Source organism: Equus quagga, chromosome 13, assembly GCF_021613505.1.
Source record: "Equus quagga isolate Etosha38 chromosome 13, UCLA_HA_Equagga_1.0, whole genome shotgun sequence".
Lineage (NCBI taxonomy): Eukaryota > Metazoa > Chordata > Mammalia > Perissodactyla > Equidae > Equus > Equus quagga.
In genome coordinates, this window is record NC_060279.1 from 2,017,690 (window position 1) to 2,073,514 (window position 55,825).

Consider the following 55,825-nt stretch of genomic DNA (forward strand, 5'->3'; position numbering starts at 1 on the left):
TGGGGCGGGCTTGTAGCTCTCCCCAGCCTAGGCGAGGCGCCGGAAGATCCCAGCTCCAGTCTCTGCGTCCATACAGGACGTCTCGAGCTCTCAGCTTGCCCAGCTCTAAAATGGGCACGCAGGCCCCTCCGACCCTCCGGGCTGCATAAGGAGGCTGGTGGGAGGGGAGCTGGGCGGGAGAGGGGGTGGGAGTGAGGAGTGGCTCCTGGGCGCTCTCCCGCTGCCCGAGGAGGGGAGCCTGTGTGTTCGGGAAGGAGGGGGAGGCCTGCGCCCGGCGCCGCACGCGGAAGGCGCGGGCCCGACGCGGAGCCCGCGGGGCCGCACAGGCGCCCCGCCGCTCCCTGGGCCCGAGGGCGGGGCCCTCGCGGGGCGGCCCCTCCCCGCCCCTCCCGCCGGCCGCCGGCCTCCCGGGCCCGAGCGGCCCTCCGCGGGCGGCGCGGCACTTGGGCACCGCGCGCTCGGGCCAGCAGCCGGGAGCCCGCCAGCGGGGCCATGGGCTGCGACGGGCGCGTGTCGGGGCTGCTCCGCCGCAACCTGCAGCCCACGCTCACCTACTGGAGCGTCTTCTTCAGCTTCGGCCTGTGCATCGCCTTCCTGGGGCCCACGCTGCTGGACCTGCGCTGCCAGACGCACAGCTCGCTGCCCCAGATCTCCTGGGTATTCTTCTCGCAGCAGCTCTGCCTCCTGCTGGGCAGTGCCCTCGGGGGCGTCTGCAAGAGGACGTGAGTGCCAGCCCGCGCCCGCGCCCCGCTGCCGCCCGCACTCCGCGCCCACCCCCCAACCTCCCTTCCTTCCCTTCCCTTCCCTTCCCTTCCCTTCCCGCCGCCCTCGGCGCTGCCCCCGCCTCCTGGCAGCGGCGACCACCCCTCCCGGCTCCGCCAGCCGCGCCGCCTGAGCCGAAGGGCTGCCTCCTCCCCCACCCCAGCTCTCCCCGGAAACTCTCTCCAGGGACTGAAGGTGACTTCTGGATTATTTACTTGCCTTCGCTCACCCCTGTGAGGGGTACACCGTGTCTCACGCCTGTTCCCCCCACCCACACCCCTGGGGAGCGGAGTGGTGGAGTCTGCCCAGGTGGGAGGTCCAAGGTGTGTCCGTAGCCCCTGCTGCCGGAGCGGAGTTGGAAGAGGGTGGGGGCAGGAAAGTGGGAGTGTAGCCTCAGGGGCCACTCTAGGTGCCAGAGCTTGCTGCGGCTTGACGAGCGCCCTGGGGCGCGCTCCACTTAATTGTCAGCTCCAGCCCAGCCGACACAGGCTGTCCCTTCCCTTTCCCGGTGGCCACGGGGCTGGAGGGTCCTGTGTGGTCCTGCTCCTGAGGGGGCCAGGGTTCCTGTATTGGCCCCTGGAGGCAGAACCCTTCTGCTTCGCAGACATACAGGACCTGCCCGCTAGGGCCATGGGGGGAGGCACAGGTGTTTCACCCAAAGCTTGGTAAGGGCGCTTCCATCCTTGGTGCAGGGGTCCCCCTCCACTCCCCACCATGTTACTCCTCCCTGGCCTCTGCCCAAGGGCCGGGCTCTGGACTTTGCCTGCCATGCCCCAGAGATACCGTTTTGGATACCATTGCAGAGCCTGATTCTCTTACTCGAATTGAACAGGGCCACCTCCTTGGAGTCCTTTGGAAAGCCAGCAATATTCATTTTCCTAGTGCAGCTGGGAAAACAGACCCAAAGCAGAGCAGAGAAGATTTGCAAGCCATAGGCTGCAAGAGACTTCCCTAGCCCCAGCTCCTGGCTGGGGGGTTTCCTGGATTGCATGGACGCAAGCAAGCAGATGGCCTGGGAACGCTTGGGCTATCCCCGGGAAACCTCAGGGGGCCATCTGGGCCTAGGGCTCTTGCCCTTTGGCTCACTCCTAGAGGTGTCCATGAGGGTGGGTTTTCCTGTCCATCTCACTTCCAGAGATGAGAGAGGAGTACAGGTGTCACAGAGACAGAGCCCACTTGAAGCCACCCAACTGACAAAACGTCATCCGTTAGGGAGTGATTATCCCCATGGCCAAAATCCTCTTGTACACTGAAAAATTCCCTTAAGAAGCAAGTCTCCTTGTGTATGCTGGTGTTTCTGTGGGTTTTGTATAGGACTGGATGCATGTGAGACTCAGGAAATCTTACGAAGCAGCTCAAGGTCCCTTCTGATTCTGCCTAGTGGTTTAATTAGAAGCCTATCAGGGTGTTTTCTGTTTGGTTTTTTTTAAGTGCTGTGACTTGCAGAAGCTCCCTTACCTGGAACTTCTTAGGAACATGTGTAGTGCAAAGAACAGGAAGGGGATGAGGGTAATTCTAAATGGCAGGTTGGCGTGCCAGGTTTTGTGAAGGCAGCAGAGATCCCCTCCAGCTGGGCCATCTCTTCCTCCTTTGCTTTGTGCTTCTCTCAGGGTTACTCACTCCTCGGCGGCTCTGGGCAGGCAGTGGAAAGGGTCTTTTAGCAGGAAACCAGCTCACAGAAAAGAAAGTGATAATGGTAACAATAATATTGAGCACTTAGTGCCAGGCCCTGTTCTTAGTGCCTCACGTGTATCAACTCATTTAATCTTTACAACAACCCTGTAGAGGAGTACTGTTATCTCCGTTTTATGCATAAGAAAGCTGAGGCACAGAGAGGTTCAGAAATTTGCCCCAAGTCACACAGCTGTTAAGAGGCCTAGTCAGGATTTGAATCCAGGCATATGCCGCTAGCACCAGATACTTTGGCAATGCCTCTTGCTTTATGAGCAGTCAGCTTCAACTCTGCAGGATACAAGTTATGCACTATATACTCGCCAGGCACCCACACGGCATGAGGATCCCTATGAATACTCACGGGCTGCGTATTCCTGAGCTGATACTCCTGGGGAGGAAACTGTGGGCCTCTGGAGCTTCTAGCTAGGATCTGAGAGGTGGGGGTGGGGAGGGCGGGGAGTAGGGCCTATCAGTGTTTCAGGTTTAAATTCTGAACCTCAGTCCTCTTACCCCCAAGACAAGATGTCATCAAGAGCCCTTTCCTTTGGCTGAGAGCAAAGCAGACTTCAGTGGCAATGCAGGGATATCACGGGGGTGGCCTGTGTGCAGACGAGCGTCACCACCTAGCCAGGGCTGGGCAGCTCATCACAGTCCCCCATCCCCCACAACAAACAGAACAAACAGGCCACCCCCCCCCCCCCCCAAACCAGTCTCTAAAGCTGCTCGCGGCCTCTCCTCCCCACGTCTCAGTTAGAATGCTAATACCCCCGTGAGTGCTTTTCCGTGGAAGCGATTACTGCTGGCTGGGACTGGAGGGGATTGGTTTAACAGACCGAGGGCCAGCTGCTGCGGGGGACGGGGAGAGCGCGCAGGGACGGTGCGTGGGGGCGGAGGGTCGAGGCAGTGCCTCTTTCTCTAGGGTTCCTGCTCAAGTCCTGCCTACTGCTTGGCCCTGGCTGCCAGCGTTGTGCATTAGAAGGACTCTGTGTGGAGGGCCTTGGCTGTTAGAGTGGGTGCAGGGGAGGACAGGAGCCCTCTGCTCAGGGCAGGACCAGCTCCTGCTCTCGCTCTCGCTCTCTCTGGCTTCTAGCATAGACAGAGATCTTGAACGAGGCTGCCAAATGCAGGCCTAGAAAGAAGGGGGTGCAGTTACAGCCCGAAGAACCTGGACTAGACCTTCCTTGGGAAAGTCTTGCTTATTGTGAGCAGGAAACCATTCAGAGAAGAGAAGAACACGAAGCCACCTGGTGGGCAGGGTGTCTAGGTATGTGCTTTGTCAAACAGGAAGGAGGAGGAGGTGTTTAGACAAGAGCCTCGGGTTTTTTTCTGGTTTCTTGGGGACCTGTCTAACCACCCTGGGTAGACCCCTTTGTCTCAAAGGTGTCAGGTAGATAAATGGCTTCCAGAGGCTCCCCAGCCTTCTCCCAGTCTCCCCTTGTCCTCTCCCTTGCCTGCACCCTCTTAATTAAAGACTTGTTGACTTCTTCCTCTTTTTGCCCTATTCACTATCTCCTTCTCTACCTTTATTTTTTCTTGAATTCCTGCAAGTCCTGCCTTGCCCAAAACTCAGCTCTGACTCCCTCCTGCCCCTTGCATGAAACCCAGTCTTCCATGCAGGATTTCCCAAGATGCTGGCCCTCTGCATCCCTGGAACACAGTGCAAAAGCCAGCTCCTTCCTCTGAGCTGGGCCCTGGTTAGTCTTCCGTCTGGAAAGCCTCTGCCTCTCCTTCCTGCAGCCTCTCCACCTTTCAGCATGCAACAAACCTGGGCCAAAAGCCCACCAGGGGGCTGGCACCAGGCATGGTCATTGCTTTAAAAACCCTTCTCATCACAGAGTTACCATATGACCCTGCAGCAATTCCACTCCTAGGCGCATATCTCAAAGAACTGAAAATGTATCCACACAAAAACTTACACATGAATGTTCATAGCAGCATTATTCCTCGTAGCCAAAAAATGGAAGCAACCCAAATGTCCATCATTGGGTGGATGGGCAAACAAAATGTGGTATGTCCACACGATGGAATATTATTCAGCCATATTTCCCTTCCCTTTCTCCCTGGCTTGTGCTGCAGTCTCCAGCCTGCCCTAGCTGCCAGGGGGTTCCTTGTCTCCTGGTTTCTTGTCCTAGGCCCCTACTGCTCTCCGGGGCTGCCTGCCCCTTTAGGGTGGAGAAGGGCTGGGGATGCCCCTCGGTCTCCCTCGGTTCTGCGCTGTGGCCCTCTGCATGGTCCTTCAAAGAAGGAGATCTTCCAGGGTGGACAGGAGGATCCCTGAAGCAAGAGTGTGAGCAGACTGACAGTGTCTGCCCTCGAGTCAGTGTCTGCCCTGGGGTCAGTGCCTGCCCTGGGGTCAGTCACACTGGGGGCCTGGGGCTGGGCCTCACCAGCTTTCTTCCCCACCTTGGGGAGTGGAGGGTCAGACGGGCTGGCTGACACCTTACTGCTGAAGCCCTTCCGCTGTTTGGGAGCCAAGCAGCCTTTCCTCTCACAGCCCCAGGAGGGCCAGCGCCCACTGCAAGGCCAGGTCAAGGTAATCACGTGTGCCTTCTGGGTATGGCAGAGCACGGGGCTGCCAGGGGCCGTGTGCTCAAGGTCACACAGCAAACTGGCCGGGCAGGCCCCTCTAGCAGAGCCTGTGCCAGGCTGGGGCAGGACCTGGCTCCCTGCTCTCCCTCCGCATTTGCACCTTCCGTGTGGAGCCATTAATGAGTAACTCGACATTCTCAGGCTTCCTGAGGAAGGGATCCCTAGACGGCCTAGACCATTCCTGGGTCTCTGCGTGCCTTGAGGGCGTGGGGCTCTTCCTCTCACTGGCCTGAATTAACCTCTGAACCCAAGACCAGGGGAAGGACGTTCACTCCAATGGCCTTTGCCTGGATTGGGCATCAGAAAGCTGGCTCGGCAGTACTCTGCTCTTCCCCGCTCTGGCCTGTCTCCTGCTCTGTAAAATGAAGGAGAGGACTCTTGGGTCCTTGTTGCCTCGCTAGCAGTTCCTGGACCAGCCACCCGGGGTCGCCCCGTGGGCCCTGCAGCAGGCACAGAGGCAGGGCCTGGGGGAATCCAGGACCCTTTCTGCTGAGCGCACTTCTCTGGGCCTGGCAGTGATCTTTGGGGGAGCCTGGGGCTAGCAGGGAGGGGGTGAGCATCGGGCAGGGCATTCTGCAGGTGCCAGGGGAAGAGCCCAGTGAGTGCGCATTGTAACATCACACTCACCCCTCAAGGCAGCCTCACGAGGCAGAGCTTACTGTCTTCACTTTACAGGAGGAAACTGAGGCTCAGAGGGGCTGAGTGTAAGTGGCTTGCCCCAAGCCACACTGCTGGGAAGTGGCAGAGGTGGACCTAGGACCGGTCTCCTGATTGCAAACCCCACCACATCCGTGCTGCCAAAGCTGTTTCCACATTATTATTCTATAATTTTCAATTACTCACATTCCTGGAAGGGGCTGTTGACCAAACCATTAAGTGACCACACCAATTAGTGTATTTCAGTCTGGCTCTGGGATGTATCTGGGACTCCTTTTTACTTGGCAACAACATACCATTCTAAAGAAATTTGTTCAGGCTGATTTCTGGAATGCCCAGGCACAGCCTGCTGAGGGTGGGGGGTTCCAAACAAGGTTTCCTGTGGTGCAGCTGTCACCGTTTACTGGGAACAGGTCTCCATCCCACTGATGGCCAGGAACCCCAGCCCCAGGACGGGCTCGGCCCTCCCCAGCCCCAGCTGGCAGGGTGGCAAGTTCACATCACAGCCCAGGCGTTGGCAGGCGATGCGGGGAGGGAGCTTCCCGGGCCAGGCTCCGTCCAGCCTCTCCTTTCGGCCTGACAGCTCTCCCGCCTGTCACTGGGCCTGGGAACGAAAAGCCCCTGTGGGCATCTTAAGAATGAGAAGGGGAGAGGGTACAAATGGGAGAGAAGAGAAGAGAGGCCTGCACGGGGCAGCCCACTGGCCACCAGCCCTTCTCCAACCCCGAGCCTCCTGCTGTTCGCCCAGCACCTTTCTGTCAACCTGCCCGACTTTATTCTTCATCTCTTTGCTTCTGTCTCTCTCTCTCTGTCACCCCCATCCAACGCCCACACCAGGATCTCGACAGTCTGCAGCCCCCTTCCTCTGGCCATCCCATGTGGGGTGACGGGACAAGCCTCCCTCAAGCTCTGTTCCCGTTTCATCAGCAGCATCTAGCACCCCTGCCCGGAGCACCTTCTCAGAGCCAAGCGCCGTCTGGGCATGGGGTCCCGCAGTGGACGGGCGGCAGCACACGCCGTGGGAAGCCCGCAATGGAGCCAGCAGTTATAAGAGGGAGCATTTGAGCTCCCATGATGCTGGCAGAGGGGCCGCTGGGGCTCGTGTTCCGGCGACTGCTCACCGTTGCTCCCTGAGACCAGGGGTCTGCAGGATGTGGCCTGTGTTCCCTGCTGGCCACCTCGCTCTCCAGCCTGTAGGGGTCTGTGGCCCAGCAGCAGCGTTTTTACACACTCGCACTTGCACACACTCCTCCGTGGAGAAGCAGCGTGGGATAGGGAATATCAAGTCAGAAGAACTGGGTTTGAGTCAGGCTCTGTCAGCTACTTTCTTAGCGTTTCTCAGCCTCAGTTTACTCCTGGGTCAGATAGGCACCATCGCAAAGTCTCCCTCACGGCGTTGTCGCGTGCACCAGGTGTCTTGGACACTGTAGACAGATGCTCTTTGTCCCGTGTGCACGGTAGTGTTAGTTACCATTTTCTTTTCCCGCAGCTCCTTCCCTCTCAGTTTGCTGATCCCAGGCCCCGTTCCCTCGGGACTTTGCCACGGGACTGCTTGTTAGCCACTGTCAAGCTCTCCAGGGCCACAGCGATAACATGTAAACTCTCACAGGAGTGTTTGCCCTTGACTTAGCGCATCTGTGCTTCACCACCCAGTGCTGAGCGAGGTGGTGGGACTGTCAGGTCCGTGTACCGGGTCAGTGGGGGAACATTTAAGGGGGAGACGGGACCCTCTTGCTATCCTTGACGTCAGGCCACCCAGGAGGCTGCCTAGTCTATTTTGTGCAGGAACAGAAGGGGAAAAGGGCTGCTGTGAGAGCCTGCCGTTTTTATCAGCCCGTAGAGTGTGGGCCTCTCCTCTGCCGGGGCCGCGGAGGGCAGTGAGGCATGGCTCCCAGCTTGCGGGAAGCAGAAACACGTGAACTCAGTGGGCAGCCCGGGCTGTCCGTGCTCGGCCGGCAGAGCAGTGATGCCGAGAGGAACGAGGGGGTCGGGAGGGACCATGACAGGCCTTCCCACAATACCACCCCCCTGTTTCCCTCCCAATGCTGGGTAAAGTGAGTCCCTCCTCCCCCTCACAGCTCTGAGCTGGGGACAGGCAGTAATCTCCCCGGCAGATCAGCCTGGGAAGCAGAAAGAGAAAATAACAAGCTGTTGCTATCAGCAGAACCCTTCCTATAAAGGATTTTAATCAAAGATGGGACAAGATGGAAAGCTGAGAGCCCAGGGGGTCAGAGGCAAGAATCTCCTGGAAAAAAGTAGCAGAGCCTGGGGGCTCCTAGGGGCCTCCCTCTTTTCTTCAATGTGCTGGAAACTCAGACAGGCCTTTCTGCCACATAGGCACCTCCACACCCAGGTCCAGTAGCCAGATGGAGGGTGTGGGGGCTTTCCGACTTTTCATAGTCTGAGAAAGTTCCTCCACAACCTCCCTTCCAGCACCTTCTTGCTACCCAGTCTCCTGCCCCGCCCCCCCCCACCCCCCCCAGTTTGCCTTTCAGACTGGTCCCAGAGGATCCAGGGCCCCCTCCCTGTCTCAGCGTCTGCTCACTGGGCGGAGCCTCAGCTACTCCATGCACCCATTCGCTCGGGCCGTCATCACTCATGGTGGGGCAGGCCTTCAGCTGCCTGCTATGGGCTCCTGGAGGGTGGGGGGAAGGTCACCACTCAGACACTTCTCTGTGGGGACGGCCACAGGGCCTTCCTTCTGGACACTTGCCAGGCACAGAGCCCGAGACCTCTGTCCATGGAGAGGTCACCAAATTACCCAAATACCGGGGCTGTGCGCTTTGGTTCAGGCAGCTCAGGCCTGGTGCCTGCAGATGTTTTCCACTCTTGCGTGGGGAGGGCAGACTGCAGCCCAGCTCGGGGAATTTTGGGTCCAGGTTCCATCCCAGGTCCCACCTCCAGTCTCATGCATTTGACTCTGTTCCCTTGCAATGCTCAAAGCAGCTTGCCCTCACGCCATCCCTGAGAGGGATGGAAATATCCCCTGAGAGGGATGCACATTGTTTGTAAGTAAACAATTCAAAGTCTAAGAAAACAATGAGAACCTGCCTATGAGTAAAATAATAGCAGCTGGGCCTTGTGAGGTGCCCGTGGCACGGCATTACAGACTGTCTTCAGTTGTCACAGCCACCTGTGCGGTCAGGGTTGTTATCCGAGGAGACCGAGACATATCAGACATCTCACGCACAGCCCGTAGCTAATGAGTGACAGCCTTCTTCCAAAGCGCCTTCTGCTTCTACCAGAGGCTGGCGGAGATGTCTCAGCTTCCCCGTGACCACTCAGCCACTGGAGGACAAAGAGGGGGCTCTTCTTTCCAGGGGTGCCAGCCGCCTCCACTGACCTCACCCCTCTGCTCCTCAGCCTGGCCCAGTCGTTATGGGCCCTCTTCACCTCCTCTCTGGCCATCTCCCTGGTGTTTGCCGTCATCCCCTTCTGTCGTGACGTGAAGGTGCTGGCCTCCGTCATGGCGCTGGCCGGCCTGGCCATGGGCTGCATCGACACGGTGGCCAACATGCAGCTGGTGAGGATGTACCAGAAGGACTCGGCCGTCTTCCTCCAGGTCAGCCCACGGCGGGAGTGGGGCCGGGCGGGGGGGAGGGCACAGGGGAGCTCCCTGGGCTCTGTCTGTCTCTCCCAGCCCCCTCCATCTCGGCCCTCTCCCTGGGGCTAAGTATCTATTCCTTGGGCCGGGGTGGTGACTGAGAAAGAGCACCAAGGTCTCAGTTGAGTGTGGCCATGCCCACCTGGGACCCCTGGGCAGTTGCTCAATTTCTCTGGACTTGAGTCCCCTCATCTCTCGGATGGGGCGATGACCCCTCCGGCGCTACAGGGTGGCCACCGGAGGCCACATGCTGATGAGAGGAGGTTCTTCGTGAACTGGGAAGTGGCGTGATGGGAGGGCTCGCTGTCATCTTATTTCTTCTTCCTTCCTTCTCTTCCCACTTAGCTGTTCAGCCTTTCTCTTTATTAAAGCCCACTTGCCTTTGGGGTGTGAGGTGGTGGATACTAACATGGGAACAGCCCCGTCAGGGGTTAAGGTTTGGGAAAGAAGGGAGAGTGAAGGAGGGGTTGGCCACTGTCACCAAGTTACCCAGGCTAGGAAGGTGGCTGAGAGGAGCTTCCTCCCTCCCCTCTCCCGCCTCCCGCTCCCTGTTGCTCCCCATGCTGGAGCGAGGCGGGGCGCCCCAGATGGGACACAGGGCGTGGGGGATAAAGCCTGAGCCATCCCCCACCCTCCATTTCTCCTCCCTCCACAGGTTCTCCATTTCTTTGTGGGCTTTGGGGCTCTGCTGAGCCCTCTTATCGCGGACCCCTTCCTGTCTGAGGCCAGCTGTTTGCCTGCCAATAACACAGCCAACGCCAGCTCCGGCAGCCACCTATTCCACGCATCCCGGGTCCTGGGCCAGCACCATGCTGACGCACGGCCTTGGTCTAACCAGTCGCTCCCTGGGCCACCCCCGCAGGACGGGGCAGGGACCCGTGTGTCCTATGCCTTCTGGATCATGGCCCTGATCAATGTGAGTGCCAATGGGACAGGGCTGGGTGGGGACAGTCACACATACCTGTCCATATGAGCTCCCAGTGCAGAGTCTTCTGATTCTGAGCAAGGTGCTGGGGCTGAGGTGTGACCTCAGGAAGGCAAGCAGAGGGGAGAACTGACCCCCAGGGATTCATCTGCACACTAAGAGGGTGGTGAGCGATCATCCGGAAGGTCCTTCAGTCGTGACTTCCTGTGGTCGAGACTGTAAGGCAGGCAGAGCGGTGCCTGAGCAGGTTTAGCACAATGACGTCAGGGCCAGCCTTCAGGCCGTCTGAGGCTCCATGGGAAACCAGCTCTTTTCCTCCCAGGTCAGATGAAGCAGAGCTGGGAGCACTGCAGGCCGTGTCACGCTCCTCTCTGGGACCCTCAGTCTCTGGTGGGAGTCCCCTGTGCCTGCTGTGAGGTGGGCTCCTGTGAGCCGGGGGATAGACGCGAGATGACCCTGCCTGCCAAGGCTGCCTTGGTGGGAGCAGAGCAGAGAGACCACCTCACCGTGACTGGGCCCCTCACTGAGGCCCCTCTGTACCCCTGGCTCTCATCCTCCCCTGCCACGTCAGCACTGACTCGGATCCCTTCTGGAAACCTCCTCTGGCACTCTGCAACCCAAGAGGAGTTCCCCTACATTAGCCCAGGCTGCAGCCAGAGAGTGGTGGGTTCTGCTCTCCCCCCTCTAGCTTGGGAAGGACTGTTATGAACACGGGACCAGCCCTGGCCTCCTGGCTTGGGCTGGGGTGGGCTGGGGTGGGGAGTGCTGGCCTGGCTGCGGGATGGAGGCACCGCACAGCTTGCCACCCTGACTTAAGAGCCTCTTGTTGCACCAGGCCAACTCATCAGCTGTCCAGAGGCAGGCAGCCTGGGCTCAGGCACTACCCCCTGCCCAGCTACTGCTGGGCCTCAGTGATGCCGCATGTGCAGCATGAAAGGGGCCTTTGAGACCACCCAGGCCCACTGAGCAGCAGGGTGACACCGGCTCAGTTGGGGCCCTGATCGGGCCTAGCAAGAGGCAGGGCCGGGCCGGAACCCTGACTCCCGCACAAACCTCCTCCCTGCCGCCCCATGGTCACTGCTCATTTTTCCTTTCTTTCTTCTCCTTTGTAACTTCTGTAGCAGAATCTTCGCTGGGGCCTCTCAAAAACACACCCCTCTCCCTCTGCTCCTTCCCTTTTCTGCCAGGCCCACTTTGGGGCCTGTGCCCTCCAAGGGGACCAGCGTAGGGCAGGAGCACTGTTGGTGCAGTGTCAAGGCTGTGCCTCCAGGACCGGGAAGCCGGAAGGCCCAGCCTGAGCCTGAGGGCTGTTTGCTCGGCCCCACAAGGTGCAGACTGCAGGCACTGTGTTTGCTGCAGGGTTTCCGGGCTGTTTCCATTGGTTTGTGTCTGAAGATAAACACTCCAGCACAGAAGAGAATGGCGCTGTGCATGCATGTGGGCACGCACTTGCACACGTGCTCACACACCCACCCCCACCCACACAGAGGCACAGCCCACCTGGCATTCTGCCTCCCTGAATGGGCTTCTTATGCTGATCGTGTGTGTTCCTGCGCCCCGCAAGCCAATGCCCTGTGAAGCCTTTCCCCCTGGCCGTCTCCCTGGAAAGCCCCACCTGAGCGATCGCCTCTTGTACAGCTGTTTCCCCTTGGCCTTCACCCGGGCACTCTGCCACCGCAGGCCTCTGCATGTGGGTTTCCTGTTTCCCCCATCAGACTGGAGGGAGGGCTTGTCTCCCCCTTCAGACCCGGGACTCCTGAGGGCAGGGCTGTTTTCCTCCCACTCAGGCCCACTTTGTGTCTCTAAGGCCACTGAGGGGAAGGAGGTCTGACTTTAACTTGTTTTGGAGTGTGGACGAGGCTCCCAAGGTGCCCACAGAGGAGCGATAGGGCGGGGGCATGGGGAAATGCCCGGATGGGCCAGCCTGGCTCCAGGCGAAGGGGAGGCTCCTGTTGAGCGGCACCAGGCAGGGGCTGGCAGTGCGCTGACTTCCATGTCTCCCCGCTGCTCTGCCTGTGAGCCCAGAGAAGCCTGTCAGCCTGGGAAGCTTCTGCGGGCCCCAGGCTCCCTCTCTTTCCTAGGCAGGAGGAACGGGGGGAGGTGCAGCAGGAAGGGCAGAGGTTAGGCGTGAGGCGCTTCCTGGCAGCGAGGGGGGTCAGTGCCGGCAGGGCGCCCTGGGGGGTGGTGGAGCAGGAGGCGTCCGTGGGGCTCTGGGGAGCTCGGAACGCCTAAGCGGCTTGAGGTAAATGGCAGTGAGCGGACCCTTAAGCTTGTGTGTGCGTGTTGCTTGTAGCTGGCATTTTTTCAATCAAAAGGAGCCCATGTCTCTGTTTTCCAGACACCAAGCCCCTGAGGACAGTCTCTGTGCCCTCCCGGGGGGTAATATCACCCAAACAGCCCCTGAGGACAGCCTCTGTGCCCTCCCAGAGGTTAATATCACTCAGACAGCCCCTGAGGGCAGCTTCTGTGCCCTCCCGGGGGATAATGTCACCCAGACAGCCCCTGAGGATAGCCTGTGTGCCCTCCCGGGGGGTAATGTCACCCAGACAGCCCCTGAGGACAGACTCTGTGCCTTCCCGGGGGGTAATGTCACCCAGACAGCCCCTGAGGACAGCCTGTGTGCCCTCCCGGGGGGTAATGTCACCCAGACAGCCCCTGAGGACAGCCTCTGTGCCCTCCCGGGGGGTAATGTCACCCAGACAGCCCCTGAGGACAGTCGCTGTGCCTTCCTCGGGTATAGTGCCCCAGATAGCCCCTCAGGTGGAGACGGCACCCACAGCTGTGGGATGCCTGGGCCCCAGTCCAGCCCTGCCCCGCGTCCGCTGTGTGACTGGGTGCTAACACTCTGGGCCTCCAGCTTACTGCTCAGGTCTCTTCCAGTTGTAACAGGTGATGACTAAGTGACAACTGTGAGCCTCATTTGCCCCGTCTGGAAAATGAGGGTAATTCTGCCTAGCACATTTTATAGAGCTGCGATGAACAAAATGAAAAGTTTGTAAATCGTCACGGGGTCTCACAGCCTGAAGGGTGGGAGCCAGCGCCAGCGCTGTTCAGGCCGTTAGAAATGAGTTAGCCTCTGGCACCTCTCCTGTGCCAGCAGAGGTGCCAGCAGAGGTACGGCACGAGGCCAAGCTTTGCATGTGATGAGTACCTGTCCCAGGGAGGCGGATGTGGTTAAGATGGGGCAGCAATTGCACCAGCCTGCCCCGGGTCAAGGCACCTGGCTGCATTAGCTGGGGATGGCTCTTAGGTGGCCCCCGTAAGAAAGAGCTGTCTTCTCCCAGGACTGCGCAGACCCTGTGCGTGCCCTACACCTGTGTGGAGGTGGAAGCAGTGGGCCTGGCGTGGGAGGGGGAGCCCTGTGGGAACAGGGCTCTCCTGACCGCTGCTCACCTCCAGCTCCCGGTGCCCCTGGCGGTGCTGTTTCTGCTGTCCAAAGAGCGGCTGCTGACCTGCTGCCCTCAGAGGAGGCCCCTGCTCCTGTCTGCGGACGAGCTCGCCCTGGAGACGCAGCCTCCTGAGAAGGAAGACGCTTCCTCGCTGCCCCCAAAGTGTCAGCCCCACCAAGGTAGGGGCTCTCGTGAGCTTCTGTGCTCACAGCCCCACACTGAGGCTTCCCTAGGACCCCACCCCCAGGCTGAACGCAGATCACAGGTGATAATGGTTGGAAAAAAACACCTTGGCACTTAATGGTCTCCTGAGGCAGAAGATGGAGCAACCTGGCCAGGAGAATGAGGAAGGCAGACTTCTGGCTCCAACCGCCATTCTGCCTAACCCCACCTGTGTCAGTGTGGGCAAGTTACTTGACCTCTCTGAGCCTTGCTTCCACCAGGACTATGAGATGTGGAGGGGCTCTCCCTAACAGATGGTTGGAAGCTAGAGAAGGTGGGAGGTAGTGAGGGGTCTCCGATCCTGCCGGGGCTCTTCATTCAGCCACTTCCTCTGGGTGTGCAGAGTGAGGGGAGCAGTAGCTGAGACTCACCCCTGTTCCTGTGTCTCACCCAGGGCACGGGGACCTGTTCAGCTGCTGCCAGAGGAAGAACTTCAAAGGAGCCCCGTATTCCTTCTTTGCCATCCACATCACAGCCGCCCTGGTGCTGTTCATGACCGATGGGATGACGGTGAGCCTGCGTTCGGAGGGTGCCCTTATCAAGCTCGAGTCTGGGGATGGTGAGGGGAAGGAGGAGCACCCAGGTTCCCTAGAGACCTCACATGTCTTACAGTCAACTTGGAAATTCAAACTAAATAAAAGTCCCGGGGAAGACTGTCTCCAGTTCGTTCACAGCCCCGTGAGACTATGGTCTTCTGCCCCGGCCATTTGTTTTCATTTTTGTTGACTCTGGATGGGGGCCTGCCTGGTTTGTTGCTGAGGACAGGCTCCCCACGCTTTTTCAAAGGAGCAGAGCCCTGTCCCCTCAAGTAGAGGTCATTCCAAATAAACCTCGGGGCACTCGGCTTCCTGGAACTCACTCCAATCCTGGGCTTCTCACGCCGCAATGTAAACAAGCTGCAGGCAGGACCTGGGCCCTATTTAGTGCCTGTTTCCAGAAATCTCTTAGGATTAGATTAAGACAGTTTTGAATGGCTGACTAACTGATTGCCATATGAGGGACTCTCCAAAGAGAAGGCCAGAAAAAACTTAGATGACCTGGTGGGAAGTGCTCGTGCCGGTACTGGTTGACTTCCAGCTCTCAGGGTGACCTGGGGCAAGTCACTTCTCCCTGCCCTCGTTTGTAACGTGGGATGCGTGTGCACACTGTTGTTTAGCTGCGGCACCTTCCTTCAACAAAAAACCTTCTGTGGAATCCTCATACAGAAGGCGTGGTGGGACGCTTGCATGCCAGATCCCTCGGGACTCCCTGGGGAGATCCAGAGACACCTCCCTGGAACCCCCAGACCTGTGGCACCCCAGGGTCTGTTCTCAGCTCAGGCCTGTGTGTCGAGCTGTGTCTCAGCTCACCCTTTGCTGAGCCTCTAGGAGCAGGACAGTCCTCCCCGCGCCCATAGCATGCCTGCCCCAGCCTCGGCTTCCTTTGAGAGGTGTGGTCTGCAGGCGTGCTCAGCAGGGCCTGTCTCTCCACAGGGGGCATATTCTGCCTTCGTGTACAGCTATGCAGTGGAGAAACCCCTGTCTGTGGGACACAAGGTGGCCGGTTACCTCCCCAGCCTCTTCTGGGGCTTCATCACCCTGGGTCGGCTTATTTCCATCCCCGTCTCCTCAAAAGTGAAGCCAGCCACCATGGTTTTCATCAATGTGGTAAGTGGCCTCCTTTCACTTCTTGAAGGTGCAGGAGAAGCTTTCTCTCCTGGCTCTCCCACTGCCCCAGGACATTTGCTCAGGACTGGACTGTGCCGACAGGGTGGGAAGGTAGGAGCAGAGGGAAGAGAGGAGAGGAGAGAGATGCTGGTGGGGAAGGGATGGAAATCCCGTAGATGGAGCCTGCCCATGTGATCTTGGAAAAGTCTCTTCCCCTCTCTGGGCCTCTGATTTTGTTCCCATAAAAGGAAGGGGCTTTAGGAGGTGGCTACTGCTGTGTGTGGAGCAGATCCCAGCCGTCCGCCTGCCAGGAGTATGAGAGAAGCAGGTGCGGGCCTGGGTCCCCTCTTTTTCCCCTTGGTGCCCAGCTGGTCGGAGCCCTGTGGCTAGGGGAGGCCGGGGACACAATGGCCTTTCGAGTCACAATCGCTGGGCTGGGGCCTGGGAATTTGCATTTTGAAGCTCTCCCAGCTGATTCTTAAGTGGCCAGACTGGCATGTAGGACGGCCTTCCAGGAACTGCTCTGCCTGGGAAGCAGGAGGCCTGGGCCTGAGTAAGGCCTGAAGATTTCTGCCCCATTGTGTGTCCATGTCACCATCTATGACAAAGGGGTCCAGATTATAGACTCCTGTAGGGTCATCTAGCCCAACCTCCCACCAGGGCTTGAATCACCCCTGTAATAGCCCTTCCAAGGGATCCACGATCTGTTAAATACCTCCAGTGACTGGGAACTCACTACCTTTCCAGGCAGCCCAATCCACTGTCAGAAAGTGCTTCCTTGGATTGAGTTTCTAGTGGAGAGGGAGGTGGGAAATAATGTTGGGGCCATGGAGACCAAAGATCTTGAGCCCCAAGAAAGGCCCTTGGATTTGGCCCTTGTGCTGGTTGATGACCTTCAAGAAAGAAATTTCCATTCAACGTCCATGGGAGTTAGGGAGGGTAGAAGCCAAACACCAGAGTTTGAGGGTGAGAGGTAGGTGGGAAGTGGTAGCATGGACATTACAAATATTTCTGAGCTGAAGGCAGTTTTGTGTGACACGAGTTGGGTGGTGTGAGCCTGTCTGTAGGCAGGGGAGGAAGCACTGTCAGAGTGATGGAGTGGGGAAGGCCCTGGAGGGGGAGGGGGTGAGCGGTGTGGAAGGAAGCGCTGAGCCCAGTGAGGACGGCTTGGCCCGTGGAGCTGGGGGCGGGGGGTGTGAGGCAGGGAAGGAGGAGGACTCCACAAGTCTGTGACGTGGAAGAGTGAGGGTTCTGCTGGTGGCCAGCCTCTGTGGGGCATGAGGCCAGCTGCTTAGAGAGAGGGGCGTGGGGTGGGACTCTGGGTTTGAGAGAAGGCAGAAGGTCTGAAGCATCCACAGGACTAGGCCCTGATGATAGAACTCACCTGGGGTGCTGGGTTTCAAAAAGGAAAATCAGATTCCTGGGCCCAGCCCTGACGTTGTGAGTCAGAATGTCCAGAGGAGAAGCCCACAATCTGTATATTTAACACAGGCATCCTGGGGCAGGGTACACATCATCGAGCAGGTGTGGGGCGACACTGCCCCAGAGCAAGTGATTCCCAAGACACTAGACCTACTGGAGGTGCTTTTGGAAAATACAGATTCTTGGGCCTCTAGCCCAGAGGTTCTGATTCCGGGGGCGTAGAGAGGATGTTTGAAGATGTTTCAGGTGTTTAAAGCATTTGATGGGCACCCTGTTGGGACTACAGCTGAACAGCCCTGAACCAGCTCCCCGAGGCTGCAGCTGCCGAGTGACCATCTCGTAGCTGCGGCGACCACTCCTGAGTAGTCCTCTCATTGTTCAATTAACAGTCAGCCTGCTCTCAGCGCTCCTGGTCTCAGCACTGCTGCTGGCTGATGCGCCCGCACTCTGTGCAGGCCTCTCCAGGGGGCTGCGGGGTTGCCAAGTGCTCTCAGCCGAGGGCTCTGCCTCCAGCTTGCTTACAGTAGACTGGAGAAGATGGGCAGGGGAGGGGGACGGTGGGCCCTGGCACGGAGATGAGGACGAGGAGTTGGGAGGCAGGTGGGAAGCAGACTGAGGAGGGGGCCGCACCCAGTGGGAGGACAGTTGGTTGTCAGAGTGGCTAATTCACCCTGGGCATACTCAGTCTTCTGTCACCCAGGCTAAAATAAGAGAGTTAGGTATTTTTAAAATTTCCCCAAGTCTAGAGATTGTCAGGCTTGCCTGGAAATGTGTGTGGTTTGTAAGTGGGGTGGCCAGGTGGTGGGGGGGGAGCAGAAACAGCATCTTCAAGGTACTGGTTCTACCCCAGGCTCATAAGTTGACCGCTAACTCTCCGGAAGCTGCCAGCCCCCTGAAGAGCAAGGGGCGAGTGCTCCTGGCAGAGGGCACTGCTGGCGAAAGGAGCCAAAGGGCCACTAACTTGGCGAGAGCATGGTGGGCAGGGTCCGGGCGGGGAGCAGAAAGAGCCAAGGTTGGGGAAGCAGACCCGGGCCAGATCCTGTAGGGTTCTGAAAGCCAGATTCTGGATTTCATTTTAAGTAGGCGGAAAGCCTTTAGAATGTTTTAAGTAGGAATGGACATGATCTCCTTTGCATTTTAAAAGCACACTCTGGTTGTTCTGCGGAAGAACGAATTATACAGGGCGAGAGTGATGCAGGAGACGCGGGGGCCACTATGGCAGTCCAGGTAGGGGAGGTGGTGGCCAGGTCAGGATGGTCAGGATGAATTGGGAGTGGGACAAGATTCTGAGAAACATTTTGGGACTTGCCATTGGCTGGAATGTAGGAGGGAGGGACGAGGAATCAAGGACCTTAGATACAAGGGCTTGAGCAGCTGGGTGGGCGGGATGCTATTAACTGACGTGGGGAAGAGCAGGTTTGGGGCAGGAAAGGAGGAGTTCTCTTTTGCCCACCTTGTTGGTGTAGAGGAGGAAGAATTATTCCTCTCCCCTCTGGGTCCTTCTGGCTGGTCTAGGAATTAAATTCACAGGAGACAGAATAACAGGAGAAAATCAAACAAAGTTTAATAACATGGATACATAGGAGACACCCAGGAAAACTGAGTAACTCCCCAAAATGGCGGAAGCCGCCACCTTAAATGCCATTTTCAGCTAAGGACAGAGAAGGGTGTTGGGGGTAGTGATTTGGGACTTCAAAGGGGAGGAAGGCAGTTCACATGGAGATGAAAATGCAAATGTTTGGTAAACAAGTGTTTGCTGGGCCACCTATAGACAGTGTGACCTGAGAGAGAACTTTGACGAGAGTGGGCTTCGCAAGGGTCCTCCCAGACTACCACACCCAGAGTTATCCATGGTGACGGCCTGTCCTGGGCCAGGGCTTCTACCCTGAATTCTTTTAGGCAGTTAGGGGAAAGGTCAAAGTTTCTTTCAGAGTCTTTTGTCCTTAAAAATAATCAAGCCAGGGCCAGCCCCTGTGGCCTAGTGGTTAAGTTTGGCACACTCCACTTTGGCGGCCGGGTTCAGTTCCCTCCCAGGCATGGTGGCCATGCTGTGGTGGCAGCTCACATACAAAAAGAGGAAGATTGGCAGCAGATGTTAGCTCCAGGTGAATCTTCCTCAGCAGAAAATAAATAAATAATCAAGCCAAAGAGACACATTTTGGGGTGGCGGATTATGATCCCCCACAGTCCCAGCTTGGAAATGTTAAGAAGTTTCACAGTCCGGAAGCTGAGTTGGTAGGTTGTTTCCATCTCATGAACTGGTCTCTTAGTTCTGATGACAGGTCAGTCCAGTTAAATTCATTTCAGGAGGCAGTGATTCAGGTGGGCTCCCAAAGTTAGGCCTATGATGTATAAGCAAGCAATCAGGGATTTAATAAGCACTTTTATGCAAACAAAAAGAAAAACAAGGTTAAATGGCTGGAGCAAATTATAACCCAGTTTCTGAGCCCAGGGGACAGCCAGTCAAGAAGATCTCTAGACATCAGGGTGAAGCATCTCTTGCATCTTGAGAAGTCGCTGATGATGCCATTGAGCGTTCGGTATCCTTTTGAGGGGCTGACACAGTAGCAGGTATGAAGACTGTCTTAGGATGGGCTATCGTGGTGATCTCTCTGAAGTTTGTATCAGGTTGCCCAGCTTCAGTTTGCAAGGCTTCAGGAACAAGGGTGGTTTCAGTTCTCAATGATTCCAAGTGAAAATGTTGGAAAAAATTGAAAACATTAGTTAGGAAATTTTTAGCCAGAAATTTCAGGAGACTAGAAGAATTCAGGATCCAGTTCAGTTTACAGATAGGAAACAAAAACCTCAAAGACAATTAACAGAACTGAAATCTAATATTGTAGTTTCTACTGAAACAATTTTTCTCTCTAAAATCACCCTCTTTTTTTTTCTTTTTTTTTTTTACCAAAGATAGCCAAATGAAGACTCATTAGTTTGTAAAGTAAGTCTAGTTTCAATGAACTTGGCCCAATTATTTACATAGTACAACAACAGAAGCAGGTGATCACGTAGGCTCTTTTAAATCTGCTTTGCTGGAACTTTTCATAAGATATCTCAGATTGAACTTCAAAGGCCTCTTGAGGTCAGGAAAGCCAAGGACTTTTTATCAGACTCTGCCTGCAGTACCTTAGATTTGGGTGAATTCCTCTCTTCTCAAAGTCCCCAAAATGTCCTGAGGTTCTTTGCATCTTCCAGGAAGTAACCTTTACTCACCTGGTAAGGTTGATGGGAACCCTGTAAGCAAGTTGCCAGGCCAGTATTTCCAACTGGCTTTATTTGTTTTATAAAGTCAATCTTTGTCCCTTAAAGCTGTTTTGGTCATATCTGAGTCTATGCATGTCTCTCGCAAATATGACATTCCAGTCAAAGCTTTGGCAATATAACCAATGTTTCCAATTGTGTCCTGTTATAAGGAGAACAGATTCTTATTGAACTTATGCAAATAACTATATTGCCACGAAAATAAGAATATTCACTCACTAAGAGTTTCCAAATTCTGGAGGGATCAGGTAGGGAGAAAAAAGATAAATGTTTCAATTCTGCTCACAAAGGTATAATTTTCCAAGTTGCTATAAGTCATAGTTAGCTTAAGAGAAAAGAGAAAAAAGTTTCCTTAAACCTGAGAAAACAAAATATTTAAAAATCAGCAATATTTCAAATGAAAAGTCATAAACATTGTAATCATCCTCATTAATTCATTTAGTCCCATGTAATCAACTTTTGACCTTGACCTTCTGTTAGCAGTTTCGTGAAGTCGTCAGTTTTTCCATTAGTTCTATAATTCCTCACCCAGTTCAGTGTTATGATCTGAAAGTTTATCAGAAACTTGTATTCTAGAGTAAGTATGAGAGTCTTTTCCGTGAATCTCTGAAGATGAAACGTATTTGCAACAGCACAGTAAAACGAAACCGTCTGTAAATGAGAAAAGACTTCACAATGGCAATTGACAAACTTGGCTATTTTTGTGCATATAGTATTTTAAGATAATAACTAGAATTTATGACTGATAATCAAGACAGGTCAGAATTTTAGAAATGTCATATAATTTTTAACACATATCAATAACATTTACCCATCTAGTATCAGGTCCGTATGAAACAATTCTTAGTTATCCATTTAACCAAAGTGACAACAGATGTTAAAGACAAACAGAGAGTTAAACAGTTTTAAAAACCTTCATTTTCTTAACAGACCTCAGCCTTTTTGAACATAGGAAATTATTTTGACAAAACATAGAATTTCTGTCTTGTTGGTAGATTTACTCAAAGGAAAAGAAAAACCTTTTACAATTTCTTTGTCGAGAGCAGACAAAAAGTTTAAGAAAACTATCCTGTTAAGAGAGAGAACACCAAATTTTAACCTTGCACCAGCTTACTTTTGATTTTGAAACTCACTTACTTAAATTCATTTTATCCTTAGCCAACTTGACCATGCACTAAACTCTTTTCTCAGAGTTTTCTTTTTTTAAGATTTTATTTTTCCTTTTTCTCCCCAAAGGCCCCTGGTAAATAGTTGTGTATTTCTAGTTGTGGGTCCTTCTAGTTGTGGCATGTGGGACGCCGCCTCAGCGTGGCCTGATGAGCGGTGCCAGGTCTATGCCCAGGATCCGAACTGGCAAAACCCTGGGCTGCTGAAGCGGAGCACGCAAACTTAACCACTCAGCCATGGGGCTGGCCCCTCTAGAGTTTTTAACAAACAAAAATATCTTTCTTCTACCTTCTTTATTGAAAACATACATCTTACTTTCCTTGAATACAAAGATGTTTCCTTATTTTTAGTAGCCTTAATCACATTTGTTAATTAGAATTTTTAATCCTTAGAAACCTTAATTTTTGGTGAAAACTAAGAAGTAAGCAATTATGAACTGTCTCTTACATTAGCATTCTCTGGCTTGGCAGATTTAAAAATACTTTTTATAATTTCTAGAAACATGCTACTTCATAGTACAATCTTTTAAATAAAACACAAGATATGTTTACTAATAGACCCAAACACTTTTTAGTTTCTCTGTAATAAGACAAAAGTAGGTAAACTTAGACATGTTTAGCAATTATGTTTCATTATTTTATCTTATTTGGAAATGGTCTAGATACTCAATGAATTTTCTTTTATTTAATTTAGCCTAGCAAAACTTCAAAGTTTCAAGTTACCAAAGAGATTTTGGAATTTATTTTAAATACACCTGCCATAAACTATAATTATTGCTAAAAGTTTTATCTATAAACTCTTATCTCACATCTAAATCATTTGCTCCCAACAATTATGTTTAGATTATTCACAAAAACTTCATGAGACATTAGACAGAATTAGCTTATCATTTTAAGTTATTTTTGTTGACAAATTTTGTAACAGAGATAACATAAGCTTATTTGCCTAATAAAGGCTGCATGTCCACATCATATCTGATGTTGATAATTCTAAAGATATGCTTATTTCAATCAAACCAACAAACTTAAGTGAGCTTTCATTTACAAAAGATTAATTTATATCTTGTTAGCTTGAAAACCATTTGGGTTAGTTTCTATTACATTTAGGAATAATTTATTATAAGCGCTTACTTTAAGCCAAACAGAGTTCTTTTAGAAATTATACCATCCAGAGGTAAAATGTCACACACATATAACATACATATAGACACACACACTTTAAGACAATTAAACAGAGTTCTTTTAGAAATTATACCATCCAGAGGTAAAATGTCACACATATATAACATGCATATAGACACACACACACAGACTCCACAGCTCTTGTTTCAAAACTTTAGGACAATGTGCTACACCTTTAAAAACTTTAGGACAATGTGCTACACCTTTAAAAATCTGCACAAAGCATTTAACAAAGGCCGTCTTTCTAAGTGTACTGTTTAACCTTAGACCAGTTTACCTTGGCGGGAGGAGCTTTTATTATCTTTTTTATTAGCACCTGATATTAGCCTCTAATTTTTATCTCACACTGTGTGAGCTCAGGCAGCCCTACTGACTTCCCCTTGTGTGTTTAATTAACACCGTCTGAAGGGCAGGTCTGTATGCTGCCTTAGGAGCAGGCAGGGGAAACGTCCCCCAGTGAGACACAGGGTCTGTGCCCACAATGCAATCTGTAATACAATCAGGAGAAAAAGAGTACAGTCACTTCACATAAAGCCCGCAAATGTCTCAGTTTTCCTACAAAACTTCATCTGAACTCCATCAAGTCTTATACTCTGATCTTAGCTCCTATTAGGACTTCATCCACAAGTCTCGGGCTTCTAGTGCTGGCTGGGGACATGTTCCCAGCCAGACACAGCATCCACTTTCAAAGGAAAGCCGCTCAGGGAAAGTTGATAAAACCTCTTTGCATGATATTAGTTCAAACATTCCAAGCTTTATAGTCCTATCAACCTTTATACCTTTATGTCTTCTGTTGTTTTTTTCAGTCTAATTGCAGCCTGACTCAGGGTCCCACCGATAGGTTTTGGTACAACAGCTGTGGGGTTCCTGCATCAGGGAGTCCTGGTGAATTCTCTTCTCCACCTCGTTATTTTACCCATTTTTGTTTAAAAGGCTTGAGTCCCTATGGTCCACCCAAGGAACTCTCTACTCTATAATTTTATCTCGTTTTCTCTAGAAGCAGATGTACTCACCCAGGAGATTTTTACCTCAAAGTGGGGGGTTTCTATAGAAGACCCTTATCTCCTGAGACGTTAAGACAAGCTGACACACAAATTCCAGGACGGTATTTGCAGCTTCACACTCTAAGCCCTTCCCTGCTGTCAGCTCACCCAGCCTTCAAGCAGCTAGGAAGACTAGGAAGCTGGGAATCGGAGAGATCCCTGCTTCAAAGCCCCAGAGCCCACGAGAAACAACGGCCTTGTACCTACACCTGGATTTTCTGCCTCCCAATCTGTGCTGCCTGGGTTTCTTCCTAGATGCGTTTTGCACGGAGATTATTCAATACTGACATTTTTAAAGAATTTAGAAAAAGGGTTACTTTAACAAAGATAGCCCAGGTGACGGAGACCCTTACTGAACTGGAAAGATTTCTGGCCTCACAGCCAGTCACAGGGGTTTCGGACCGTACAGGTTAGCATCTGCCCGAGGGCATCTGAACCGAACCTGGGAGGCTGGTTGCCGAGCCGCCGACCCGCTCCCTGGGAGGTCTGCAAGGATTCCCAGACGGTGGGGACCCTGCAGCCATCCCCGCCCCTCTCCGGCTACCCTACGCTCCCTCTGTGAACACAGGCCTTTTGGGGAAAGAGAGGCAGCTCCTCTTCACGAGGAGTGGACGACTCATACGGCGCCGGCCCGCGGGGCAGAGAGAGCCGATGCCTCGGACGGAGCCCCCCGCTGACAGATGAGACCCCGGGGCCAGGCGGGCGTCCCTCATCAAACGCTCCTTAAGCGTGTGGGGCCGTTTGCGGAGAGGTCTGGGTGGGCTGGCCTCCCGGCGCCTTCCCGGATCCTCGGGGCTTCCTCGGTGGGCGCCGGACCAGGGAAGGTGCAATTCCCCCGTTTCCCACAGGGCGGTGCCCTGGTTACGTGGCGCTGCGCCCGGGGCCGGAGGAGATGCTCTCCAAGTCGGACAGTGGCTCCTGGTTTTTCCTTTTCTCAGTGGGTGTCCAGCTTTTCCCAATTTCTAGTGGCCTCCATCTCTGCTGTGACAGGTCGGTGTGATGGTGACGTTCCTGGTGCTGCTTGTGTTCTCCTACAACGTCATGTTCCTGTTCCTGGGCACGGCCAGCCTGGGCCTGTTCCTCAGCAGCTCCTTCCCCAGCATGCTGGCCTACACTGAGGACATCCTGCAGTACAGAGGTGAGCGGGCAGGGTAAGAGCGCAGAGGCCTTTCCTCGGGCTGGGCGCCCCTTCCCCCACACCCCGTTGTCTGTGGTCTTCCAGCCAGATCAGCCTGCCTCCTTGCAGAAATGATGCTCCCCTCCCACTCTGGTGGGAGCAGGTTCACAACGGGGGTCGTTCTGACCGCGAAGCTCCCCACTCAACATGACACCTGCATCATGTGATTTCAGGCCACGGGGATGCAGTAAGCTGCGCGCCGTTGTTTGTTTCCCGTGGTAGTGTCTGCTCACCCACAGCTGGCATGCTGTACCACGGGTGTGCTGGGATTCTGGGTTCCAAGGAGAACACTGTCCCGGGAGAAGTCCCGGCAGAGGCAGGGGTGTGAGACCTTAGTAAGGGTGCCTCCGCGCTTTGTTGCTCTTGTGGATGTTGTTTGGGGTGTGGAGGACAGGGACAGTGACTCTACGCCTGATTTGGGGAGTGACACAGCCTCTTTGATGTCAAAAACCTCTAATTCTCTTGACCAATCTCCTCCCCTTTCTGTAGCCTGCCAAGGACATATAGCAAAGATGCATTTTTTAACCAGTTAAAAATAATTATGTTTTGAACATTTAACATTACCCTTAGAAGTAACTAGAGAAGCCCTCGAGTGTTGGAAAACCAGCATTAAAGTTGAGTGAGTTCTTTGGAGGAGGAGTGGGGGAACTTGGGGCCGAGGGGAGCAGCCCGCACTCAGTTATCCACAGGAACGGAGACGGAGACCCCGAGCCTGGAAAGCCAAGGATGTCCCCATGCCTCAAGCCGGTAAATGAAGTGATGAAACAATGTTGGTATCACCCGTCACACAGTGTATCCCACGGAGGTTAAGTGATCAACAAATGTTAGGGTTTAATAATAATAATCACGTTATATCGGTTGATTCCGCTTGCAAATAGTGACTCAAATCCGTCCTCTTCATCTCATTTCTCACTGTCCCTGACTTAGTTCAAGGGTTTATCGTCACTTACCCACTTGTAATATTTAACGGCGCCCAGCTTTTCCCAATTTCTAATCACTTCCGTCCGGCCTTGGCAGGTCTGGGCTGGTGTCCTTGCCTTCAGATTTGCCTCCATCAGTGGTCCTCCACCCTGGGTCCACGTTAATATCCCCTGGAGCACTTGTAGCAGCACCCAAGCCTGGGCTTCCTCTCCACACAGTCTGATGGTATGGGTCCAGAGCAGCTGGGTGATCCTAGCGTGTAGCCAGGGGACCACTGACTGATTCGTCCTCCGCCTGATGCAGAGGGTCCTTTCAAACCCGGAGCGGATCACAGTCTTCCTATCTTCCTGCGGAGCTCTTCCTTCCTCCGGGCTTCTCCCCACCACTGCCCCTCAGAGCCTGCCTTCTAGCCACGTGGAGTTATTTTCTCTTCCCTGATGGCACAGACACCGTCTCGCACCTCCACACTGTGGCACATGGTGAACCCTCTGTTTGAAATGCCCCTTCTACTCTGTCCCACCCCTTTATCTCCTGCCCTCCCCCCACCCCCTCTGGGAAGCCTCCCTGATCTCTGCTGGAAGGGTGTGCCTCCTCCTTTGTACCTGCCTCTCGTGTCTGACCCACCTCAAGGCTTTCGTCCCTACATTATTCACATCCTCTCCTCGACACCATGCTCCCATGGGCATCAGCAGGGGACAAGGGCAGGAGCATTGGCTTTGAGGTCATCAGCAGACCTGAATGTCAGTCCTGCCTCACCATTTCTGGCTTTGTCACCTTGTGCAATTCAACTCTTCGAGCCTCTTTTCTCGCCTGTAAAATAGGCTTGCAAATACCTACCTTTTAGGATTGTCTGTGCATTAGAGAAAATGTAATTGATTTAGCAGCTTAACTGGCTCACAGGTGCCCAGCATCTGTGTCAACTTTGATCATCCATCGGACTCCCTGCAGTGTCTGGCACAGTGCCTGACGCACAAAGGTCCTGAAAGGGTTTTGAATGAACGAGCGGGATTGACAATGGGTGCTGCTGGAACTCAGAGAAGGGAGTGGCCAGTGTTGAATCTAGAGATGGCTTCCTGGAGGAGATGGGGTGGGAGCTGGCCCAGGATTTGGAAAAGCAGAAGGAAAGAGGAAAGGCATTCCGGGGAGGGGTGTGGCAGGGCAGAGCCAAGGCCCAGGATGGGTCTAAATGTGAGCGAGATTAAAAGAAGCACTGAAAGCCGCAGGCGGATGATGATGATCTGTCTTATTTGAAAACACTGTCTACCGCACGTTGGCCACTGCGCTCATAATCAGCAGTGGTAGATGCCGCTGAACTGACATTCCTGGTGCAGTCCTCTCTTGGTGGGGAGGCCGCCTGGTACACAGACAGTGGGGTATGTGACGGCGGGGCGCTGAGGGGGCACAGAGGCAGAGCAAGGAATGCAGGGTTAGGGCCGGGGGAGAAGACGACTGAAGGGAATCTAAGCCAGGACTTCAAAGATGAACGGGAGCTTGCCAGACAAGGAGTAGGAGCAGGAATGTTCTGGAGGGAGTGAGCACATATGGCAGACCCGGCGGTGAGCGTGAGGACGCCGGTGACACTGAAGGTAGTCCTGCTGGCCGAGGGCAGGTCAGCAGGGAGCGTGAGAGCTCTCAGCAGGGATGGGGATGAAGGCCTGCGAACCACATCAGGGAGTTTGGACTTTATCCTGAAGGCAGCAGCGAAGGGTCGAAGTGGAGCGCTGGCCCGGGCTCGAGGTGGACTCTGCCAGCACTGTGCACTTACACGGGTTGCTTCGGAGTTACCACACAGCCACCCTGTGAAGGTGGTGTCATCATGCCCATTTGACAGCAGGAAACCAAGAGAAGGGAAGAACCTGCCTAATGTCACATGGCTAGTAGGCTACCTGCACAGCTGGGCTTGGGACCCAAGTCTGACTCTGAAGCTTGGGCTCTGAAGGTGTGTGCCATGTCGCCAGATTCATCAGAGGTGTGGCTGGTCAGGCAACACCAGGGCAGTGAAGACACTGGTCTGCCTAGGGCAGAGCGCTGGCCTGAGGAGACCAGGAAATCTTTCTGGAAAGGAAGCTGGTGGTCAGATTGCGAAGAGCCCTGAATACCAGTCTGAGCAACTTGGAATTTACCCTGAAGACAATCGTGAGCAACTGAAGGTTTCAGAACAAGGAAGGAACATAATGACACAGGACCCAAGCATTCCTGAAGCAAAGATAAGGGCTAAAGTCTGAGAAATCTTAGGAATCCAAAGTAGTCCCCTTAGGCAGCCTTGCCATTTTCCAGAAACAACCTGGATTACGCTAGCTGACTTCTGTCTTTTAACTTGCTTTTACTAATCCAAATCCTCTCTTTCGGTTAGGCTGTGCGACCACGGTGCTGGTGATAGGGGCAGGAATTGGTGAGATGGCCCTCCAGATGCTTGTTGGCTCGGTACGTGGGAAACTCTGGGCGGGGGAGCAGTTGGGGACCACTCCTCCAGGCCGGTGAGAAGGTGCTGAACCCAGCTGGCCCTTCCCCGAGCATCCACACAGCAAGGGCCCCCTCCGTCGGTGTTACCTGTTTCTGGTTCTGCGCCAGCCTTGAAAGCTGAGCCTCTGAATTTGGGACCTGGAGATGGGAAGGGCTGCAGGGTATAGTCCAAAGCAAACAGCAGCCATGTCTGGGAGCAGGGCCAGAGGGCCCCGTGGGACAGCTCTTCAGCTCTCAGAGCCTGGGGTGGGCTGGAGCTGCAGTCACAGCTCTTTTTCCATCCTTTCTCACCTCCCACTCTCTACTCCACTTCTCCCAGCCTTTGGCCACCCTGCAAGGGGCCAGCTTGCCTGCCCAACTCCTCCCCTGATCAAGGGCCAACTCTCCCAGTCCTCTTCAAACATAGCCACGTTTTATTTGTTTACCAGGAAAAAAACCATATCCGTTTTTTACTGAAAACTACAATATACATATTGTTATTCCCCTTTTTACAAAGGAGGATACTGAAGCTCAGATAAATTAAGCAACCTGCCCTCGGTCCATCACCCTTCTAGTAACTGACAGAGATGCCGTTCCAACCTGAGTCTCTCAGTCCCCAGAATGCCCCTAATCACTACTCTGCTTTCCTCTTCTTGCCCTGCCCTCTGGCCCTGCTCCCCCGCATCTCACAGTAGCCTCTGCGTGGAGGTGACATCATGGCCAGGGTGTGCTTCAGGGTCATCTCGTTCAGGGGGCGCGGGCACAGGGGAGAGCGGCGCTGATGGTTAAAGTGGGGTGATGGGTCTGTGGGCGTTCCATAGGCTACTCTGGCATATGTTTAAATTTTCCATAGTAAAAGGCTGAAAATATATAAAGATATCCTCTGCAAAGCTCTGGTCAGGCCTTGTGGGCATAGAAACACCTAGCATGACTGGAGTTTTAATGATTTAGAGATTTTCAGAAGGTCCCAGACACAGAGCTGAAAGGGACTCCAGGGGTCACCAGGTTCAGCCCCTGCCTTAGAGCAGGATTTCTGCCTCCTCCAGAAACATAGCCTTGAAAGGAGGGCAGGACGTGCCTCCTCCACATGTTTCTATCTATTGGTGTGACGGGCCTGAACTTGACTGGCAGACCTGCCGAGCCCAGCAGGCTGCTTCCTCCACTCCTCCTCCGTGTGCGGTTCGATGGCCTGTCTCCGTGTTTTCCCTTTGGCAGGTCTTCCAGGCTCGGGGCAGCTATAGTTTCCTGGTCTGCGGCGTGATCTTTGGTTGCTTGGCTTTTACCTTCTATATCTTGCTCCTGTTTTTCCACAGGATGCACCCTGGACTCTCATCAGGTGAGGAAAGAATCTGTTTCTACACAAGAGGAGGAAAACAGGCGGGGGGAGTTGGGCGATGCTATGGATCTTAGCACGCCACAAATGCTGTTCAGTTCCAAGTAAAATGCAAGGAAATGTTTATTTTCCTGCAGCTTCCCTTTCCCCTCTTCCTGCTTTGCCAGGCAATTGTCTGCGTTGGGCTCTCAGCACAGGAGGGAATGGGATAGGCTGACTCATGGTTTCTCCATGAGCAGAGGGGCAGGGACTGTGAACTGGGCTTCCTGCATCCCAGCGCGCCACGGGACCGTGGGCCAAGAATCTCTTTCCAGCCTGTGCCGGGCCCTGAAAGGCAGGGGCTGCCTCCTTGGCTAGAACGCGGCCAAGCAGCCTAATTGGCCATCTCTTTGCAGTTCGGGATTCGACTCTAGTCCAGATCTTTTTCAAAAAGAAGTCCTTCAGGCCGAGTGGTGAAGAAAAGCTCCTTCAGGGTAGAGACGCTTCCTAAGAATAGTCTCCTTCCTAGAGACCCCAGGCAGGGGGAGTCCCAAAGCTGTTTTCATAACCCTGAGCCCTCCCCTGCCCTTCCGCCCAGAGCGCTCACAGCCCCGGCAAGTGCATCAGCTGTGCAGAGAGCCAGTCCTTGAGAGGAGGTGCCAGGCAGGGCCCTCATCCTCTCCATAGAAAGCGAAAGAATCACAGGAAGCCTGAAGAGACGGGCTCCACCGTCCTGTCTCTCACAGGTGGACATAGGTCCCCTTTAAATGCTCAGTTTAAGGGTCCGGAAGAGCAGCAGGGGCCCCGGGTCAGCCCTGACTGCAGCCTCACTTCTGAGACGGCCGGAACCAGTCGTCCAGCCCGGCGCTCAGCACAGAGCCTTCGTTTAGGCCACAAGTTCAAGAAATATTTTCTGCATATCAAATGAGCAACCCTTAATGAGTTCCTTGTTCATGGGGCACAAAAAGAAGTACATATTTCCCAAGCCCTAGCCGCTAGGCTCGACGAGCCGCCTTCACCAACAGGGTGCCGGAACTAGCAGGTCTGGCTCTGCACTTGGCTCCCTGATGAGCAGAGGTGGCAGGGAAACGGAGAGCCTGGTGAGCTCTCAGAACGGGTGATGGCTGCCACTAATCGGAGCTGCTGAAGCCTGCGGCCTGTTTTTTTCTTTTGTAGTTCCTACCCGGGACAAATCACTTGGAATGGAAAACTTGGAGTGCTACCAGAGGTAAAACTGGGCGAAGGAGGCAGGCAAGGACTTCCAGCCTCCTGAGCACCAGCACACAGTGTTTAAGGAAGCTGGAGGTGGCAGTGGAGGCAATCTCTCAACACCTGGTTCACATCTTCTCCACTAACACTTGGTTGGGTAGAAGAAATTAAATTGAATTCTGGTATGTGGGTCCTCCCCGGGCAAATCATTAGCGGTTTTCCTGGCTACTCAAGTGAACTTCTTCTTCCCTGGTTCAGACTTTTGGTAAGAGCCGTCCAGGATGCCCAGATGGGAAGGAAGAAGACAGCCATATGCTTCGCTCATTGGCCGCCTCCTGCATGGACCACATCCTGAGTTTGAAGATCACTCTTAGCTGAAATTTGAAAAAATAGGTTGAAATTGTAAAGCCTGATGATCCTTGCTGTATGTAGATATATTTTAAATGAATCAAACCCCCAGTTATTCCCTGGCATGCTCAAAGGATTTGTGTGCTTTCTACTTATTAATAGTCCAAAGTCCCTCAGATTCCTGCTGCTGATTCCAGTAGTTCATCTGGAATCTAAAGCATCAAAAGGAGAAATTGAGGGGCCAGCCCCGTGGCCGAGTGGTTAAGTTCTTGCGCTCGGTTTCAGTGGCCTGGGGTTTGCCAGTTCGGATCCTGGGCGCGGGCCCTACGCACCACTCATCACGCCATGCTGTGGTGGCATCCCACACAGAAGAACTAGAATGACCTACAACTAGGATATACAGCTACGTGCTGGGGCTTTGGGAGAAAAAAACAAAAAAAGAGGAAGATTGGCAACAGATGTTAGCTCAGGGCTGATCTTCCTCAGCCAAAAAAAAAAGCATACCTTAAAAAAAACAGAACGGAAAAGTTGAATTTTGCTATCTTTGAGATATCTTGAGACCTTTCAGTGGTATGCTGGGCTAACTTCTACCAGCTTGTAAAAACTGACTTAAATTTTCATTTTGACAGCCGGTATGTAAAGCGCAGCCAATATTAAAAATTACATTACAGAAATTTAAATTACATTAAAACAAAGGTAATACTCGAACTCATCACTTCCTAGCTGTCTTCCATCTGCACTCTCGAGCTTGTGTCTGCTGCACCCACAGGGTGGAGATACTGTCTGGAGGTGTGCGTCTGCACCTCTCTCCAGCTCTGCTCTCAGTGATAACGTATGGGGAGCTTGAGACCAGCCACGGTGGGGGTATTTACATCACAGAAATTGGCAGAAGCTACAAGCCATGGCTTTGTTTTCCCCTTGGAGAGCCAGCTGCTGAACGCTGACCAGCACACCACTGCTAATAATCAATGATAATCGGTCCATAAGTTGCCTGGAAGAATGGGATGGATGTTCTATTTCTCTTTCCTGATATTAACTTATAAAAAGTGTAGAAACAGCACTAAGAATTTCTCAGAAATATCTAATTTAAACTTTACATCTTCTTTAGAGAAAAAAACTGTCAAGTTTTTTTAGCATGTGAAGTACCTTGACATAGCACGCCAAGGCACATAAGAAGCAAGTGGATCCTAGTTCTCAGTAACCCGGCCACCAAGGGGCGTGGTTCCCATGCCCGACACTGGGGGTTTATCCTGGCACGGAAGCCGGCTCCCGCTGCCAGCAACGCAAGCAGCAGTGCGAACCTGGTTCGAGCACTGGCCTCACCTTCCAGCTGTGTGGCCCTGAGGCTCTTCCAGCCTCGCTTTTTTATCTGTAAAGTGACATTTCTAAAAGAGCCTTACCCTACCTCAAAGAAGTTCTGAAAGAATTAAAGTGAATTTGTGTAAAGCAATTATTATATGCCTGACACAGAAATTGCCTAATAAATGTTAGACATTTTTATTTTTAAAACCTCCTCATAAGCAGCTTAGAAACTGTTCATGTGTTTGGTACATATTCATTGTCAGTCAAACAGATCCAAATTCTTTTGAAAGCTGGTGGTCTAGAGATAGAGTTTCAGCTATGTCTGTAAATACGTCAAAGTATGACATGGCAGCCAACCTTAAACGGGCAATCTACTCTAGTCACTGACCTGGGCAAAAGAAAACAGCTGTATTTTTCTTGTGGTTTTTGCAAGAAAACACCCTTTTTATACAGATTTAGAAAGAAGAATCAATGCCTATATCTAAAGTGATCATTATTAATTTGTGAATACAGCAAACAAGATTGAAACAAATCTAAGAGTACCCTTCCCAAAATATTTTAAATTTACTAAGCATTTTGAAGGACAATTGAGCCTTTCATGTGAGCTCAGAAACGAATGACTGTTTCCTGAAGACAGGTCTCTCTCATACTATAGGTTCACATGGCTGACACTTTAGAAGAAACAGAACTCGCACAGGACTGAGAACCACTACTCCCTCTCACATGCAGTCGGAACAAGGGAAGGCAGATGGGTGTTTATCCCACCTTGGCAATCAGTTACAAAGTAGGTAGGGCTTTTTTCCTGTCTCCTAAGAGTTTGACATCTCAGAGCGCTGTGGAGCCACCCGCTTCCCAGATTCCCCTCTGCTCCTCAGACGCGGAATCAACCCACCAGTACACCCGATTCCATATCGGGAGACACAGGGACATGGAAGTCTTCTAGAGAATTCATCTATTCATGTAAAAAAGATTTACTGAGCATCCGCTCTGTTCAAGGCACTGATCTAGGTGCAGAGATACGGCAGAGAATGAGATGGAAGTCCGCGCCTCCCAGAGGTTCCAGTGAAGACCTGCTGAAAGTAAACTGAGAGAACATGCCGCAGGACGAGGGATGACTGAGTACCATAAAACAATCCAGCAGGGAAGGGATACGAGTAGCATGTCAGGGGATGCTCTGGAAGGACTATCTAGGGAGGCACCATTTGTGCAGAAACCTAAACGATATGCAGGAGCAAGCCAGGTCCCTGGGAAGGAGGTAGCAGGCACGGGACGTGGCCCGTGCAAGGGCCTTAGCCTGAACGGAGGCGCTCGTAGTGTCTGAGGAATAGCGAGCAGGCCAGCGCGGCTTCAGTGAGGGCGGAAAGGGGAGAGGGCAGAAAACGGTGCAGTGGTCGTGAGGGGCCGGATCAGAGAAGCCATGGTAGGAGTGGGGGATTTCTTTGCGTTCTGTTGAGATCGGGAGAGTTTGAGCAGGAGAGGGACATGATGTGATTTCCATGTTTAAAAGTGATATTCTGGTTGTTGTGCGGAGAAGAGACTGTGGGGGCAAGAATGAAATTGGGGACACCAGTAAAGGTACAATTGCAAGAAACTATGTAAGAGATGATGGTGGTTTAGACAATGTTGCTAGCGTCGGAGGTAGTGACCGTGACTGGATTCAAGTTATATTTTGAAACTGACAGAATTTGCTGATGGATTGGGTGTGGGGTGTGAGACAAAGATGGGAATCAGGCATCCCTGATGACCCCAAGTCATTTAATTTGAGTAATTGGGTATATGATGAGGCCATTTAACACTGGAAGACAGTGGGGGCACTCAAGAGTTCTGTTTTGGACATGCTCATTTTATGACACCATCTTGGATGTCAAGAAGGCTGGTAGATATAAGCCTAGAGCTGAAAAGTCAAGCCCAAATACAAAAGTTTCGTTGTCACGTACACATAGTATGTACTATATATATAGTAATATAATGTTTAAAGCCATGGGACTGAACGAGGTCACCTAGGAGTGACTGTAGGATTGGAAGCTTGAGCCCTGGGGTTCTTAACACCTAGGAGTTTGAAAAAATAGGATCCAGGGGATCCAATGAGAGAAGAGGCCAGAGAAGTGGGAGGGAAGTTCAGGAGAGAATGTGGTTTCCCAGAAGGCATGTGAAGGATATCTCAAGGAGGAGGAAGTAATCAGTGCTGCCACGAGGTCCAGAGAGGTCTGAGCATCAATCACTGGATTTGGCAACATGGAAGGAAGGCGACCTCGACTAGAGAAGGGTTTCTGTCGATGATGATGTATTCAAAGCACACAGGAAGCCCACAATCAACTCTGATGTTCCAGCAACCTCCTTGACACCGACGCTTTCCACCTATTAGAAATTACCTTTCCTGGGGCCGGCCCGGTGGCACAGCGGTTAAGTTCGCTCGTTCTGCTTCGGCTGCCTGGGGTTCACCGGTTCGGATCCTGCGTGTGGACATGGCACCGCTTAGCAAACGCCATGCTGTGGTAGGCATCCCATATATAGAGAAAGATGGGCATGGATGTTAGCTCAGGCCAATCTTCCTCAGCAAAAAGAGGAGGATTGGCAGCGGTTAGCTCAGGGCTAATCTTCCTCAAAAAAAAAAGAAAAGAAAAGAAATTACCTTTCCTGTTTCATTATGCACTGTCCTCTTACTTTAAGGTTATTCCAAGTAAAGTCATCTTCCAGGACTCCCTTCAGTTACAGGGTGCACTCCAATCAGTGTGAAATCGTACAGCTGTTAATGAGTATCTCCTACCTGATAATGCCAGCCCTGGAAAATACCCAACGTTAGGGCATCAGTTTGTCATTAGATGCATCTATAAAACGCAGAAAGTGACTGCAAAATAGACATTATGTCTCTCAAAAGAGGATGTGTCAACAGAAAGATTAGAAAATGGTGGATTAAACAGGCTCTTCCTGAAGGACTTCTCAGAGCTTTTAATATTCTCATATGCATTCTGAGTCTCCAAGGGAGACGACCCCACTTCCCAAACATGGATGACCTCACGGGACTACTGTTTTAGGTAACGTATTTTGAGAAGAGCGGTTTGGGAGAACCCAGCCCTCCTCATCCATTGTTCCCACCCAACTGTGCTGCGTGTTGCCCACTGACCCCCCGAAGTGACACTTCAACAGGGTTAGTGAACTGCTGTCCCACACTGAACGGTTTGTTACTCTCTCTCCTTATTTTCACCTAGAGATATGATACAGACCTCTCTGATGCGATTTCGCCACCTATTGACCCCACTTTCTCCTGTATATTATATTGACCCAGTTCTAAAAAGGCCTAATTTCATTTGCTAAACAAACTGCAGTTTCTAGTTTCTTATCTCAAAAACTACATGAAGGGATAGTGCCTAGAGCAGAAATAATACAACTTGCTTCTTACAAGAGCTGGAATAAAAGAATAAAATTTAAAATAAAGAGATTTCACATGGTGAATAATTTTTCAACCTTGTCAGTTCCCTTTTAATTCCTTTTTATATCAACAACCATTTTACAATCCCCTTTCACCACCTATCCTAACTCTCGTATTAATTATTTTAATGCAGATACAGGGGGCCGGCCCGGTGACGCAGCGGTTAAGTTCGCATGTTCCGCTTCTCGGCGGCCCAGGGTTCGCTGGTTCGGATCCCGGGTGCGGACATGGCACTGCTTGACAGCCATGCTGTGGTAGGCGTCCCACGTATAAACTAGAGGAAGATGGGCACGGATGTTAGCTCAGAGCCAGGCTTCCTCAGCAAAAAGAGGAGGACTGGCAGTAGTTAGCTGAGGGCTAATCTTCCTCCAAAAAAAAAAAACAAAAAACAAAACAAAACAAAAAAAGTAATGCAGATACACATCAAACAGTTGAAGGCCAGGTTTTAATGCTAATCACGGGGAAAACTGAACTCTCTCCTTACCCACACTGAGCACAGACAAACACTACTTACCTCAATGGATGTGAGAGGACGGAAATGAATAATCAATTCAGAACGTCATTTTGTTAAAAATATTTATTTAAAAAAATACAATTGTCCATATCTAGTTGCACATATATCTATTAACATATCTATATAATTTTGCACTTTAGTAAATTTGCTACAGTGCTTTCTTAAAGCCAGCTTGGATACAAAGCAAATGCCTCTGTCAGTTCTTACATAAAATAGTTTTTAATGTATCATCTTTCTACAAAGATGCATATCACCATTACAGAATTTAACAAAATTTTTGCATAAAACTTGAAGCGATAGAAAAAATGATCACCTGATTGGTTATTCAGAGCAACCCCTGACTAGGTCTGGAGACGCACTGAGTATCGACTACACTTTCTTAGAAGCAGCGTACTGTAAAGCCCTCAAGGGCGAGCGCCTCTTCTCAGCCCTAAACTCTGGGTCAAGTCTCTCGGTCACATGCAGACGGAATTGAGGGTCCGCGACCGTCATCCTGGTCAACCCCAAGACAACACCCTTTGTTTCCCAACAGGTTACATCAGACGGCTGAGCTAGAAGACATGGCAGTTTCTCTCCAGTTGCATCAACAATTAACGTGGTTTTAATAAACATTAGCAGTTACCATCATTTTAAAATTGCTTTTTTAGGAGAAAGAAAAGAAACAAAGTGATTTTAATACTTTGAAGTTCTCCCTATAATGTAAATTACACTGAAATTAAGACAAGTTACTAACGACACTTTAACAGTTATTCATTCCTTTGGGTGGGTGTGTACTTGCATTATATATAATATTCCATTTATACAAAAGTGGGGGATACTGGACATTATGAGAGAGAGAGTTTAATAAAATACACGAGTAACTGTCTTCTCAGCTGGGTGGGTCTAGGTTTGAGGACAGCACCCGGACAGGTTCTTATTACCACAGATCCCAAACTGAGACCCGGCGTAAGAGGACGCGCCTGTCCTGTGCTGAGGCCATGGCAGACACAGCCTCTCTTCTGAGCGACAGGTTGGGCGAAGGAGAATCAGAAGTGTCTTACTTCACGTCATTTAACTGTCAAGTCACGTCCACACCTGAAGATCCAGGAGGGCTCAGAGGAAATTCTTAGTTTGTTCTTCAAAATGCAAAGTTACACATTTTTTTTTTTAGCCAACTTGATTATTTGGTGAATAAAGGGCATAATTCTAAAAAACTAATTTTAGTCAAAAATTTTATTCACCTCAAACCAAAGCTAACCAGTAGCAAAATGACTGGGCTGAGTTTCATATTTAATCCTCCCCACCCACAAAAACAGATGAAACTGCTAGAAGGCAAAAGTGAAGGACAGATAAGACTGTGATTAGAAAAGATCAAATGGCCAAACGGAATAAATAGGCCTCGAGTAATCAAAAATCAATTACAGGGGCCGGCCCCGTGGCCGAGTGGTTAAGTCCGCGCGCTCTGCTTCGGCGGCCCGGGGTTTCGCCGGTTCGGATCCTGGGCGCGGACATGCCACAACTCATTGGGCCATGCTGAGGCGGCGTCCCACATGGCACAGCCCGAGGCACTCACGAACACAATATACAACTATGTACTAGGGGGGCTTTGGGGATAAGAAGAAGAAGAAAAAGAAAAAAAAGATTGGCAACAGTTGTTAGCTCAGGTGCCAAAAAAAAAAAACCTGTATTAATTGCTATCTTTACATATAATGCATCTTAATTTCACTAATACTGAACAGGGAAGTTCATAAAATAAGCTACTTTATCAGATAAGCAATGGATGTAAAGAACATGTAAAGGCCACTGGTAATTCTGCCATCAAAAACAAAAAACATGAAATGTCTTAGAAGAGAATGTGCCCCCTACATAACAGACAATAAGCAACAATAATTAAAGAGAAAAGAAACTTAAAATAGGATAGTTTGCAAAGTTGAGTGTAATCCCATTAAATCATTAAAAAAGTCTTATATGTCTACAAAGCACAATGTTAAAAGATTGTAAATTATTTTAAAACGTCCCAGCCAAATAATGGCTCATTAGGTAATACATTTATCCCTTCTCCAAATAGTCTTAAGATCCAGAAAACATAAACAAGACATAAACTGACTTCCCCGACCCACAATCTCAAGTTGAAATTAAACAAACAAAATAATCATTAAGTGCTTCCAGTTATTAAAAACAAAACAGTGCTAATAATGGTGCTCCAAAAAGTGCCAAGTGATTTAATACCAGTATATGGCATTCCCACCCTGAACTCTGGGCATACTTGAGTGATTCCATTGGCTAGAACTCTGGCCCAGCCATGGGGCACCCCAACCTGGCCCGTCCCAGCTTGGCTCATAATCCTTGGAAGGAATGAGAACCAGAATGGGCCCTTAAGAGATGGGAAACAAGGCAAAGTTGAGAAGAATATTCAGCCCAAGATACTCTGAGGTTTCTGCTAATGCTTATTATGTACAGTTTAAAAGGGTAAACTAGGCTACAACGTCAGAATTCCTCCACCACGGTATCAATCCATGGTCAAATCTGTATTTTAGAAATACCACTTCTGGCGTAAACCTCCTCTCTCAGAAATTTAGAACCAGGGTAATAAGGATTTTACACAAAAGCAAAAGTAATGTAGAAATTTTAAGAAAGGATAGCCTTATTTGCTCGATAATACATGAACATTTAGCGAATATTTTAAGATGACTTTGTTTAGAGTATGTCATATGTAGCGCTGTATTTCTAAAATCCTGGCAAGCAATTAATCTTTAAGGCCTATGATTCTGTATATTTAAAAAAACTGAAATGTGCAAGGCATTAATTTTTAAAAAGTGGCAACTGCAAAGTGCAGCCAATTTTTTTTTTTAAGTTTTAGTATAAAATAGCCTAGGAGCCATCCAAGAGGATGAATAATATATGTTCCCTCTGAAAAATAGATTTATTTATACACACATAAACACTCTCAGTCAATAAATCAGTCTATGTACACAGACATATATGTACTCAGCCAATAAATCAGAGTGACCTGGAAAGAAATTCTCTAGTCTCCCAATTAAATATTTAAAAATAAAAATTTAAACCTCATAAAACTTCCTGATGTGTATTATATTCGAAAGATTAGAGTTCAAGAGACTTACTATGTTTGATTGTATCCCTCATGAATTTTCCTGTTAAAGGTTTCACTTCAAATGATGTTAACAACAGCCTGAATTTCCTGGTTTCTGAAGAAAGCTTAAAACCAACATTTCCCCTCTCACGCAAACCACTGTGGGTTTCCAGCTCTCACAATGGCTAAGTGTGAACAGCAGCCCCCTAGAAATTGCTATTTTCTGGTAGGCTGTCAAGCTATCACTTACAATTTTTTTTCAGAAAAGTAGCTTGCAGAAACCGGCAGCTTCAAATGGAACATGATACTACATCAACAACCCACCTTTCAGATTTGCTCTGTTTACAAGTCAAAACATGACTTTTACACTAACAGGTTCCACCAAGTGTGAGAAATGAAATCAAACCGCCTGCTTTTCTTGCTCAATACACTACCACCCACAAGAACTCTAGATTCTAAGATTAAAACTTCAACTTCAGTAAGCAGAATTCTGATGACATAAGAGGAATAACAGGGCACCTTGTTTCAGGCAATGCCAGCAGCATTAAACAATGATAAAACACTTATTTTAGACCCCAAACAAGAAGGTAATTAACAAATTCCTTCCCATGGAACTCGTTCCCTGGTCAGAGTCCCTGTGAGAGACAGACAGTTAGGGCTGACCCCCACTTCGCTACCATGGACTGAACAAGTCTCGATTCCCTTTTAGGAATAATAGATTCTGCCGTGCCCTCAGATCGCAGGTCACAGACACCAGGGGCAATCTTTTTAACTTTCCTGTTGGTTTAGTAATGCACTAGGAGCGTCCAGGTTTCCGCACAGAGACCCGCACTCGTCTCCACACTTGTTCACAAACCTGAGAACAGCACCTCGGCACCATTCCAGAGTTCTGCCATGGGGAAATGACACATAAATAGTAAAGGAAGCGATGAACAGAACAGACCCAGCAAGAAAAGCACTTCTTCAGATGATGAAATGTTACAAATAAAAAAAAGTCAAACACTAACGCGGCAAAATAATGGAGATTATTATAGGGGCCGGCCCCATGGCCGAGTGGTTAAGTTCCTGCGCTCTGCTTCGGTGGCCCAGGCTTTCGCAGGGTCGGATCCTGGGCGCAGACATGGCACCACTCATCAAGCCATGCTGAGGTGGCGTCCCACACAGCACAACCAGAGGGACCTACAACTAGAATCTACAACTATGTACTAGGGGGCTTTGGGGAGAAGAAGAGGAAAAAAAAGAAGACTGGCAACAGATGTTAGCTCAGGTGCCAATCTTTAAAAAAAAAAAATCTAGTTTCTATTAAAAAAAAGGAGGTTATTATATATTTTAACATAAAGTAACTTGAAATAATTCTCAGTTTGTTGGTAAAATATAACACAAGGCCAAAAGAAGTTTGTTAGCAGACTAGTAAAAGAAAAGTAAATTAGATTCATACCTAATACGAAGAGGAAAGAGACCACAGGCTGTCAAAAATAATACGTGTGAAGCTCTGGAAAACATCTGGTAATAGGTTATTTGGCAATATGAAAAAGAATTAATATGAAATTTCAGAAATTTGATGACAAACTCTCCTGAAAAATTCCCAACCCTTGCCAGAGACTTCACACGAACATCAGACCAGACACGTGAAAGATTTCTCCACACCTCACAGCAAGAGCACCCCCTTTTTCAGGAGGAGACTGAGAAACGACAGCTGCAGTGCGTGGTCTGGAAGGCAGGGTGCATGCTGCCAGGGGGTGCAGAGGACAGCCTACTGGGTGCAGGAGGAAAATACCAGGACTTTCCTCAGGGTACACTTTATGCCATCCTTAATGTCTATTTTTACGTCTCATAATGTACATATACTTTAGCACACCAGTATATAACTTACCATGCATACGAATTTGCAATACGGAATTTGTGTTCAAAAACTTTTACTGATCAATGTGTGTTTTCAAAAAGGTTGGAGACTGCTTTTCTGAAATGTTAACGAGTGCCTCTAATGTGCTTAAATTCACTAGAAAAATACAAAACTGCCTTCTGGAACTTTAGAATCTATAGCACAAATTTTGAGCTCAGGATGAAACAATGTCATTAGACCAGAAATCCTACAATGCAGGTATGAACGGAATTGAAGTGACACTATCTACAGCCTGTGGTTACAGCTCCAGAATTGCAAGCCTCTGATTTATTTTCCCCTCCAGGCCTAAGAGACACACAGTGTGGAGAAAACTAGAAGTTGTGACAGGTAAATAGATTCAACAGTCAGGCGAGGCTTCTTGGATCTCTAATAAAGTAGGAATTCTTCCAGTTAAAAAAGAATCTGTCCTCTTACCACACAGGCTCATGGGCTTACTTTCCCCATAAAAATCTTAAGAAAAAAAAATTCTACCTATATTAGGACCATCAAAATGTGAAAAAATTAAACCTCTATTTTAACCCTAAGAAGTTTAAGGATGACCTTTTGAGGGTTTCTAGACTCTTTTCTTCCATTATGTATAAATTTTAAAAATCAGTGGAAGTTTCCACCCTTGTTTGAACACACACACAATATGCTGTAACATCACAAAAGCACTGTGATACAACATTAAAGAAAAGATTACTAAAGTCAGATGCAATTTTAATTTTGTATTTTTAAAAATAAGCATGTGAACAAGAAAAACAATTAGAAATAATGTGAAAATGGATCCGAGGGTAAAATCAATGCAGTGGTCTGGTGGCTGAGTGAGCGCCTCTGAGCCAACTGTGCGCACCCTTCTCAACTCCAAGGTGGGGGCTTAAAATCAGCCACAGGAGGAGAAATTTACGTCATGGAAAGTGGCAAATGCTACAATTTAGGGCTTTTTTCCCCCTTCAGAGAGCCTGGTTGTTAAACATTTTCCACCATATGACTGAGTAGAGATGGGCCAGAGCAGATGAAAAGCTAAGATAATCACAGAAGACACCTCAAAAACTCATTCAATCTGCTCCCCAGCCTTAACCTGGGCTCCTTTTTCAACAGCATTCATTCTGGCAAAGTGACTAGTGATGGATTCCAGCTCCAGCTCCCAAACGTAAACCTCTCCAGGGAATACCGATCTTAAGTGGGATGTTACCTTTTGATGATCTGCGGATGTTTGGAAAAAACATGACGCTGAGACTTTTCCAGGAAGGAGGGAGTGAGCAAACAGAATGGTCGGCCTCACACACTCGAGCTAAGGTTGTAAACTTTCACTTAAAAAAGGAAACACACACACACACAAGCTTCCCCAGAGGAGCTGGTCTCAAGGAGAAGCAGCTCTTCACCGCGTCCTGAGGCCCACGCCTCTCGGATGCTTCCGGGATGGGTCCACAGAGGACTCCCCAGAACTCGTTCCGAGAAGCTGCTCTGACTGAGTCTGAATGGTGCCCTCGGCTCCCAGGTGGCCCTGTGCCAAGACAGTCAATTATCAAAGATGTCATCTGTGAAAACAAATCAATGGCTTTTCTCCTTTAATTCAAAAAGATAAAACACTTTTTGTGCTTTCAAAATTTAAAATATCTAGTTAAATCAAGCTATCAATATTTACTTATTTAATGTACAAAATGTTAATTAGCCTAAGAAAACTATTCCAAAGTGCTGCTGAGAGGTCTAAGTTCAAACAGGCATGCAAACTAAATGATTTGATACGGGAAACAGTCCAGTCTGTCTGTTCCCCATCACGACTGAACTCCACCTTCCGACACCACTATTGCACGTCTCAGGGACAGAACTTTCAGCTGACAGCCACAATGAGGCAGTCACAGGTCTCCAACACGACACAGAGAAAGGCAGCTCCCTGAATGCTGTCCCTCGGCCACTAACGAACTCGCCTCGGCAGCTCACACTAGAGCTTCCCCACACTGCATACACACAGTGAAAGGGAACATTACGCCTCTGGAAGAAGCTGGTTTTGTATCAGTGTCATTCGGAGCTCTCAAGTCCTTACTCCCTCATTCCATTTAAATTCATATGATTCAATCATAGGAACTATTTCTAGGATTCAAACATTACTTTAATGGACGAGGTGGTGGTGGTGGAAGCAGTAGCAGTATATAATCTAATTCTGGACTTTGAAGCCAAGTTTTTCAAAAGATTCCACTGTGATGTTGTATCAATTCAGTTTGGGGGCATCAACAAATCTGTCTGTACCTGGCATTGATTACCACACGGTAATGTTTCATAAATTTGGTAATGTAGAGACAAAGGCCTAAATTTTTCATACTAATATGAATAATCCAATCCCTAAGTAGGAGCATTTCCAAGCGAACTCTGCTCCTCCATAATTAAAAAAAAATTCAAGGAAATAAGCACATCTGGGGCCGCCGGCCTGGAGTCCGAGTGGTTAAGTTTGCGCGCTCCGCTTTGGCGGCCCGGGGTTTCGCCAGTTCAGATCCTGGGCGCGGATACATCAGGCCACGCTGAGGCGGCGTCCCACATGCCACAATGAGAGGCACTCACAACTAGAATATACAACTATGTACTGGGGGGCTTAGGGAGAAGGAAAAATAAAAAAGATGGGCGACAGAGGTTAGCTCAGGTGCCAATCTTTAAAAAAAAAAAGAAAGAAGTACATCTTTAGCTCACCACGGATTTGAGGCTTCATTTTGTTTTTCATTTTCCTAAATCACATCGTTAAAACTATCACGGGCTGGCCCAGCGGCACAGTGGTTAAGTTCGCATGCTCCACTTTGGCAGCCCAGGTTCAGGGGTTTGGATCTCAGGTGCAGACCTACAAACCACTCATCAAGCCATGCTGTGGTGGCATCCCACATACAAAATAGAGGAAGATGGGTACTGTTGTTAGCTCAGGGTGAATCTTTCTCACCAAAATAAAACAACAACAAAAAGCTATCACAACCTCTAACAACTTCAATTTAAAAGAAAATAAATATACAGGAGAAACTGCGGTAAAATAAACAGAAAAGAGAGAGGGTCCTCATACTGGGTGTCTTCTACCTGGGAAGAGCCCCGCATGCTGTTCCAGGTTATATGACTGAGTCTTTCACTTCAGAGATGCCTCAAAACTTCAAAACCCAGGTTCATCATCCCAAAGGCCACCATTTACCATGCTGTGTCCCAGGGGTGTGTAATCACATTACCCAGAGAGCAGGCAACATTTCTGTGCTAGACACGGGTCCCATATGCTCACTGGCTGTTCCAAACAGTCTTACACCCCAGGTCTAAAATCTTCCTATGCTTAAACAGACTAGCACCATGCTGTCGACAGGTCCAGACAAGATCACACACATGGCTCAGCGACCCATCCTGAATAAATGTAAATAAGATGCCTTTTTGTGGAGTTGCTTACACAGGTTACATTCACAGCAGAATACAATCTCCCCAATAGCACTGCTCCGATCTTACTTTGTGTGAAAACGAATGATTCTTTTCCCTCCGCTGCTTATGCACAGCTCACTTTTAGTTATTCAACAGAGCACACTTAGTCCTAAAGATATGGCCAATTTCACTTAACTAATATTTCTTTAAATAATATACTCAAAGCATGATTTTTTTCTTGATCAAAGGGTTCCAATAAGGCAGAAGGAGTAACTTTGTTCTTAATTGCTCCTGCAAAGCATAGCCAGAATTTTCTTTAACACAAACCAAAATTTCTTTAACACAAAGCTCAAAACATTTTAAAAAAAGAAAAAGAGGGAGGTGGAGTTAGGACTCCAATTAAGGCATTTTTATACACAATCCAACTTGAGTCTTATTCAAAGAAAAGCCTAAAAAGGCATTTCAATGAGGAACGGCAAAAATCGCAATAGTCTATTATCAGCATTGTGGAACTATCATTTGCTCACTTCAAATGTAGCCACATCGAATGTCTCTCCTTCTTTATTCCTTCGTTCTTTCCTTCCACAAGTGCATAGGTTATGTTTTCTGTAGATCTGGGGAAAATGGGCCAGGGGTGGAAGGTCCATCCAGGCCAGAAAGAGTGAGCGGCCCATGACTGTTCAGTACAGAAGGAAACTGAGAAAGGAAACACACATTATCATCCTATTACTCAACCCAGCTTTCGCGTTCTGTCCCTACTATATTCCCTGAGGCAGAAGATGACAGCCACCTGCAGAGGCTCACAGGACAAACGCAGTAACTGTTTATCATGGAAGTATATGATGTCATAACAAAAACTTTAAAGAAAACAATTGTTTGTCCGACATGTTAAATACTAATAGTCTCCAGCCTCCCTTGATGGAACAGAAAGGACAACCCCCCCGCCCCCCCCCATCCTAAGGCACGCAGGTTTACGTTAACTTCAAATGAGGGTTTTAGGAAGTTCAGTACACGACAACATGCACTTTGGAGTCTAATTCAATTATAAAGCACATCAGACTGTCAAAAAGAGGTCCAGACAGAGATGCCCATCTATTAACTCCATTTATAACTGGTACAAATAGTTACATGGTGCTCATCCTAGAAAAGGGTCCCCATCATGTATTCTGAGACGAATTCTGTAGGGAGAGTCCAGGCTGAAGCTACGTGAGCACTATGACTTTGCCTACAGTCTCACAGATCACTCTGTAACTCAATTATCTGTTTATGAAAGGCAAAGAAAAATGTAAAAATGAATGGAAAGTTCTCAACACTCTTTCTGTTGAGTAATTTAGAACTTTTTGCAGAAAAACAAAAAACGTTGGGGCTGGCCCCGTGGCCGAGTGGTTAAGTTCGCACGCTCCGCTGCAGGCGGCCCAGTGTTTCGTTGGTTCGAATCCTGGGCGGGGACATGGCACTGCTCATCAAACCATGCTGAGGCAGCGTCCCACATGCCGCAACTAGAAGGACCCACAACAAAGAATATACAACTATGTACTGGGGGGCTTTGGGGAGAAAAAGGAAAAAAATAAAATCTTAAAAAAAAAAACATAAAAGTAGAAAGATTGCTAACTTTCTTCTTTTTCCTTACCATTTCATTTCCAAAAGAACAAATGAAAAGTTAAATTACAAAATATGAGAAAATGTTCCAGGGGGTCACCCCTGAATAAGTGAATGAATCAACCACAAGAAAGCCTACAAGTTATAAAGTCTGGATGTTTTGGGCAAAATAATGGTTAAACACTATAAGACCTTTCCTAAGATTTTGGTAAGACATAATATCATATTTTCAAAAACATATATTTAAAATGTTGATAAATGTCAACTCTGAGTGAGGGGATATGGAGTATTCGATATACTACTCTCAAGAGTGTTCTCTCTTTGTAAAATCTTCAGTTAAAAGGAGGAACTCATGTGCAGAAATGCCCTCAACAGCTATAAAAACACATATACATGTATCTGTGTATTTGTATGAATACATATGTGCCTATGTTTTTTTTCGAAAAAAGATTTCTAGCATTTAAAATGATGAAAAAAATTGGGCAAGCTCAAAATTTACTTCAGTATTGAACAATTCTTGGTCTAACTCAAATGTGTGTAACAGGAAACAATGGGAAAGACACTGCTGTAAATATTTATCTGAGCTGTTTGCTGGCTAGAAAATTAACAAAGAAATTCAAAAATAAACCTAAAGAGCACTTATTAAATAGTAGTTTCCTAACGATTAAGCTGAAGAGTGGGTACCGCCTGGCTGCCTCTTTCCTCACTTCCCAAGAGACGGGCTTTTAGGTAATTTACCTGGAAAAGCGTGTTAGCACCTTGCAGTCTGGCTGGACTCAGGGGAGCAACAGGGCTGAGAGTGCTCCAAAAGTGGATACTGGAGAGTAAGGGGCTCGGAGTCAGTAAGATGGGTGTCTGCAATACACAGAACAGAAATATTCACTCAGTGACCTAACAGCATTATGTTCTACCCTTGTAATCATACACACATAGCCTGGAACCCAAATATTGTCCTGTTAGCCACTCCAAATATCTCCAAGTCTGAAATTGTAGCACGAGGAAAAACTCAGAAATTATTGTGACAAACTAAGAAAGATAAAGGTCAGAGTATTTTCTAGCAGCTGGCCCCGTGGCCGAGTGGTTGAGTTCACACCCTCCACTTCGGCAGCCCAGGGTTTCACCGGTTCGGATCCTGGGCGAGGACAGGGCATCGCTCATCAGGCCACGCTGAGGCAGCATCTCACGTGCCACAACTAGAAGGACCCACAACAAGAATATACAACTATGTACCAGGGGGATTTGGGGAGAAAAAGCAATTAAAAAAAAAAAAGATTGGCAACCTTTAAAAAAAAAAAATTTTCTAACCCGCCTTTTGTAGGTTCTTTTCCAAAGAGAAAACACAATCTGAATTCAGGTATTGAGAAATAACGGGTAACTGAGTCAACAACATATTTTTTCTTTAATAATAAGAAAGTCTGGGAATAACCTATCTTTTTAAATGTTTAATGAGACAAACAAATTAAGAACTATCTAGGGGCCGGCCCTGTGGCCGAGCGGTGGCCCAAGTTCGCACACTCTGCTTCGGTGGCCCAGGGTTTCGCCAGTTCAGATCCTGGGTGCAGATGTGGCACCACTCCTCAGGCCACGCTGGGTGGCCTCCCACATGGCACAACCAGAAGGTCCCACAACTAGAACATACAAGTATGTACTGGGGGGCTTTGGGGAGAAGAAGGACGGGAAAAAAAGGAGATTGGCAACAGATGTTAGCTCAGGTGCCAATCTTTAAAAAAAAAAAAAGAAAAAGAAACTCCTAAGCTAACTGCATAAACTCGTTACTCAGCATCACACCCGTCGTTTTTCTTAAGGTTCTCAGAACCTACTGTCTTCTAACTTGAGATTATCACTGTTTTTTTTGTAACACCAAAAAAAAAAAGAGAGAGAGAGAATACTTATTTTCTTTAGGGAGAAGTGAAAAAATCAAAATATTTATTTACTTGTAGAACAATAAATTTTTTAACACAATACTCCAAACCTTTTATTTTGGCAATCCTAACTGAAGTGAGCAATTGGGTTACTTTCACTGGGTTATGTATAATCTTTCCAAGAGAAATCGAAGTAGCAGAACGAGAACTTGAGATTATAAATTCTGGATTTGCTTAAAAAGGTGAGTAAATGCAAACAATGGTGGCATCTAAAGAAAGTTACCTGTGAAAATAGTGCTGGTGTGAGAGAAGCTGTAGGCAGAGAGGGGCTTAATATTCCCAGTGGGCTTGGGTCACTGCCTGTGATCACAAGGGCTGGGGCCAGCTCTAACCCTTTAGGTTTCTTGGATCTTGATGAACTATTTGTTTTGTCCTTTTCTGGCAAAAATGAACCCTCATCTTTAGGCTCCAGTGACAAGTTCTCTGCAAGTTCCATTGGCTGAGAAGCCACCGAATCGATGTCTGTGTCAATGTCTGGGTTAGAACTCAGCGGTGGGGAAGGTGTTCTTGGAGGATCTTGCAAAGACGGGGACATGGAGGAAAGAGGAGGCGTGGTGGGAAAAGCGGTGGTTGCACTGGAGGCAGAGGTGGGGGCCTCCAGGGAAGGCAGTCTGGGGGAAGCCAAAGTCTCCAATGCTTGGACGGTTTCTTCAGAAGATGGAGAGATACTCGGGCCAGAAGAAACGGCGGCAGCAACAGGTTCAACTGGTGGCTTTTTGGAAGGTGTTGTTACAAATTTGATGACAGATGGCGTTGGCTCCTGAGGGGATTTTTTCTCGGCCAGTTTCTCAGCTGGATTCTCAATCTTTATAGATTTGAAAAGCTTCTTATGGGAGGAGTTCAGAGAGTTAAGAGTAAATGAAGAATATAAGCCAGAGTGTATGTAGTCGTTGCGGCTGGAGGTCTTGGCTCCAGGGGGAGGCGGCTTCTCTTTTCCCCCACTCTCCATGTCTTTGGAGCTGCTGCTGACCTCACTGAAGCTGAGCATGTCGCACTCTCCCTCAGTCCTGCCCACTGTCATGGGGTCCATCTTCAAAATCTCTGGGTAAGACACAAACTTGTACACAAACTTCTGACCATTCACTTTTTTAATGATATTCTGTAGACAAATAAAATAAGCATTCTTATACTTTCTTATAAACCTACCTTCCACAGCTCATGAAAAGGCTGACCCAGTGAGGTTATCTATTTGACAAGTAGTTTACTTAAAAACTTCAAAATCATCTAAATTTATCTAGCCACGCCAAACACAGTCGCTACTATTATGGAGCATAAGGGAAGAACATTTCAATCTTTTATTAATAGCTGAACTTACATGCTACATAAAAGCTGAAAGATTTTAAATCTTAACACTCTCAACCAAATATCTATATTAAGTCAAAACGCACTGAACTGCAGTTTCAGATAATTCCACAGGGACAAGCCACACACATCCTGAGAACGCACGAAGGCACCTAGAACACCGCTTCTGCTAAGGCTCCCACTTCCTTCAAAAGCTCCAGGGCTTTCCTACTTCATGTCTCCACACAAGAAAACTGCTAAGACTAACCACTGACGGGTGAAAGAAACTAAGATCACAGCTTCTCATGACTCTATCATTTTGAGCCATTTATTTTACTTCAGTGCCCAAAGAATGTATTCAAAATAATATGAATTCACAAAAAATTACCATTTGAACTAAGAAATCAAATCTATGTATTAACAGCTATTCTTTAAAGTATTAACTTGTGTTCTCTGGGTTAAACTCAAAAGTAAAAATTAAGTAAAGCTAAAAACATGTATATATATGATCATTTTAAGAGTAAATCATGATATACAAAAGAATATTTACCCCCGAGAATCTCAAATTTCCTTTTATTTCAACCCTATACTCACTTTTTCTTGAAAGACAACTGCAATTAGGAATAAAATACGTATAATGGGAGTAAGGTACTGAATAAGAGTTTGCTAAGTATAGCTGGATCATTTACACCTTTCATCCTATAAAATAAATTGGATTAAAATAAACCAAGACATTAGCAGCAACAACCTCAACAGAAAAGAACAATTCTTGCTTTGAGGAGGATGTGTACTACCTTTACGTAGTAGTATCTGAGGGCTCGGCTGAGTTTGTCATAGTTCATATTAGGCTTGTTCTTTCGAATGCCCCAGAGGCGAGCCACCTCTTCCGCCTGCAGAAGCTTGAACTCCCCATCATTAGACGTCCAGCAGATCATGTGCTTGTTCTGAGGCTTCTGGAGGAGCTGGAGGAGGAACTGCCACAGAGTGATAGCACTGTCCATAGCAAAGAGCTGGAAGGGGCAGAAGACACAGAATATTAACAGCCAGCACTCACATGACCCCGGACGGCAGGCACTGCCGTCAGCGCTCTAATGTGCGACTCCACTTCATTCCCACAACAATCCTGTAAGACGTTCTACCACAGCCTCAGTTTACTCACGAAAAAACTGATTCATAAAAGAGTTAAGTAACCTGTCTAATGTCACACAAGGAGATGGTGGAGCTGAGATTCAACTCCAGGCAATCTGGATCCTAAGTCCAGACACTTAAGCATGCCACGCTGCTGAAGAAAAGCCTTGCTGGGAGGAAAACCTAGTTCCACAAATTCTAGGGGCAGACCAATGACTGTTAGTCACCAGAGTATCAGTGTTATTAAATTTTACCTTAAAAACTCATCGCCATATTCTCCAAGGAGACCACCATTTCAGCAGTACCTAAGTCAACCGAGTCGGTCCATTTGCCAGGATACGTACATGTGCGTGTCTCCAGGTGTCCTGGAGGTCTAAGGAATAATCTACTCTTGCTCGACTGCTATTTCTCCTCCAAATAGTTTCCATGATCACAAATGTAATTTACATATAAATTGGCAGCACTGAAAATTCAGCAAATTGTTCCCTGATTTAACTTACAAGTTCTGTCACCATTCTGTCCACAGAGAGTCCATCCTCCTTTGATTTGATTAGCAAACTTTATTTAATTATCCAGATGTGAACTGAAAAACTTTTCAATATCTCAAGTCTTAGGATCTTCCTGTTTAGGCCAGAGTTTCTCAACTTTGGCACTACTGATATTTTGAGCCAGATAATTCTTTGTTCCTGGAGCCTGTCCTGTGCATTGTGGTTTGTTTAAAAGCATCCCTGGCCTCTACCACTAGATGCTAGTAGCAAGCCCTGCCTAGTTGTGACAACCAAAAATGTCTCCAGACATTGCCAAATGTTCTCCTGGGAGAAAAAAAATCATCCTGGTTATAACCATCGGTTCAATCATGGAGCAGCAAGGAAATGCTCCCCCAAAGTTATTCTGCTCAAAACCTCAAGGCACTTTGTCTGTTAGGAAGAATTCTTTATGGCAAAAACTCTGGGCAAATACACCTAAGCACATCCTAAGAAACCTATAACTCAACTGTACACACACAAAAATAAAACCTTCTTTTCTTTGTCTAGGAATGAGATCTCAATGGATCCTAATAGGACTTGAAAACAAATCAACTCAATTCCATAAAATACTACAAAAACAGGTAAATTAGACTACATCAAAATTTAAAACTTTTGTGCTGCAAACAATACAATCAAGTGAGAAGACAATCAGAATGGAAGAAAATATTTTCAGATCAGAAGGGACTTGGATTAAAAATATATAAAGAACTCTTACAGTTAAAAAAAAAAAAGAATATAGGCAAAGGATTTGAAAAAACATTTGTCCAAAGAAGATATACAAACGGCCAATAAGCACATGAAAAGATGCTTAACATCCATTAGTTCTTAGGGAAATGGAAATCAATACCACTTCACATCTACTAGGATGGCTGTCATCAGAGACAGACAATGGAGCAGTGATGGCAACAATGCGGAGAACAGGAAGCCCCCACACATGGCTGGTGGGAACGTAAAATGGGGCGGCCACTTCGGAAAACAGTCCAGCAGTTCCTCAAAATGCTAACATAGTTACCACACGACTCGCAATTCCACTCTTAGGTATATAATCAAGAGAAATGAAAATGTATGTCAACACAGATACTGGTACAAAAATGTTCCCAGCAGCATTATTCATAACATCTAAAAAGTAGGAACAACCTGAGTGTCCATCAAATGATGAATGGACAAGCAAAATGCGGTATAACCGTACAGTGGAATATTACTCGGCCAGAAAAAGGAATGGAGTACTGATACATGCTACAACATGAACCTTGAAACCATCATCTAACTGAAAGAAGCCAGCCACAAAAGACCGCATATCGTATGATTCCATTTATATGAAATGTCCAGAATAGGCAAACCTATTAGAAACAGAAAGTAAATCAGGGGTTATGCAGGGCTGAGGCATGGGGGATGTGCGGAAAAGAATAGGGAGTGACTGCTAATGGGATGATGAAAATATTCTTAATTTAAGATTGTGGTTGTGGTTACACAATTCTGTGAATTTACTAAAACCACTAAATCGGACATTTCAAGTAGACAAATTTTATGTTAGGTGAATTTTACCTCAATAAAGACGTTAGAAACACTACAAACAAAAGTTAGGCCTGAGAAGCCTAATTCTAACAAGTAACTCACAGAGGATGGGGTCCTTAAGGGTTAACTATGTCTGCTTCCAGAAAGGGCAGAAATGAGGAACTATAGTGCAAAATACCTGGGTTTCTACAACTTTCCTAAGACACTCAAAACATCCTCCAATAATCCCCACAGTTATCACTTTGAAGTTGGTTATACAGACACTGTCGTCCAAAAGTAGAGATGGGGCAACCACAGAGAGAGGGGAGATGCCTCCCAACGTGAGAGTTAATGGGGACGCTGAGGCCATGGGTCCAGGTCTCTTTCATCACAGCCACGTACTGGGTTCCTTAAGGAAACCGCTGCCCCAGATAGATAAAAGCATTCACATCACCAGCTGGTTGTAAAGAAGTATTACTAAGTGATGATAATCTACAAATAGGAGGCGCTACTTTAATGCTAAATAACCATGCCCACTCGAAATCATAGTTTCCCACAGCCTCACTCAAACTGGATTAAAATAGTAGTTTTATATTATATCCATCAAGTGGGGGATGGAGGGTGGGTGTGTTCCCTGTCATTTCTCTGAATTTACCAGAAAGGCCTTTGTTCTGATGATGCCTGTTCATGGCAAGTTACTTTTGAACTACGTTTCCCGTTTAAACAACTACTGTCAGTCTAAATCTGTCCAAACTACTCTCTAGTAAATTTTAGCTTAACCAAAAAACTCAGTCTCCACATTTCCAGACATCATCTTCATATCAAGAATGCTTATAGGGGTGTCAGAGAGAGAGAGAGACAGAAATGATGATGACAACAGAAGGAAAGACAGGCAGAGAACCGCAATCTCAAGGCTACTACAAACTTGGTGTCTATAATTTCATTTGATTTTGGAAAAGTTCCCCAAACCAAATGCTACAGGCTTAATACCTATCACGTCGATAACGCTTGAGCCCTAGGTGTATAATGGCTAGGCTATACATGCAAAAAGAAAAACAACCGTCAACATCTCCACAATGAGCACACAAGTGCCATCCTGAGCAAGGGGAGGCTCCCGAAAGCATGGGTGTTCCCGAGGTGCTTCAGGTTTAACTTCAGCATGCCCCTTGGTTAGGAGGGGCGTGGCGCGCACTGGGTCAAATGCTGGGGAGCTGCTGGATGCTCCAGGGCAGATCCTAACAGCTGTGGGAAACGCTGATGCCTCTGCAGGACTTTACAGTGCGTCTGGAATAGAAGGCTGCTAGGAGGAAAGAAAAAGGGCCTTGTGGTTTTGGACTGAAGTACTGGAAAAGAATCTTCTTTTGTGAAAAACTAACAGACATAAAATGGACATCTTCAGTGGGTACTTTAAAGGAATATTTTATTTATTCAATTCTGATGTCAGGTTATTCTTTTTTTTTTAAAGATTTTATTTTTCCTTTTTCTCCCAAAGCCCCCTGGTACATAGTTGTGTGTTTTTCCAGTTGTGGGTCCTTCTAGTTGTGGCATGTGGGACGCCGCCTCAACATGGCTTGATGAGCAGTGCCATGTCCGTGCCCAGGATCCAAACCGGTGAAACCCTGGGCCACCGAAGCAGAGTGGGCGAACTTAACCACTCGGCCACGGGGCCGGCCCCAAGTTATTCTTTGAAAAGGTGGTGAACCTCTTCATTTTAGTTCCTAAAAGTGTGCTATTAATATGAAATTCAATTATTTCCTCAGCCATAAAAGAGAACTAAAGGAAAAAAATTCCAGAAGACAATTATTAAAAAATTACAAAGGTGAAATGAAGAGTCAAAAAATATACTTTTAGGGGGGCTGGCCCCGTGGCCGAGTGGTTAAGTTCGCGCGCTCCGCTGCAGGCGGCCCAGTGTTTCGTTGGTTCGAATCCTGGGCGCGGACATGGCACTGCTCATCAGACCACGCTGAGGCAGCATCCCACATGCCACAACTAGAAGGACCCACAACGAAGATTACACAACTATGTACTAGGGGGCTTTGGGGAGAAAAAGGAAAAAAATAAAATAAAATCTTTAAAAAAATATATATACTTTTAGGGGCTGGCTTGGTAGCACAGCAGTTAGGGTCACACGTTCTGCTGTGGCGGCCCTGGTTTGCAGGTTTGGATCCCGGGGGGTGTAGCTTGGCAAGCCATGCTGTGGCAGGCATCCCACACAGAAAGTACAGGAAGATGGGCACGGATGTTAGCTCAGGGTCAGTCTTCCTCAGCAAAAAGAGGAGGATTGGCAGATGTTAGCTCAGGGTTAATCTTCCTCAAAAAAAAAAAAAAAAAATATATATATATATATATATACACTTTTATTCTTGCTATCAGTTTAAAAAAACCAAAAACCTTTGTTTCCTCACAAAAATCTCAAGTTTTCTACAATTAGTTTTTTTAAGAGTTTTTTTTTTTAGTAAAAGTATAATGGAGGGAAATTCTTAACTGATCCAAATGAAGGAATCTGACTTTTGAGGGGTTAAATGATGAAAACATTAACTACGTTAACACTTCCAAGAGAGTAGTTAATCCCTGTGCTAAACTGACTTATCAGGGAAAGGAAGTCTTTGCTAAATGAAACCTTTTCCACCCTGAACGTGTTTATAATACATAGTCCAGTTGCTGTGGTGACCCACGGCTCAACTATTTTTCAAAAACAGTAGCTAAGACCCAAAAAAAAGTCTCCAAATTCAGCGTGCTGTCTAGATAAAATAAAGCCAAACTATGAAACGTATCAAGGTTACTTTTGAATTAAGTCATCGTGGTCGTCGAAAAGTAACCAGGTGTATCCAGGTGTATCGCATCCTACGCTGAGAACGTTAAAAGTACACTGTTACATTACAAGGAAACCGGAGACACCTCCCTAACAATGCAACCGAATCCACTTGTGCGGTTTCAACGTTTCAATAAAATCAGAGAGGAGAGTATTCCTGACGGGGGAAATGGAGTCACACTACATCTTAAGGAAAACCCCACTGACGGCCCTAAATACTGAAGCAGCTCGTTCTCCGCGCGGCGGGCGGCGGCGGGAGGACGTGACCCGCCGGCCAGAGATGGGCGAGCCGTCCGGGGACACTCGGGGCGCCAGCGCGCCGCCCGGAAGGGCAGCAGCCACCGCGCGGGCGAGGCCGCCCGCCGCCCCCGGCCAGGGCCGCCCCCGGGGGACGCATCCAGCCGGGCCTCCGGGGGCGAAGGCGCCTCGGCGGAAAGGGAAGGGCGGCGGGGTGCTGGGGAGGAGAAAACGAAACGAAACTCGACACCGGATGCGGCGCGCCGGGGGCCGCGGCCGCCGGGCCCGCAGGGGCGCA

General features: G+C 48.8%; 2 protein-coding genes across 2 annotated transcripts; one reads left to right on the forward strand and one right to left on the reverse strand.

Annotated features, from left to right (window-relative positions):
• Positions 1–222: 222 nt before the first annotated feature.
• On the forward strand, positions 223–31,084 carry MFSD4A (major facilitator superfamily domain containing 4A). Its single transcript, XM_046682572.1, has 10 exons — positions 223–722; positions 9,046–9,244; positions 9,942–10,202; positions 13,611–13,779; positions 14,217–14,332; positions 15,295–15,468; positions 24,533–24,680; positions 27,994–28,064; positions 29,298–29,418; positions 30,571–31,084. Exons 1-10 carry the CDS (start codon positions 493–495, stop codon positions 30,624–30,626), a joined length of 1,545 nt encoding a protein of 514 aa, XP_046538528.1. The 5' UTR covers positions 223–492; the 3' UTR covers positions 30,627–31,084.
• Positions 31,085–44,058: 12,974 nt separating this feature from the next.
• On the reverse strand, positions 44,059–51,646 carry ELK4 (ETS transcription factor ELK4). The gene is made up of 4 exons (XM_046681000.1): positions 50,124–51,646; positions 48,272–49,147; positions 46,865–46,981; positions 44,059–45,223 (listed from the first exon to the last, which is right to left on the reverse strand). The coding sequence occupies exons 1-4, from the start codon at positions 50,328–50,330 to the stop codon at positions 45,125–45,127; spliced, it is 1,299 nt and encodes a 432-aa protein (XP_046536956.1). The 5' UTR covers positions 50,331–51,646; the 3' UTR covers positions 44,059–45,124.
• Positions 51,647–55,825: the final 4,179 nt, after the last annotated feature.

Coding starts and splice junctions, on each gene's coding strand:
- MFSD4A (XM_046682572.1), top strand. CDS start 493: ATGGGCTGCGACGGGCGCGTGTCGGGGCTGCTCCGCCGCAACCTGCAG. Junction 723..9,045: donor GGGGGCGTCTGCAAGAGGAC/GTGAGTGCCAGC, acceptor TCTGCTCCTCAG/CCTGGCCCAGTCGTTATGGG. Junction 15,469..24,532: donor CCATGGTTTTCATCAATGTG/GTAAGTGGCCTC, acceptor CTGCTGTGACAG/GTCGGTGTGATGGTGACGTT.
- ELK4 (XM_046681000.1), bottom strand. CDS start 50,330: ATGGACAGTGCTATCACTCTGTGGCAGTTCCTCCTCCAGCTCCTCCAG. Junction 49,148..50,123: donor TCAGATACTACTACGTAAAG/GTAGTACACATC, acceptor ATTTGTCTACAG/AATATCATTAAAAAAGTGAA. Junction 45,224..46,864: donor GTGCTAACACGCTTTTCCAG/GTAAATTACCTA, acceptor TTCCTTTCTCAG/TTTCCTTCTGTACTGAACAG.